The sequence below is a fragment of the Dipodomys spectabilis genome, unplaced genomic scaffold (assembly GCF_019054845.1).
Source record: "Dipodomys spectabilis isolate Male_0828 unplaced genomic scaffold, ASM1905484v1 ptg000006l, whole genome shotgun sequence".
Lineage (NCBI taxonomy): Eukaryota > Metazoa > Chordata > Mammalia > Rodentia > Heteromyidae > Dipodomys > Dipodomys spectabilis.
The window spans coordinates 5,678,741-5,741,065 of record NW_024870683.1 but is presented as its reverse complement, the minus strand read 5'-3'; the positions used below and the strand labels follow the sequence as shown (position 1 = coordinate 5,741,065).

Here is a 62,325-nt window from a genome sequence, read left to right as displayed (position 1 = left end):
TGGGAAGGTGGCTCAGTGGTAGAGTGCTTGCCTTGCATGCCTGCGGCCCTGGGTTCGATTCCTCAGCACCACATAAGCAAAAAGAAAAAAGCCGGAAGTGGTGCTGTGGCTCAAGTGGTAGAGTGCTGGCCTTGAGCTGAAGAGCTGAGGGACAGTGCCCAGGCCCAGAGTTCAGGCCCCATGACCGGACCCAAAAAGAAAAAAAGAAAAAGAAAAAAAAAATTTATCCTCACAAGATCTATACATTGCCTTGTTTATGGCCTGCTTTGTCCCCTCTAGTTTGTGAACTCTTTTTTTTGGGGGGGGGGGGGTCCGGTCGTGAGGCCTGAACTCTGGGCCTGGGCACTGTCCCTCAGCTCTTCAGCTCAAGGCTAGTGCTCTACCACTTGAGCCACAGCGCCACTTCCGGCTTTTTTCTTTTTGCTTATGTGGTGCTGAGGAATCGAACCCAGGGCCTTGAGCATGCAAGGCGAGTGCTCTACCACTGAGCCACCTTCCCAGCCCCGCTTGTGAACTCTTGAAAGCAGGAATTTGCTTTTGTTCAGAGTGATAGCCCTAGCTCCGAGAACGTCTGACATTGCTCAATGTAGATGGGGCTCAGTCAAACAGCTACATAAATATACCAGCCAATGGAGAGTTAGAGCTGCTGTGGTTCCGTCTGGCTGAAGGCTCTAGAGAGTGTGGGGTGCAGGTGTTCACAGTACTCCTATAGTTATGTCCCTCCCACTGGTCTAGTGGGAGGAGCTGAATTGCTAAAGCATGGGGGTCCACTTGTTCTGGAAACTACTATTGCTTATCTGACTGTGAGGGTGAGGGCCTGGGTAGTAGAGGATGCATGTTTGGAGATGGCACAAAGGGCAACCCCAATAATTTTTAAGATTAGGCAAAGAAAATTTCTAGATTTCTTGAAAACCTTGTCTGAGTAGGTTTAAGAATTGAAAGAAGGGGCTGGGAAGGTGGCTCAGTGGTAGAGTGCTTGCCTTGCATGCCTGAGGCCCTGGGTTCGATTCCTCAGCACCACATAAGCAAAAAGAAAAAAGCCGGAAGTGGCGCTGTGGCTCAAGTGGTAGAGTGCTAGCCTTGAGCTGAAGAGCTAAGGGACAGCACCCAGGCCCAGAGTTCAGGCCCCACAACCGGACCAAAAAAAAAAAAAAAAAAAGAAATTGAAAGAATTCCTAGTGTCTATAACACAAGACTAAACTAGGAATCTACAGTAGATTTTAGATATGGTATAAGGGGCTGGGAAAGTGGCTCAGTGGTAGAGCGCTTGCCTTGCATGCATGAGGCCCTGGGTTCGATTCCTCAGCACCACATAATCCAAAAAAGAAAAAAGCCGGAAGTGGCAATGTGGCTCAAGTGGTAGAGCACTAGCCTTGAGCTGAAGAGCTGAGGGACAGTGCCCAGGCCCAAAGTTCAGGCTCCATGACTGGACACCCCCCCCAAAAAAAAAAAAAAAAAAAAAAAAGATGTGGTATAAGAACACAATCAGGTTTGTGTTTTGAAGCATTTTCCATGAAAGGGTTTAAGTGTGAATGTGTGTGTGTGTGTGTGTGAGTGTGTGCGTGCGCGTGCACAACACGATCAGTTTGTGTACTTTGAATCATTTTCTTCACTTGCAGTGTGAATAGATTGGAGGAGCCAAATGTGAATTAGGTAGAAAAAAAAGAACATTCTAGATTAGATAGCACAAACATCAGGGAATTCAACAGAGCCATGTACTGGGGTGGAAGTTGGAAATTCAATATTGCTGGTATAGCCTTTTGGCTTTCTGAGTAGCACCATGGCAGTTGGCAAGAACAAGCACCCTACAAAAGTCAGCAAAAAGGGAGCCAAGGAGAAAGTGGTTGATCCATTTTCTAAGAAAGATTGTATAATGTGAAAGCACTGGCCATGTTCTGTATAAGAAATATTAAGAAAACACAAGTCATGAGAATTCAAGGAACCAAATTTGCATCTGATGGCCTCAAGGTTTGGGAGCTTGAAGTGAGCCTCGCTGATCTACAGAATGATGAAAATTTAGAAAATTCAAGCTATTAACTGAGGCTGTTCAGGGCAAGGACTGCCTAACCAGCTTCCATGGCATGGAGGAGCTCACTTGGAACAAAATGTGCTCCATGATCAAAAAGTAGCAGACCAGGATTGAAGCTCATGTTGATGTCAAGACTACAGGCAGTTATTTGCTTCATTTGCCTGTGTTGGTTTTACTAAAAAATGTAAGTGCCTGTTATGCTCAGCATCAGCAAGTCTGCCAGATCTGGAAGAGGATGATGGACATCATGACCTGAGAAGTGCATAGAAATAGTTAAGGGCTGGGAATGGGGCTTAGCAGTGGAGTGCTTGCCTAGCATGCATGAAGCCCTAGGTTCGATTCCTCAGTACCACATAAACAGAAAAGGCAGGAAGTGGCGCTGTGGCTCAAGTGGTAAAGTACTAGCCTTGAGCAAAAGAAGCTCAGCAACAGTGCCCAGGCCCTGAGTTCAAGCCCCAGAACTGGCAAAAAAAAAGAAAGAAAAAAAAAAGAAAAGGAAAAAGAAAAAAAAGCAGTTAAAAGCCAGATGCTAGATGCTGCTGGCTCACACCTGTAATCCTAATTACTCAGGATTGGGTTCAAAGCCAGCCCAGGCAGGAAAGTCTGTGAGACTTATCTCTAATTAACTACCTGAAAACCGGAAGTGGTGCTGTGGCTCAAGTGGTAGAGAGCTCACCTTGAGCTGAAGAGCTCAGGGACAGTGCTTAGGCCCAGAGTTCAAGCCCCACAGCTGACAAAAAAAAAAAAAAATTAACCCATTCCAGAAAGCATTTGGAAAGACATAGAAAAAGACTTGCCAGACTATTTATCTACTTTGTGATGTCTTTGTTAGAAAAGTAAAAATGCCGAAGAAGCCCAAGTTTGAGTTGGGAAAACTCATGGAACTTCATGGGGAAGATGGTAGTTCTGGAAGAGCTACTGGTGACAAGACTGGTGCTAAAGTCGAATAAGCTGATGGATAGACACCACCAGTCCAAGAATCCATTTAAAAATTCAGATTTTTAATCGTGTCAAATAGAAGGTCTATTTGTGAAAAAAAATATTGCTGGTATAAGCCTGGGAATGAAGATAGTGGAAGGCAGGACAAGTTAGAAGAGATTCCTGTGTATTTATTCCCGGCCATGTGTAAGTCAGAGATCTGAAAGATCCACTGCTTAAGGCCAGCCTGGGTAATATGTTAGTGAGATCTATCTCAAACAGTAAGCCAGGCATGATGGTGCATGCCTGAAATCCAAGCATAGATTATGACTGTGGTTCAGGCTAGCTCTGGACAAAACACGAGACCTTATTTAAAAAATAAGCTAAAAGCAATAGTGCTGGAGGATTGGTTCAAATGGTAGATTACTTTTCCAAGTAATCATATCTCTTGAGTTCAAAATCCAATACTGCTGGGTGCTGGTGGCTAGTGCCGGTAATCCTAGCTACTTAGGAGGCTGAGATCTGAGGATCCTGATTCTAGGCCAGCCCAGGCAGAAAAGTCCATGAGACTCTTCTCTCCAATAAACTTAAAAACAAAACAAAACAACAAACCAACTGGAACTGGAGGTGTGGCTCAAGTAATAGAGTACTAGCCTTGAGCAAAAAAGCCCAAGGACAGCACCCAGCCTCTGAGTTCAAGCCAAGGGATTGGTACAACAAAGTAAAGTAAAACCCACTCCTCTCCCTCTCCCTCTCCCTACCTCTCCCTACCTCTCCCTCTCCCTCTCCCCAGTCTCTCCCTTGCTTGCTCGCTCTCTCACTCTCTCACACACCAGGATAACCGCCCCCTCCCCCACACAACACAAATAAGTATTACTGAATTGAATTAAAAGTTCTGACATTGTCTCTTGATGATGCATATCAATATTTGGGATTGCGGCGACTTAATCCGAAAAACTTGGAAATTCTTTAGAGAGTTAAACTATGAAGTCAGCACACAGTAGAATTTCTACCTTTAAGGTAGAGGAGTCAAAAATAATAAAGTACAAATTATAGGGAGATGACTTAAAGTAAATTGTAGGGTAAAGTCTATGGTTATATCATGTTTATTGGACAGAACTGTTCTACTAATTTGCAATTACAGGTATGACTACTAAAATTTGGAAATATGATTAAAAGATAATATTTGGAAATATGACTAAGCGATATTAATAAGAAACTGTGTAGCTATTTTATCATGAAAGTTAAAAATCTTTTATTTTCCTACCTAGCCAAATCAACATTTTCCAAAGTACTATTTATTCTGCAGTTCTGGGAATCAAACCCAGAACCTGTGCATGCTGTCACTGAGCTACTCCTCTAGCCCTCAAATACACTGTTTAAAAATCTTATTATATTTATTTAAAAAGTAATGATTTTTTTTCCATTAGGTTTCTTATAGGCCTCCTCAAGTCTACTTAAACTTACCCATGTGTGTTCCGTAAATACTGTATTTTTATCTTTTTGCCATGACATAAAGAAGTTAACAAAGGAGCTGGGAACACTGGTACATGCCTATAATTACGTCACTTGGGAGCCTGAGGCAATAGGATTGTGAGTTTAAGTCAAACCTGAGCTATATAGTGAGTTTATGGCTCACGGAGGCTGCCTAGCAAGAATCTGTCTTTAAAAAAAAATGGGGCTGGGAAGGTGGCTCAGTGGTAGAGCGCTTGCCTTGCATGCATGAGGCCCTGGGTTCGATTCCCCAGCACCACATGAGCAAAAAGAAAAAAAGCCAGAAGTGGTGCTGTGGCTCAAGTGGTAGAGCGCTAGCCTTGAACTGAAGAGCTGAGGGACAGCGCCCAGGCCCAGAGTTCAGGCCCCATGACCGGCCAAAAAAAAAAAAAAAAAAAAAAATGAAATGAAGTCATTAGAACATGGTCAGAAGAGCCTCAGATTCCATTCCCCCAGAAACAGACACTCACATGAGATTTTTATTTAGGGATGATTCCAAGGAGTAGTGGGAGACTGAGGAAGAAGCAAGACAGGGACGGGAGGAAGGCAGCACAGGATTAGTGTGCAGGCTTTTTTTTCTTCCTGTTTTGGTAGTACTGGGATTTGAACTAAGGGCATTAAACGTGCTAGGCAGGCACTCTACCATTTGAGCCATGTCTGTAGCTCTTATTTTGCTTATTTTTGCTTTTTTTTCAGATAGATTTTTGTCTATAACCAGCCTTAGAGACCCTCCTCCTCCTTCTGCTCCTGCATAGCTTGGATTACAGGCATGTACAACCACTCCTGGCTTGTTGGTTTAGGTAGGCTTCTTATTATATTCTCAGTTCCTGTTTTAAAAAAAATTGTGCTGGAGGAGGGGGATAAAAAAAAATTGTGCTGGTCTTGGGGCTTGAATTCAGGGTGCTGTCTCTTTTGCTTAAGGCTGGAGCTTTACCACTTCAGCCACAGCTCCACTTCCAGCTTTTTGGTAGTTTATTGGAGATAAGATTCTCATGGATTTTCCTGCCAGAATGGTGATCCTCAGCCTCCTGATTAGTTAGCATTATAGGTATGAACGACCAGTGTCATGCTTTGTTTGTTTGTTTGTTTTTTTTAGTTTTTATTTTTGCCAGTCTTGGGCTTAAACTAAGCCTGGGCACTGTCCCTGAGCCTCTCTGGGCTCAAGGCTAGCGCTCTATCACTTGAGCTACAGCTTTACTTCCGGCTTTTTCTGTGTATGCGGTACTGAGGAATTGAACCTAGGGCTTCTTGCATGCTAGGCAAGCACTCTACCACTAAGCCACATTCCCAGCCCAGGTCTTGTTTTTTGAGACAGCATCTTGCCACATAGCTTAGGCTGGCCTTGATTATCAGATCACAGTGGTGAGGAAAGTATCACACAACCCATCAATGGATAAATGTATCAAATATGGTGCACATGCAATGTTATATTTTTCTTTTCTTAGGTCTACGACCGAGATTTGAACTCTGTATCTGACACTTCTTCTCACTGGCTGGCTTTCTACCAACTGAGCCACAACTCCAAACCCACAATGGATATTATTCATCTTTTAAAAGGAAGTTCTAGCTGAGTGCAGTGCTCACATCCAGGCAAAAGTTCATGTGGCTGATAATGACAATGTGCCTCAAGAAGGTTAAAATGTTATGTGACTTTAAGTAAATAAATATCACTAACCCACAATACTGTGAATTTTGTGAAATTTATGTAAATACAATCTAATTAAGAAAAAACAAAGTTCATGAGGCCCTGTTTCAACAGAGAAAGCTGAACATGATCTGTCAACCCATCATGGAAAGCGTTAAGTAGTGGATTGCTCTACAAACCAACCTGGGCAAAAAGTGAGACCCTATCTAAAAAATAACCAAAACAAAAGGGACTGGAAGCATGGCTTAGAGTGGTAGGGTCTTAGCAAGTGCAAGGTCCTGAGTTTTAACTGTAGTTTCTGCAAAAGCAAAATAAGTAAAAGAAAAAAGGAGGGCTGGGAAGGTGGCTCAGTGGTAGAGCGCTTGCCTTGCATACATGAGGCCCTGGGTTCGATTCCTCAGTATCACATAAGCAAAAAGAAAAAAAGCCAGAAGTGGCGCTGTGGCTCAAGTGGTAGAGCACTAGCCTTGAACTGAGCTAAAGAGCTGAGGGACAGCGCCCAGGCCTGTAGTGCAGACCCCACGATCGGACCACAAAAAAAAGAAAAGAAAAAGAAAAAAGGAGTTCTGACACATACTTCAATGAGATGAAACTTGAGGACTTTTTTTTTTTTTTGTTCGGTCGTGGGGCTTGAACTCTAGGCCTGGGCGCTGTCCCTCAGCTCTTGAGCTCAAGGTGAGCGTTCTACCACTTGAGATACAGCACCACTTCCACTTTTCTGGTGCTTTATTGGAGATAGGAGTCTCACAGTCTTTCTTGCCCAGGCTGGCTTTGAATCTTGACCCTCAGCTCTCAGCCTCCGGAGTAGCTAGGATTACAGGCGTGAGCCACCAGTGCCCAGCTGAGGACTTTATACTATGAAATAAATTAGTCACAAAAAGATAAATACTGTATGATTTCACTTAGATGAGGTTAAGGAGGTGGTAATTAGGAATTGTTCATCTGACAGACTTTGTTTTACAAGCTGAAAAAGTTCTGGAGATTAGGCATACAACAATATGAAATAGGTAGAAGTCTTAATTGCTTGTCACGTCCTTAGCCATGCAGTGTCCCAAGAAAGACCTTGCTTTTCTGGCCACTACACTATAGACATGGGCTAGACCTAATCAGCTGGCCATATTAAAAAGAAAATCTGCCAATCTCACAGTTCTTAGCTGCAAGACACACAAAGCAAGGCAGTAGAAGCAGAGGCTAAAAAGCTTAGTTCTGAGGGAACAACAAAACAGGTTAGGCCATCAGAGCTGCCTCTTTTTATCTGTAGCACTTGAAACCACATTCTCTAGTCTTGAGTCTTGCAATAGCTGCTAAGAGGCTTCCTGTGTTTCTCTACTTCCTAGTATGAACCAAACATAATCATGTATCTTCTTTGCTAACAAAAAAGGAAGTCTCTCTTCCTTATTTTCTGGAGGAGCTTCCCTTCCTCTTTCCAGCTCTGATACCTTCATTGTCGTAAGTACACAGTCAAGTTTGCTTTGCTGTGGAAGAAAACAATATTCCACTTTGATCAAGCAATGGGACTTCTAAAGCTGTGTATGGTGGTGCATGTCTGTAATCACAGCACTTAGGAAGCCAACCCAAAATGATTAAGTGGAGAAGGTCAGTATGGGCTATCATAGTGAATAGCAGGTTTTTCTGGACTACCTAGTGAGACTCTGTCTCAAATAAGTAATATTTTTTTTTTAAAGGAGGGAGCTGGACACAGGTGGCTCACACCACCTGTGGTCTGAGGATAGCATCTCAAGATCTGAGGACTGAGGTTCAAAGCCACCCGGGGAAAGTCTGGGAGACTCTTTAATTAACCAGCAAAATGCCCATAGAGGAGCTCTGGCTCAAGTGTTAAGAGCACCAGCTTTGAGTGAAAAAGCTAAGGGATGGCATCTAGGCCCTAAAAACCCTAGTACCGGCACCAAAGGGGTGTGGGGGGAAGGATTTTAGTATTTTTAAAAACTATCATAAAGGTGATGTATAGAGGGTTTACAGTTACGTAAGTCAGGTAAAGTGTACATCTCTTTTTGGACAATGTCACCCCTCTCTCTCTCCCAGTGAAAAAGGGACTTCTTAAGGCCCAGTTCCCATTGCGTTTGAGTAAAATTGTACATTATGCTTTCCCTCACCAGATAGGAATTTAGAAATCCTTTCATCTGCCAAAATGCCTCTGAGTAATTTGCAGTACATGACTGTTAGGGAACATCCTGAAACAGCTGTAAAAATCAGTACAAGCATCTCATTCCAGCTTCTGCTCTTCTACTCCCCAATTTCCACGCAATTCACTTATATAAGCAGGAAAAACAAAACTCGTACTAGGTGCCCTTCTGCCTCTCTCCTCTCCACCGCCCTCGGCCTGCAGGCTGCAGCTTAGGAAGGGGTGGCCATACTTCAGCAGGCCCTGCCTGCAGCTTCAAAGGGCCTTGAATACAGCGAGCTACTTTTTACGAGGGTGACAAGGGGATGCACGACCGTGTAGAAAGGCCACAGAGGAGACTGCTGCCTGCAGTCCCTCCCAACTCAAAGAAGGAGGCAGCGACAGAGACGGAGCAGCGACCTCAAGGCAAGAGACCTGTTCATAGAGATGTCCCCAGAGAGCGTCATCCAGAAACCACGCCGGGGGCCGCGGTCGGACTGGCTGGGCCGGCGCTTTTACATCCGGGCATCGGGCGATCCCTCTCAGCCAATCCCCGGAGAGGCAGTTCTGGCGTCACTGATTGCGCTCGGGCGTCTTGTGATGCCATCACGCAGCGCCGGAAGCGGCGAGGGACGGACGGACGGAGTGTCGTGAGCGCGTTGTTTCCCGTCCACTGGAGGTAACGCGGTCGGCCCGGCTCGTCCGCCGGCGGGGTCGGAGGCGCGTGCGGGGTTTAGGCCCGAGCGGCTGCCAGCCGTGAGCGGTAAACCTTGAGCGACTCCTCGGAGGTTGTCTCGCCACAAGCCTTGCTCCAGCCTCCCCTCCTGCTCCCGTGAGCGTGTTAGACGGCCACGCGCGTCTCGGCCTCGTTTCGTGTCTGTTCCCGCGTGTTTCCGACACCAGGAACGAGCTGTTAGCAACACAAGCAGAAAGAAGATGGCAAGCACTGTCTAACCAGAGAGGGCACGGCCTTCCCGAGAAGGCAGAACTCTCCTGAGAGCTCAAGCCTTTTCCCAGACAGACCAGTGATAGATAATAAAGAGTGTGTGTGTGTGTGTGTGTGTGTGTGTGTGTGTGTGTGTGTGTGTGTGTGTGTGTGTGTGTGTGTGTGTGTGTGTGTGTGGAGGGGGGAGTAGTATTTGTGTGGAATTATGGGGCCCACGTTTGGAGTCTTTTGGAAATTTGACTTCTATTGGTGATTTTATAGAACTCTGAAGTCAGGAGTTGTCCTTGTGGGGGAGACAATGTAGATTTATGCCCTTTCATTTAGTTGCCCAGTAATGACTTTGGAAGGATCTTCATACAAGTCTGCAGCTTCTGCTTTAATCCTATTCACAGAAATGACCTTAGTGCTGACTTTAAATAACTTGTCTTAGGTCACTCGGTGACATTTTGATATTAACTGTCACAGCTGACTACCCTAATGGACATTTCTGTCATTAAGTCCAGCAGACAGTTGAAATTCAGAGACCTGAGGCTGAACTCAATCTTCCTTGCACTTAACTTTATTAGATCTATCACTAAGTCCTGATTAGTTTTACCAGCTAAATCTGTGCTCTTTAGTCTGTCTCTACTGCAACATTTGCTTACTATAAGGGATACATCAGTGAATGATTGAAACCTAGAACATACTAAAATCTATATAGTTTTTCCCTAAATATACATGTCTATGAAGAAATTAAATTTATAAATTAGTTTAATAACAAAAATCACAATATATTAAAAAAGTTATTTAAATCATGAATTGCTTGCTTCTTGAGTTTTATGTTTAATATTTTTAGATCATGGTTGACTGTGGGTAACTGAAACCATGGAAAGTGAAACTGTGAATAAGGAGGATGACTGTGTTGTCCTACTTTATTAGGCTTTATCATCTTTCACCTGAAATATCATGGTCTTCTAACTGGCTTCTCTCTCTCTGGCTTCCCACATAACGGTTCTCTAGCCACATGTAGTTTTTTTTTTTTATTTTATTTGTGAACATACTGTACAGAGAGGTTACAATTACATGGGCAGGATAATGCGTACATTTCTTACCAAGCATTGCAGCCTCCTCCTGTATTTACCCTTCACATCCCTTCCCAGCCTCCCCCCCCCCCCCCCCCCCACATGTAGTTTCTTAACTTTAAGTGGAAGGAAAGAAATCTAAAGTGAAATATTCAGTTCCTTGTTTTATTAGTTACACTTTAGATGCTTAGCTGTCATATAGGGGCCACCTTACTGCATAGGGTAGAATAGAAGGTTTCCATCATTGCAGAAAATTCTATTAGACAATAGTGCTCCACACTTTTGGCCTTGGATGGCCTGTCAAATCACTTAAGATGTAATCCTCTTAACGACACAATCAAAATTTTCTTTCTGAGAAATTCCCACAACTTTGCAGTGAAAAGTATAGAGCTTAAAAATGAAAATTTAGCTTAAAAAGTAGAGGATAGTAGAATGCTCACCTCCTTTCTTTGAGGATTCTACCATAAGAAGAGGAGCAAGTTGAAGAAAAGGAGGAGAACCTGGATAGGGTTGTTCAATCATTATTCACTTGTAAATATTTATTATATGCTTGCTATATGCCAAATATTGCATTGAATGTTAGAGGCAAATTGATAAGCAAAAATAGGCATGACTTTTACTGTCAAATAGCTTGCAGTTTATTGAGTTTTACTGGAGGGACTGAATTGGAGATTCAGAAAAATCCTGAGTTCCCAATTTTCTAAAACCCTATGATCTGGGAAGTTGAGTCTGGAGGCTAAACTGAGCCAAAATACTGTTTAAGATTAGTTATGTAAGCATTGTTCAATAGAGATTAGTGAATAGTAACCTCTAACTTCAGAACTTTGAGGGAATAGTTTGAGTATGCATTAGTATGTATTATGTATAATGATTGAGTGTATATTAGTATGTATTCTTAGGGATTAGTGAATAGCAACATCTAACTTCAGAACTTTGAGGGAATATAATGTTTGGTTATGTATTAGTTGAGTATGAGCCAAAGAGATAGTTACCCTTCAAGGGCCGACCATAATTCCAGTTGTCCATTGGATTCCTCCCTATCTTTGCTTTCTGCCTTCCTGCTGGATTTTTCTTTTTTTAATTGTCAATAGGAGTCATTAGTTACCACATGACTTTTTTCCTTCCATTCCCATTGAAGACATTTCTTACTTCTTAGTCCATCACCTGCTTATTTATCAATTACAGCAAATATAAAAAATAGACCTTGAAAATACAATATTTCAAAATAGGACTTGCTTGTAGTACCATTATCATATAGGGTCCAGGTTTAAGATTTTAGATTTACAGCTGTCTTTTTTTTCTTCCTTTTTTTCCAGTACTGAGGATTGAATCCAGGGCCTTGTACAGATGGACACACTATCACTTGAGTTACAGCTTCAGCCCTACAAATAATTCTTCATGTTCTTGCATCAGCTCCTTCCCAGAGACTTGCTGTATGCCTTTTGAATTTTTCTGACCTACATTATATTAATGTTTCTATTAATGTGTGTTCATATACAGTTGTTGACAAAAAATGTTCTTTGACTTTAGTCTTTAATTTTATTCTGAAGCTCAAAACCTGGCAATTGTCTTATAATGATTATATTAAATCTCAGCTTTTTAGCTAGTTGAGTGTGTGTGTGTGTGTGTGCACGCGCATGTGCGTACTCAGGTCCTGAGTTTGTTTTTTTCTGTGAATATTTATTTATTTATTGCCAGTCCTGGGACTTGAACTTGGGATCTGAGCACTGTCCCTGGGCTTTTTTTTGCCCAAGGCTAGCACTCTACCACTTGAGCCATAGCACCACTTCCGGCTTTTTTCTGTTTATGTGGTGCTGAGGAATGGAACCCAGGGCTTCATGCATGCTAGACAAGTACTCTTCCCATTAAGCCACATTCCCAGCCCCTCGCTTTTTTTTTTTTTTTTTTGGGTCCGGTTGTGGGGCCTGAACTCTGGGCCTGGGTGCTGTCCCTCAGCTCTTCAGCTCAAGGCGAGCGCTCTACCACTTGAGCTACAGCGCCACTTCCGGTTTTCTGGTGGTTTATTGGAGATAGGAGTCTCACGGTCTCTCCTGTCCGGGCTGGCTTTGAACTGTGATCCTCAGATCTCAGCCTCCTGAGTAGCTAGGATTACAGGCGTGAACCACCAGCGCCCGGCTTGTATGTGAACCTTTTAAAAATTGTTTTTATAAAGGTGATGTACAGAGGTTAGTTAAGGTTAGTTATATAAGCATTGCAGTTATATAAATCAGGTAGTATATATTTCTTTTTGGACAGTGTTACCCCTTCCCTTGCTCTCTCCCGTTGGCCCTGAGCTTTTTTGCTCAACATTAGTGCTCTACTGTTTGAGTCACAGCTTTTTGGTGGTTAATTGGAGATAAGAGTCTTACAGACTTTCCTGCCTGGATTGATTTCAAACCACAATCCTCAGGTCTCAACATATTGAGAAGCTAGGATTACAGGTGTGAGCCTTGGTGCCAGTTTCTGCTTCTTTCTGATGTTGGATTAAGAAGCACTCAGATGAGTGATGGATGTGTCTGGGTGTGTCTATGTGGGTGCTTCCAGAAACAATTAGGTCTGATCTAATGAATGGTTCATCCACTGCTGGATTCAAACCTTGAATAGACTGTTGGGGGAAGTGGTGGAACTGTAGAGGGTGGAGCCAGGGTGGAGCCTGGTTGGAGGAAGTAGGTCACTAGGGTTGTGTCCTTAGGGGCTCCTTACTGCTTTTGCTCTGCCCTGCTTTCTGTCTACTGTATTATCAGCTTTTCTGCCCCTTTATGAAAGACTAAACTCTCTGAGCAAAATAAGTAATTTCTCTCTTTAGGTTGTTGCTGGTTATAGTAACAATAAAACTAACACGTTGGCTATTCTTTCTTTGACTCGACTTTTTTTTTTTTTTTTAAATTTTATTTTATTTTATTTTATTTGAGAACATACTGTACAGAGGGGTTACAATTACATGGGCAGAAAAATGCATACATTTCTTACCAAGCATTGCAGCCTCCTCCTTTGTTTACCCTTCACCTTGACTCAACTTTTATGACAAGTAACAGTATACTATGAAAAGTATCAATATATGTGTTCCTCTCTCCTGAATTTAATATCTGTATATCCTAGCTTGACTTTTGGATCTTCCACAGGCCATGCAAACCAATTTGTGGACCTTCTTTACCTTTACTCCATCCATAAATATCATCTTCCTTTGTATCCTTATTGTGGTTAGTAGCCATCTTCCAACTTAGAAATCTTTACTGCGGCTGGGAAGGTGGCTCAGTGGTAGAGTGCTTGCCTTGCATGCTCAAGGCCCTGGGTTCGATTCCTCAACACCACATAAGCAAAAAGAAAAAAGCCGGAAGTGGCGCTGTGGCTCAAGTGGTAGAGCGCTAGCCTTGAGCTGAAGAGCTGAGGGACAGTGCCCAGGCCCAGAGTTCAGGCCCCACGACCAGACCCAAAAAAAAAAAAAAAAAAAAAAAGAAATCTTTATTGCCTCCCTTTATACTTTTGTCATTTTCCAAATATCATTAGAAATTAAATCTATCCTCCAGATTTCTCTTGACTGTTCTTTTTTCTCCTTTGCTTCTTTTTTGTCAGGCCTCATATTGCCTCTGAATTTCTTGTTTCTTTCTATTCTAATATTTGCCTATAAAAGTTGTTTTTTCTTTTCTTTCTTTTTTTTTGTCCGGTCATGGGGCCTGAACTCTGGGCCTGGGTGCTGTCCCTCAGCTCTTCAGCTCAAAGTTAGCGCTCTACCACTTGAGCCACAGCGCCACTTCCAGCTTTTTTTTTTCTGCTTATGTGGTGCTGAGGAATGGAACCCAAAGCCTCATGCATGCAAGGCAAGCGCTCTACCACTGAGCCACCTTCCCAGCCCTCTTTTTTTTTTTTAAAGTTGTTTTTTCAAAAGAGCATCAGCCCCTTTATTCTTGTGTAGGTTGTACATTATACAAAGATGCCATAATCACACTTTAGAAATTACAGATTTGCATATTTATTGTGAGTGGGGAGTAAAAAATTGTTAAAATATCAGTAAATTACTTTAATTAAGAAAGGAAAACTGGGGCTGGGAAGTTGGCTCAGTGGTAGAGCACTTGCCTTGCATGCCTGAGGCCCTGGGTTCAATTTCTCAGCACCACATAAACAAAAAGAAAAAAGCTGGAAGTGGTGCTGTAGCTCAAGTGGTAGAGCGCTAGCCTTGAGCTGAAGAGCTGAGGGACAGCGCCCAGGCCCAGAGTTCAGGCACCACAACCGGACCCCCCCCCAAAAAAAAGAAAGGAAAACTATGCTGTATACTGGTGGCTCACCTTTGTAATCCCAGCTATTCAGGAGGTAGAGATTAGGAGACTCACAGCTCAAGGCCAGCCCAGGCCTTAAACATGAGAACTTATTTCAATCAATAGCTAGATGCAGCAGTGCATGCCTGTCTTCCTAAGTACATGGGAAGCTTAAATAGGAACTTCATGGTCCAGGCCAGCCAGAGTATATATATATCTCTGAAAAAGAATGACGACAAAAAGGGCTGGGAGATAGCTTAAGAGGCATAATGTCTGTCCCTTTAGTAAGTGCAAAGCCATGAGTTCAGTGTTCAGTACCTTCAAAAGTAAGAACAAGAAGATTCCCTCCCCCAACACTCCCAACCAAAAATCCAACACTCCCCCAACCCTCCCCCAACCAAAAATCCAACAAAACCAAAAAGGAAAGAAAGGGAAACTAACACACATAGATAATGTAAAAATTGAAGGATATCATCACTCTTACATTCTATCCTTTAAAACTCTGCATAAACTTAATCTGTTCTTCATGAAGTCTTTTTTTAATCCTCAGTCCTCTCACTGGGCTCATGCTGCATTTCAACATTTATAGTGCATACTACTTTATGTTGCGATAATTGGTATGTGTCTGTAAGCCTCACTGTACCGCAGGCTCTTCAAGCACAGGAACAATGTTTTATTCATCTCTGATGGAACCTCAGAATATAGCCAAATGTTCAGCACACACAGTATATCAGTAAATGTATAGCTAATTTTAGGTTAGGGTGATTGAGGCAGTGAGGTAAATATATTACCTAATTTAATCCTCACAGCAGCCTCTTGAGTCCTGTCATCACAGATTTATAGGTAAGATTGAGACTTGCCATGTGAGTCACTTACTTTATGAACAGCTGAGAAATCACATGTATGGTAGTGATGGAGTATGGCCTGGAGGACTGGTTATAGTAAAAATAAAACTAACATATTGGGCATTTCAGTGTTTCTCTACTTTTGTCTCTCAGAGTGATGATGCGGGTGTGCTGGTTGGTGAGACAGGACAGCCAACAGCATCGAATCAAACTTCCACATTTAGAAACAGTTGTGATTGGGCGCAGCCCAGAGACCAAGATCACTGATAAGAAATGTTCTCGACAGCAAGGTAACTAACTATAAGAATTTGAAGATTATCATGTTTGTATCTAGGAAATAGTGATAATAAGAAATGTACTTTTCCTGGGTGTTCTTGATGCAACCTATCGTATTCTTTCCTACCCCTCGATCACCCACCAAAATGCCTCAGGAACTAAGCTTTTTTAGCTAACACCAGGCCTCTTCCATTCTTTTTTTTTTTTTTTTTTGGGTCCAGTCATGGGGCCTGAACTCTGGGCCTGGGCGCTCTCCCTCAGCTCTTCAGCTCAAGGCTAGTGCTCTACCACTTGAGCTACAGCACCACTTCCGGCTTTTTTCTTTTTGCTTATGTGGTGCTGAGGAATCGAACCCAGGGCCTCATGCATGCAAGGCAAGAGCTCTACCACTGAGCCACCTTCCCAGCCCCGCCTCTTCCATTCTTGATTCTACCCGCCCAATGTGGTAACATTCAAGGCAGGGTAGGATGAAGGGGTGAGCAGGCAAGATCTGTTCTTTTACCATAGAATGGTGGATTTGAGTCCTCCATCTTGCTTTCCCAGGAGATTGTGCTTTTGGCAGCAAGGCAGATAAATTCTAGGGTATTCAGATGGAAATTGTATCTGAGAAATCTTGCCTCACACAAAGAATACTATTTTATAAATAGACTTCGTCTTCCATGAGGTTTATGCACTTAGGAAAAAGCCTTACTATTTACCTTCTTACTTCCCCACCCCCCCCACCCCCATAAACTTAATGGCTTGTGCACTGCTGCCTGCAGTGTGATCCTATACTCCTAAGCATTCTAGACTTAGACAGTTGTCATCTGCACTGATAATACACTTTCTTTGTGATTTAGTCCTTATGCAGGGAAGAAAAGCTATGTTTGAGTAGGTTAGGTCCAAGCTACTAAAGTAGCCACTGTTTCTGTCCTCCTCACTGCAGGGACATTTGTGGGTGGGAGCCAGTCCTTTGCCTTTTCAATCTAGTTTACAGCTATGGTATGTCTTCTTGTTCCCTATCTCAACCTGATACTTTATTCACTTATGTGAACATGAGTGCTTAATGTTACCTGTTTTCAAACATGCTCAAGAATATTTGTCATCTCTGCAATCTCTTTCTAGAATAATCTTTCCATTTCAATACTAGCTGAACTTCCTTTTGTTTTCCATGAACATGCTTTTACCTTTTTCTCTGTTGAAAGCATCTGATTTTTTTTTTTTTTTTGATTGTTGTGGTTTTGATCTGGGGATCAAACCTGGGGCCTTGAACATACTAGATAAGCACTACCAGTGAGCTATACTCCTGCCCTTGGAAGTTTTTTTTAAGGATCTTACACTAAGAGCTTAGACTTTTTTTGTTGTCAGGGTGTGTGATCCAGGAGAACCAAGGGTCCCGGCAAAGGGAAATGTGTAGGAATTCATTGTGGCTGATTCATAGGACATTAGCAATAGCTGAGACAGCACACAGACCAGTAGATATTTTATGAAAGGGATTTGTAGCTCTTAACACTGGTGGGATTTAGAGACCCAGCCACCTGCAGATCAGGCAGTTGCTCATCTGTCCCACTGCCTTCTGTACTAAGACTTCATTATCCTAGAAGCAAGTACTTGCCTGGTTTTTGTTGCATTTGTGTTATTTTTTTCTCTAATCTCTTTCAGTACAGTTGAAAGCAGAGTGTAACAAGGGATATGTCAAGGTAAAGCAGGTATGCATATTGTAACTTGGATTTCTGTTTTATCCTTGATGGGTTTCTTGGGGGATTTCCTTTAGAATGTCTATGCCAATCAATCAAGGCTTCTCTTTCATATGGAAGTGACTGAGTAGTATAGATGAACATTAAACAGAATTATTGGCACATAGTAAGTGGCTGACATAGCAGTGACTATATTACTAATGATGTTACTACTATTATAATTATGTTCTGATTATTCCATAGGTAGGGGTCAATCCCACCAGCATTGACTCAGTCATAATTGGGAAGGACCAAGAGATGAAGCTGCATCCTGGCCAGGTTCTCTATATGGTGAATGAACTTTATCCATATATTGTAGAGTTTGAGGAAGAGGCAAAGAGCTCTGGCCTAGGAGCACACAGGAAGAGAAAGAGGTCAGGCAACAGCAATTCCGTAGGAGATGTTGCCCAGGAAGCTGAGCCTATGACAGAGCAGGAACCTGGGACTGCTGATCCCAGCCAATACCCTCTGCCCCCAAAGAAGGGGAAAGATGCATCTGCCAAAAAGGTGAGGGTAATATGATTGAGGATTAAATGAGATATAATTACTCTTTAATTGTTGTGTACACTGCAAAGTCTAGACACGTGTGGGGGTTATTAACTATAATGAGGGCTGTTAACTATGATGAAAGAGTCACTTGTTTGAGGCATGAATATCACTTGGGTGAATGTCTCTTTATTTGTTTTAAGGTATGCCACTTGAAGGAAGGCAGGGCAGTAATGGCAGTGTACTTAACATGAAGCACTAAAATAGGTTCGTTGTTTATGTTTCTATAGAAGGTTAGCAGAGTGTTTTCTGGAATACTTTTCATACATCATGTAATTCACCTACTGATGTCAAGGTGGGAACTTGGACAGATTGTAGTTGGTGCATAAGAGGGCAAAAAATAAGTTACTGGCATTACTGCCCTCCATCCACAGACCCATGTCAGACTATAGGAAGATAATACCAATGGTCCATGGTCCTAAAGGGCAATAGGTTGAACTAAAGAAGAGTAGTGTAATTTTCAAGAACTAACTTTACTTCCAAGTTTGGTTGGACTTCATTGTCACACAGTAGCTAATACCAAATTTAAATTATTGACATTTACAACTTATCTTGTTTTTTTTTTTTTTGTTAGTCGTGGGGCTTGAATTCTGGGCTTGGGCGCTATCCCTCAGCTCTTCAGCTCAAGGCGAGCATGCTACTTGCTTGAGCCACAGCACCACTTCTGGTTTTCTAGTGGTTTATTGGAGATAAGAGTCTCATGGACTTTCCTGCTGGCTTTGAACCATGATCCTCAGATCTTAGCCTCCTGAGTAGCTAGGATTACAGGCGGGAGCCACTGGTGCCCGGCTTATCTTGTCCTTTTTTGTTTAGGAACCACTGGGCCACTGGAGTCAAGGCTTGAAGATTTCTATGCAAGACCCTAAAATGCAGGTCAGAATAAAATTGTGGAATTTAAGTACATTTCATGACCATACCACAGAGGCCATAATTGCAAATGAAATAAAAGGATATTGGCTGTTTTGAGTGGGATTTGTTTTACTGCACTATGGCTTTTGCCATTGGCAAAAAAGATAGTATCATGGGTTTTGGAGAAAAGCTAAGTTCTCCAAGAAAATATCCTTCATGTCTTTAATCTTTTAAACTTCTGGGCGTTATTTAAAATACCTCATGTCCCTTTTAGGGAAGCATTAGATAATGTGTCATGACTCTAGTATTGTATTGCCCTAGGACTAATGGGCATCATCCTTGGAGGAGCCTTTAGTTACTGTTTTAATTTCTTGATGGTTAACAGGTGGTCACATCTGTTAGAGCTCCACAGAGCGGATGAATTTGAATTGATGTCTGCAGAAAATTTAGCATCATGTCTTTGGGAATTACTTTGTAGTGTGTATCATGGGCATATTTTGTTTAGTCTGATGGTTGGAAACTTGACTCTGGAGTTCATGTGATCTGGGTTGGAACTCTAGATTTCCCACTTTGTAACTATGTGACTTGTGTAAGACACTATCAATCTATCTGAGTTTTAAATGCTCTCACTTCTTAAAATTGGGACGCTAATTTTTTCCCATAGGATTGTCATGGTAATTAAATACCTTGATGACTGTCTCAAGCCACAGAAGATTTTCAGTAGATGTTTTCTCTTGTGCCCTTTTGCTAGGTTTACAAAGATGAGCAGGTGGTGGTGATTAAGGATAAATATCCTAAGGCCCGGTATCATTGGCTGGTCTTGCCATGGGCCTCCATTTCCAGTTTGAAGGCTGTGACCAGTGAACACCTTGAACTTCTCAAACATATGCATACTGTGGGAGAAAAGGTGATTTCAGATTTTGCTGGATGCAGCAAACTTCGTTTCCGACTGGGCTACCATGCCATTCCCAGCATGAGGTAAGCCTTGGCAGTGCTAGTGCCTCCTGCTTTTGTACATTTGACCAGCCTGCATTTACTGGGTATAAGGATAGGTTGAGGCCTAAGGGAGTAGGATGGGATGTAGTGAGGTGGGTATATGGGCTGAAGTTTTCACTCCTCTGCCTGACTTGCCTTCGAGCTTTGAGTTCCTGCTTGTCTGTCATTTAATCCTATATGGTTCTTTATTTCCCTCTAAATGGAAACCTTAGAGGGCCTAATGTGTGAACTAGATGAAGCAGCTTTATTACCCTCACATGAGGAATTATAGCAGCTACTATTAGATACATTGATTTATTACCCTCACATGAGGAATTATAGCAGCGACTATTAGATACCATGATTAAGGACCATTGCTCTTAAAGAAACAAATACAGCTTCTGTAAGAGCAGCTTAGTACATAGAATAAATGAAAGAAAAGTGCAGGGATTCTTTTTCTTTGGTTTATACTCAGAAGAATTTGGGAATGAATGATTAATTTTTTCCAAGAATGCAAGCAAGGCTGAAACTCCACAGTTCCTTTGATCTAAGCAAGAACATAATGAGACCAGATTTCAGAATTTGTAGCTTTATTTGTGTGTGTTAGGAGTTAGGGGTTTTTATATGCTAAGCATATGCTTTACTACTGATACCTTCCCATGCCTAGCTTTTGGAAAACACGTGGTAAAACAAACAATGTAGAATTTACATTTTAGTCTATTCTATAATTAACTAATCATCTATGCTTTGTGATGAAGTCTTGCCATGTTTCCCAGGCTGGTCTTGAACTTGCTGGGCTTGAGTGATCCTCTCACCATAGCCTCCCAAGTGCTAAAACTACAGACATAGGGGCTGGGAAGGTGGCTCAGTGGTAAAGCACTTGCCTTGCATGCTTGAGGCCCTGGGTTCGATTCCTCAGCACCACATAAGCAAAAAGAAAAAAAAGCTGGAAGTGGCACTGAGGCTCAAGTGGTAGAGTGCTAGCCTTGAGCTGAAGAGCTGAGGGACAGCATCCAGACCCAGAGTTCAGGCCCCACAACTGGACCCCCACAAAAAAAAGAAAAAAATGACTACAGACATATATCTCTCTACTCACCTGCTTTTTAAATGCTCAGTTCATTGCCATTAAGTATATACACAATATTGTGCAACAATACAATCATTCATTTCCATAACTTTTTTTTTTTGTCGGTCGTGGGGCTTGAACTCTGGGTTAGGTACTGTCCTTGCGCTCTTCAGCTCAAGGCGAGTGCTCTACCACTTGAGCCACAGCGCCACTCCCAGTGTTCTAGTGGTTTATTGGAGATAAGAGTCTCACGGACTTTCCTGCCTGGGCTGGCTTTGAACCGCGATCATCAGATCTCAGCCTCCTGAGTAGCTAGGATTACAGGCGTGAGCCACCCGTGCCTGACATCATTTCCATAACTTTTATCATCTTCCTGAACTGAAACTTTATACCTTTTACATAATAATTCTTTTTTTTTTTGCATCAAAATTTGCATGCAGTAATATGCAGACATTCTGAGATGTATGATTTTTTTTGTCAGTTTGGACATATATATATATATATATATATATATATATATATTTGTATGTATGTATGTATAGTCATGTCACTATCACTGATCAAGATACAAAACATGTCTATTATCCAGAAAGTTCCCATGTGCCTCTCTCTTCTCATTCCCTTTTTACTACCAAACATTGTTCTGATTTCGTTCAGCATAGATTGCTTTGGTTGGCTCTAGGGCTTCATACAAAAGAGATCATACAGTGTATACTCTTTTTTTTCTGGTCAGTATAATAATTTTGAAATTTATGTGTTATGTATGTATGTATATATATATGGACATATTTCATTTCATTTGCTCTTGGGTAAATAGAATTGGAATTGATAGGCCATAGGGTGAATATATGTTAGACCTCATTTAAAGAAATATCTGTCTGTCCTTCCCTCCCTTCCTCCCTCCCTTTGACACTCCCATTTTTTTTTTCTCTCTTTTCTAATTTTATTAGCATCAATTAATTGTACAAGAGGGCTTAATTTTGACATGTCCATCTATGCACACAGTGTACATTAATCATTCTCACCCTCTGTCACTCTCTCATCCCAACATCCTTTCTAAAACCAATCTCAACAAATTTCATTGTTGGGGGGTGGTGGAGTTGGGGGTGGGAAGGATGGGGATGGGAAGGGATGGGAAGGGGAAACAAAGGAGGAGGCAACAATGCTTGATAAGAAATGTACTCATTATCTTGCCCATGTAATTGTAACGCCTCTATATGGTATTTTCACAATTAAAAAACCCAAGAACCGCCCCCCAAATTTCATTGTTCCATTTTTACAAGTGTACATGGCATATTTTGACCATATTCATCTTTCTTTACCCTCTGTATATTTTTGCTTTCTCTCTTCCTATTAGGACCTGTACACTAGACAAGATCTGTTTAATAATCTTATATATGTTGATTGTTCAAAACAATTTCATTTGGAATTTCATACATTTACATACTGTGCTTTAATCAGATTGATGTCCTCCTTCACTGTCACTTTCCCCATCTCTTATCCCTTATTAGTCAACAGCTTTCAATGAGTTTCCTTTTGCTAGCTTCAGTCACAAATGCAATGCATTTTGATATTGTTCATCTTCTAACATTCTGTTTCCCTTCCTTACCTCTAATTCCCTCAAACAGACTCACAAATACAAATGTGATCTCTCTCTTTATATATTGCATATATGTTTTATACACATATAGATGTATTTACATATGTGTATCTTTTATCGGTAATTTAGTAGTATATTACTCTTTCATAGTCATATTACATGAATATTGTTGACAGTGGTTTATAGTGGTAATAAATAGAATTTAAACTGAAGTCATTATATCTGGTAGCACACACAAAAATGACAATGTTTTAAACAAGTCTTGAAATTACATCTCATCTTTTTGCTGCTATTGTTTTACTTTGTGTTAATAAAGACAATATAGGGCTGGGAAGGTGGCTCAGTGGTAGAGTGCTTGCCTCGCATGCAGGAGGCCCTGGGTTTGATTCCTCAGCACCACATAAACAGAAAAGGCCGGAAGTGGCACTGTGCCTCAAGTGATAGAGTGCTAGCCTTGAGCTGAAGAGCTCAGGGACAGCGCCCAGGCCTAGAGTTCAAACCCTATGACTGACCAAAAAAAAAAAAAAAAAAAGACAGTTGAAAAACCCTGTAGAGTTAGGGGTATGGGCCACCACACCCAGCTTCTAGTGGAAACTTACGCATTAAACACATTAAACAAACACACACACACACACTTTTCACACACACACACTCACACACACACACACACACACACTCACACACACACTTTTCTGGCCCTGGGTCTTGAATTCAGGGCCTAGGTGCTGTCCCTGAGCTTTTGTGTGGAAGGTTAGTGCTTTACCACTTGAGCCACAGCTCTACTTCTAGCTTTTTGGTGGGTTGTTGGAAATAAGAGTCTCCTGGGCTGGGCCGGTGGCTCATGCCTGTAATCCTAGCTACTTAGGAGGCTAAGATCTGAGGATCACAGTTCAAAGCCAGCCCAGGCAGGAAAGTCCGTGAAAACTGAAAGTGGCACTAGAAAACTGAAGTGGCACTGTGGCTCAAGTGATAGAGCACTAGCCTTGAGCTGAAGAGCACAGGGACAGCGCCCAAGCCCCGAGTTCAAGCCCCACGACGGACAAAAAAAAAAAAAAGTCTCCTGGACTTTTCTGCCCAGGCTTGCTTTGAACTGAGATCCTAAGATTGATAGGATTACAGGAGTGAGCCACTGGTGCCTGACAAATATTTTTAAATTAAAGAATAGTATTTAATGAACATCCTATTAATACTCGATTCTACTCATACTTCTCATACTCTACTATTGACATTTTGGGTAAGCCATGGTTTTTATTGAGTTTAATGGTCCTTTTTTTTTTTTAATTTTGAACAAGCCATGTACATCTTCATGTGATCAGCCAGGATTTTGATTCTCCTTGCCTTAAAAACAAAAAACATTGGAATTCTTTCAATACAGAATACTTCCTAGAATCAAAAGGTAACCCTATTTCTTGGTTTTCATAGTTGTTTCCTTTTCTCAGTTCTTTTACTTTGATTCAGTTGTTTGCTAACTAAAAACCCGGCCTCAAAAACAAAACATAGAACTTTGTGTTTCCTATGAAGATAGCAGTGTCAAAAGCAACTGGAATATTTGGATTGTAATATGATTGCTACTTTGATATGAGCAGCCTTCATGAGGGAGCTAGTAAGCTGGATGTCAGGGTCAAGAAGTATTTTATTTCAGAAACAGGGGACTTAGAGGTTTTCATGAAAATTAGTGGAGTCTGTGTTACTCTGACTTGTCATGGTGACAAAATAGCTCACATAAACAACTTAGAGGAAAGATATACCTTTTTTTTTTTTTTCTTTTCCTTTTTAGAGATTTTAGTCCATGGCCATTGGGCTCTTGTTTCTGGGCTGGGGTGAGGCAGAACATCATGATCAGGTGAAGGGAGGGAGAAGGAAAAAGAAGGGAGGGAGATATAATTAGGACAAGATACAGCCTTCAAGGCCATATCTCCTAAAGGTTTTTTTTACTCTCTCTCCAAATAGCACTACTAGCTGGAGATCAAGCCTTTAATACATGAACATTTTGACATATCATATCCAAACTATTTGAAAGTTTATAGATAAGGGTTTAAACAGTTTTTTTTTTTGTCTCTTCTGAATCAGTTGGGTAGGAGAAAGAGAACTGCCTTATGTTAGGAATGTTAACAAACAGGGGGAGGCTATTTATGTGTAGAGGAAGCATGTATATACATTGTGGAACTTAAGTACTATAGAGAGGTTAATGAGTAGAGCTACTACTATTTACCAGAGACCAACTAAGACTAAATCACTTATATTAAGTCCTTGACAGAGTAGCCAGGAGTGTGTATTGAAGGACTGTATTACTACAAATGTAGGTTGATCAGATTTAGAATCTTAAGTACAGTTTTTCAATGTGAAAACTAACCTCAAGCTTATCAGATTTAAGAATACATGATGTTTTGATTAGGGTCTTCTTTTCTTTTTTGTATTGTACATTGGGTTTCTAGAGATACTGAGAATTGAACTTTTTGTCTTTGATTGCAGCTATAATCAAAATGGTGCAAGAGGCTGGCAGAGTGACTGTTGAAGATGGGACGTCTGAGCTCTTGAAGCTGCCCCTTCGTTGTCATGAGTGTCAGCAACTGCTGCCTTCCATTCCGCAGCTGAAAGAGCATCTCAGGAAGCACTGGATAAAGTGATGCTGAAGAGCCCCAACCTCTGCTGCAAATGTGGAGAAATGCTGGCACCTGTTCTGGCTTGTCTGAGAACTTCTACTACTTCCCCAATTAAAATATGCATTTCATTTTATTTTTTTTTTGGTCACAAAGTTTATTTTATTCTTGAGGGTAGGTGGAACATGCCTGAACATCATCTCCAGGACTCATGTCAGGCTCGACTAATGGGAGCAGAACTACACTCTGACTCATCTAATGCAGACATGAGGTTGTTTTATATTTTTGTTCCCTCTATTTTTCCTTTCCCCAGAGGCATGGAGCACCCTTTTTCATTGAAGTGTCTAGAATGATTTCTTGTTTATCCTGAAGGTCTTGAGAAGTCTTGTTCTTGACCTTAATCTGGTTTCTAGTAGTCTTCTTCCATCCATGGAAAGGCCTAGTTTATTCTGATTCTTCAACTCCTTTCTATCCAAGGTCACCAATGTTAGAAGGTCTGTCTCATCAGTTCTTCTCTGTGAGCAACACAGCTAGATGAGTACATGGAGAGTGTCTTCATGTATCAGCAGTGGTGAGGACACTTGCAGTCATGTTCATTGAATATGTTCATCAGCCAGGTCTACTCACTGCCTGTTTGAATCTTGTGTCTGAAAATGAAGTCTGTTTTTTCTTTTTTTTTTTGGGTCCGGTCGTGGGGCCTGAACTCTGAGCCTGGGCGCTATCCCTCAGTTCTTGACAGCTCAAGGCTAGTGCTCTACCACTTGAGCCACAGCGCCACTTCTGGCTTTTTTTCTTTTTGCTTATGTGGTGCTGGGGAATCGAACCCAGAGCGTCAGGCATGCAAGGCAAGCACTCTACCACTGAGCCACCTTCCCAGCCCTGTTTTTTCTTTTTTTGAGGCATCTCCTCTCTTATAAGAGGAAGATGAAAATGATTGAGGGGCTGGGAAAGTGGCTCAGTGGTAGAGTGCTTGCCTTGCATGCCTGAGGCCCTGGGTTCAATTCCTCAGCACCACATAAGCAAAAAGAAAAAAGCTGGAAGTGGCGCTGTGGGTCAAGTGGTAGAGTGCTAGCCTTGAGCTGAAGAGCTGAGGGACAGCCCCCAGGCCCAGAGTTCAGGCCCCACGATCGGACTCCTCCCCCCCGCAAAGAAAAATGATTGAAAGTTCAGCTGGCAATCACAAGGTTGTTTCTAATACAGCTTTAGAACAAATTTGGATGGAATAGGTTTTTGGACAGTGTTAAAATGTAAAGGGAAAGCTATAAGTTACTTTGAGCAAATTGACTTTTCTTTACTCTTGAGTTGCAAAAAATAATAAAAAAAAAGCCTTTAACAATGTTTTCTCTGGAGAGAAAACCTGTGTTTGTCACAAATAAACGAGATACCACACAGATAAGTAGTGGACCATGGTACAGTAGTAATTAATAGTATTTAATGACAGTAGAGCTTGCATTTTCCAACTCCTATGTGTTCAGCATTATGCTGAACACTTTAAACAAATCATCTGACTTATTTATTTATTTATTTTTGGGTCCAGTCGTGGGGCCTGAACTCTGGGCCTGGGTGCTGTCCCTCAGCTGTTCAGCTCAAGGCGAGCGCTGTACCACTTGAGTCACAGTACCACTTCCGGCTTTTTTTTTTGTTGTTGCTTATGTGGTGCTGAGGAATCGAACCCAGGGCCTCATGCATGCAAGGCAAGCGCTCTACCACTGAGCCACCTTCCCAGCCCCCTGACTTAATTTTTATTATACATAACTATGAGTTAGGTATTGGTATCCTCTGATGGACAAGTATCTGATATTCTTTCAAGGGTCTCAAGTTGCAAAGTTTTATTTGAGTCAGCACACTCATTACTTTCTCTATCAGTTGAAGAGTACAAATGCAGGAATAGCTATCAGAGGCTAAAGAGAACCCAGAGCCCTTGGGCTTGTATGGATCAAAAGCTTTCTGTGGTATTTCATTGATTTCCTTGAAGCCAGGCAGTTTCTTTAAAGCCTCTTTGTGAGTTCATCTCTCATAATCCCACTTCATCTCTATTCTCTGTCCATCTGTACTACAGGAATATAATTGTCTTGCAAGCCTATCTGTCCATAGTTCCTTCTGTCCGGCTTGAACCTCGACTTTATCATCAACTTCCCTTTGTAGTGTTTGTCCAATTACCCTGTGATCCATGGGTTTTGTCACCAACTCAGCTGCAGAAAAAGATGTGTGTCTGTGTCATGTACCAGGCACTGAAACTCTTTAATCAAAGATAGACTAAGAACAGACCTGGATTCAGGCCTGGGCCCCAATCTTAGCTCTGCTACTTAGAGCTGAGGGATCTTGGGCAATTTACCTATTCAGTAGTCACATGTGCAAATGGGCACAAGAGGGTTAGATTATTAGGATTAAATGAAATAATCCATAAAGGGTTCAGCATAGCATGCAGTACGGTAGGTAAGGACACTGGAAATGGCACTTCTGCTTTTATCTTGGCCTGGGTCTGGAGGGAGGGGCACCTGATCTATCTCTGCATTGGAAGCTGTAGGACCACTAGAAAGTTTGTGAAGTTGTTCTCTATGGACTCCTGGGATTAGAATTACTTGTTTACTTTATATACAAAAAAATATTGGAGTTCTACTCTAGAACTACTAAATGGCAATCCTGAAGGCCTAGGAATATGCATTTTAAAACATTGAGGCTGATCTTTATTCAGTTAAGTTTTGGAGTTCATAATATAAATGAACCTTGCCTTCAAAGTACCTTGCGGTTTTGAAACTTCCAGATTTCGTTGTGTTTACCAGCCTTAGAATATAAGATTTTTTTTCTTTTCTGGGTCTGTCTCTGAGATAACCAGGTATAGAGACTGTCCTTGTGGAAGCCAGATTGTACTTGAGATGATTGTTAACAATCTGTAGTTTCAGAGACATTTCCTAAAGCCTGGCATCTGGCATTCAGTTACATATGAAATATGCTTGGAAACGAGAAATTCAAGTCACTTTTGGCAAAGTTGACCTCCCTGAACAACTTTGACTTGGATAGTTTCATAAAACTGAAAATTCTACCAAACACTTTAAAAAAGTACTGAAAGTCATGTAGCCCTTTATTCAGGATAATGTAAACATCAAATCTTATATGTTATTAGTGAGCTTATTGAGTCATAGGGGTTTGTGGACTCCATTTACAGAATCTAGAGAAGAAGCTCATCACCATACATATGAGTCATTCTGGGGGAGTCAGGTCACTATGGAAGATGAGTAGCAGATGTCACCTTCCAGATATCTTTAGGAGTTGGAGCCCAGCCACTGTACTCAGGCAAGTGTCTTGGGAACATGAGATCCTCAATAGATGAGGAGCTCAGAAATGCTGGAAGACAGGCACTTTACAAGCTATCTAAAAGTTATTCAATTTACCTTAGTAGGATGAACATCTACGGGAAAGCAGTAGCAGTCATCTTCCCAGATAAACTGCATTATGAGTATCCTAGGAGAGTGGGAGTGGCATTCTTGGGTTAAGTATGTTACTGTACAGACTGTACTGATGACACAGCTTGTAGGAGTGTGCACTCAGTCTGGGGCAGAGATTTTACTGAGGTCCCAGCCAATACACAGAAATTTTAACCAAGCTTCAGATAGTTACCATGGTGTTCCTTTTAAAAATAGATATTGCGCTGGATGCCAGTGGCTCATGCCTGTAATCTTAGCTATTCAGAAGGCTGAGATCTGAGGATTCTGGTTCAAAGCCAGTCCAGGCATAAAAGTCCATGAGACTTGTATCTCCAGTTAACCACTGGAAAACCAGAAGTGGTACTGTGTTTCAAAGTGGTAGAGTGCTAGCCTTGAGCAATAAAGGGACAGTGTTCAGGCCCTGAGTTCAAGCCCCATGACCAACATCAACAACAAAAAAGATTGCAAGAGCATTCATTATTTCTACCCAATTAACAATGCTATATAGTTCAATATATCAATATTAAATTATATTTGATTAGAAACTGCAACCAAGAAGAGGATATATCAGATAGTGTAATATGTGAGCTATAATGAAGGAAAATTTGGAGGAAAGGTTATCAGCAGCACATTCTTTACTAGGCCAAACAAAAATAGATGGTTTAGAAGAAAAAAAGATGAACAGTGACTTGGAGGGTCCCCAAATAGACTGTGTGTGTGTGTGTGTGTGTGTGTGTGTGTGTGTGTGTGTGTGTATCCCATGACTCCCTCTCCTCATATATATCTTATGACTTTTTTGTATATATTTTTATTGTAAAAATAGAGGGGTTAGAGTTATATGAATAAGGTAATGAGTACATTTCCTATCGAGCGTTGTTACCTCCTCCTTTTTTCCCCCTACCATACCTTCCCTCCCCACCTCTCCAACTTCTCTCTTCCCAACCCCAAAGTTGTAAGATTCGTTTTCAACACAGTGTCTTGTACATCTTGTTACAATGGGTCATTCTGTAACCTTATTCCATCATTTTGTTATTTCCCTTTTCCTCCTCAAATTAGAAAAATGTTTATACAAGATTCAGGGCACTGGAATCAAATACAGTGAAAACAGGGGTCCATGACTATTTTCTAGGTACATTATTTGATATCATTAGGAAAAACAATGACCTTTCAGGTACTTATTTTGCCCAGATTTATCATTGCAATATAAGAATACTGATGTGAAAATATAGACCAGAAACAAGGAAATCATATGTCAAAACATAGTCTTTCTTTTTTTTTTCTTGGACCTACTATAGATAGGCAAGGTAGCAGTTTTATAAAAATTAAATAGTTCAAGTTGCCACCTATGGCATATGCCTGTGATCAGGAGGCTAAGATCTGAGAATCTTGGTTTGAAGACAATCCAGGCAGTAATGAATGTTTATGAGACTCTTAACTCCAATTCACCACCAAAAAGCCCAAAGTGCAGCTATGACTCAAGTGGTAGAACAGCACTGTAGTAGTCGAGCAAAAAACTCAGGGACAGCCCCTAGGCCCTGAGTTCAAGCCCCAGGACTAACATATAAAAAAAAAAAATAAGCAGTTGAGCTGTATGGATACTTCAATCTATTCAAGAAGGCAAATGTATAGTACAACTCCTTTGCTGCTGTAAGAGATGGTAGGTAGATGTGACAGACCTGAACTGGAAAACTGGCCTAAAACTGAAAGTGATTTTGTGTGTTAGCACAAGGGTTTGAACTCAGTGTCTTGCACTCTTGCTCAGCTTTTTCACTTAAAACTGGCACTCTACCATTTGAGCCATGCCTCCAGTCTGGCTTTTTGTTGTTATTTTGGAGATGGAGTCATGTGGACTTTTCTGTCCAGATGTGTCAAACCATGGTCCTCAGATCTCAGCCTCTTGATTAGCTAGGATTATTAATAAAAGTGAGGTGTGTGTGTGTGTGTGTGTGTGTGTGTGTATGTGTATATTTTGTCATGGTTTTTTTTTTTTGTCGGTTGTGGATCTGAACTCTGGGCCTGGGCACTGTCCTGTCAGCTCTTCAGCTCAAGGTTAGCCCTCTACCACTTGAGCCACAGCACCACTTCCGGCTTTTTTTGCTTATGTGGTGCTGAAGAATCGAACCCAGGGCCTCATGCGTGCAAGGCAAGCACTCTACCACTGAGCCATCTTCCAAGCCCCTGTCATGGGGTTTGAACTTGGGTTCTGGTTACTAAACTTTTCTGCTCAAGGCTACTACTCTACCATTTTGAGCCAGAGCGCCACTTCTGGTTTTGTGGTAGTTAATTGGAGATGAGTCTCACGGAATTCCTGCTCTGGCTGGCTTTGAACTGCAATCCTCAGATCTCAGCCTCCTGAGTAGCTAGGATTATAGGTGTGAGCCACCAGTGCCCAGCTTGAAAGTGAGTTTTTTTTTTTTGCTTTGTTTTTAATATAGGAAAGTATGAAGTTAAAAATCTCTGAATTTCCAGGCAAAGCTGGAGAGATGAGCTCTCAAAGTTCATTAGATTCTCTGAAATAGAGTAATTTACTATCTGAATTTTAATCTAATTTTACAAAGCAAGCTCACATCAGAAAATAGGTTTTGAGTTTTTAGATTCTTGTGGTTTGGATATGAAGTGGCACTCCAAATGGCTAATGTATTGAAGGCTTTATTCCTAGATTATGGTGCTATTTGGGAAGATGGTGGAAACTTTAGGAAGTGGGCCTAGCTGGAGGAAGTAGGTCATTGGTGTGTGTGTGAGGGATAATGTCCTGGGATTTATATCTTTTTTTGTTTTTCTTGTTGTTGTTTTGTTTGGTTGTGGGGCTTGAACTCTGGGCCTAGCACTGTCCTTCAGCTCTTTAGCTCAAGGCAAGCGTTCTACCACTTGAGCCACAGCGCACTTCCGATTTTTTGAGTGGTTTATTGGAGAAGAGTCTCGGAATTTTCCTGCCCAGGCTGGCTTTGAACTGTGATCCTCAGATCTCAGCCTCCTGAGTAGCTAGGATTACAGGTGTGAGATACCAGCACCCAGCTTCTGGGGTTTACAGCTTGTCTTCCACCCATGCAACTTCCTGTCTTCCAGGAGGCAAATAGCCTCCTCCTTCACAAGCTCCTGCCACCATGACGTTCTGTCTTACCATGGATCAGATTCAGAGCCAAGGACTATGGATGGAAACTTAAGACACAAGGAGTCAAAACATATCTTTCTGCCTTCAAGTTGTTTATGTCAGGTATTTTGTCACAGTGATACAATCTGACTAATACAGAAAATTAATACCAGAAAAGTGAGCTTGTTACTATGACTAAATCTGACCATGGGATTCCTAAGTCTTTGAACTGGCAGGCATGAGGAATTTGGAGTCTGAATGTGTTTGGAGATGCCAGCTAGAGAAGATTGCTGTAAACAGAGTTTATTGGGTATTCTGGTAGGGCTCAGACCAAAACACCAGAAATGTATGGAGGAAAGACTATGCTTATGGACTTGAGCCCATTTGTGTTTCATTCTTTTAAAGAACCTGCTACATTTAGTCTGTATCCTGAAACTTCAGGAGATGCCATAGTTACAGGTACTGGACAAATCTATCTGTCAGAGGAAATTAGCCCAGCATTTCAGGCCATTGGCAACAGTTATTGCTGACTGCCTTTAGCCAAGTTTATGGTAAGAGTACACGGAGGAAAGATTTTGAAAAAAAATGTGCAGTTCAGAAAAGGAGCATGTTTTACTCTGGGACCACAGGATGTATGCTTGTTAAACAGGTGGGGTCATTAACAATAGGCAAAGTTTTTGCATCAGGAAAATAGGAAAGCTGCTTGTGGGCAGGTATCTCAGGAATTTTCCAGACCTTACCCATCACATACAAGTTCACAGGTTTGAAAGAATAAACTCCTTTGAAAAACTTTCTCTTAGAAAAGAGTGTCTCTAGGGTGCTTGGCTTGGCCAGGGATGCTTATAAGTTGTTTTTTCAGGATTATTTCATTGTATTTATCTACCCAGACTCTTAGAGGTCAATGCAATTATCATCCAAGGGGGCTCGGCTACAACTTGAGCTGGCAGCAGACGTTGGCATCATCCTTATGTTGCTGGTTTGGCAGAAATGCAAAGTGCAAGAGTTTCAGAGTCATGGAGGCTGGCTTCCATCTAGATTTCAAAGGAAGGCTTGTGAGGCCAGGCAGTGTATGAAAGGGTCAGAGTCCCTGCAGGCAGCACTTGAGAGCGCAATGTATGAAGCTGTGAAGGTTAAACTCATCTGCAGTGGAGACCCAGTATGTTGGAAGTATCCTAGATGTCTTCCAAGGAAAGCCACAGACAATGAGTATAGCCAACCAGAGAGAAAACATAGGGCTGTGAATAACAAGGCCATTGGTACAGTGCTGCCAACACCCATAGGAGCTTATATCATAACATCAAATGCCCCAGAACCCAGAAATGAAGCTGCAGAATTTAGGGCTTATTTTGCTGAGTCCTGGTCTTGCTTTGGTCCTATTCTTCTATTCTTCTGTTTTAGAGTAGAAATGTTTTTACAAAAGTTCCAGTTAAGAGTTTGCCTTGAGTCTCAGAGGAGACGTTAAACTTGGACTTTTGAACAATGTTGGAGTTGTTAAGAATATGAGGACTCGGGCTGGGAAGGTGGCTCAGTGGAAGAGTGCTTGCCTTGCATGCCTGAGGCCCTGGGTTCGATTCCTCAGCACCACATAAGCAAAAAGAAAAAAGCCGGAAGTGGCACTGTGGCTCAAGTGGTAGAGCGCTAGCCTTGAGCTGACGAGCTTAGGGACAGTGCCCAGGCCCAGAGTTCAGGCCCCATGACCGGACCCAAAAAAAAAAAAAAAAAAAGAATATGAGGACTCTTTTTTTTTTTTTTTGGTCAGTTGTGGGGCCTGGGTGCTGTCCCTCAGCTCTTCAGCTCAAGGTTAGCTAGTGTTCTACCACTAGTGCCACTTCTGGCTTTTTCTGCTTATGTGGTACTGAGGAATTGAACCTGGGCCTCATGCATGAAAGGCAAGCACTCTGTAACTGAGCCACCTTCCCAGCCCATATGAGGATTCTTTAAGATGCACTTTGCCTTATGAGATTAACATGAGCCTTTGGTGCCCAGGGGCAAAATGTTATGGTTTGTATATGAAATATTGCTCTAAAAGGTGACATTATGAAGATTTGGTCCCCTTCTGGTAGCTCTGTTTTGGAAGATGGTGGAAAATTTAGAAGATAAGGCCTAATTGGAGGAAGTAGGTCAGGGCTCATATCCTTGGGGGTGGTATCTTGTCTTAGCCCTCCTCCTACTTCCTGTCTGCCATGAGGCGAACAGTCTCATCTTCCATCTTACGTCATGTTCTTTCTCACCACAGGCCCCAAATCAACAAGCCAAAGATTATGGACTGAAACTTCAGCAATGGTGAGCTAGAACTTCCCTCAAGTTCTTTATGAAAGGGATTTTGTTGCAGTGACACAAAGTCTAATATAGAGAGTTCTGAAAACATCTGATTTAAGAAGGAGCTGTTATATGAGTAGGAGACAATCATAAATGAGTTGTTAGATTAGTGACGTATATAAATGTATACAGATTTAACCTCAGGGAAAGAAATAGGCTAGGTATTGATGAGTTAGGTAAGAGTTTAGGTCTCCAGACCTTTGTGTGTGTGTGTGTGTGTGTGTGTGTGTGTGTGTGTTGGTCATGGGCCTGAACTCTGGGCCTGGGCACTGTCCCTCAACTCTTCAGCTCAAGGCTAGCACTCTACCACTTGAGCCACAGTGCTGCTTCTGGCTTTTTCTGTTTATGTGGTGCTGAGGAATTTAACCCAGAGCCTCATGCATGCAAGGCAAGCACTCTGCCTCTGAGTCACCTTCCCAGCCCAGGTCTCTAGACTTTTAAACTCACTTAACCTGTTTCATTTTACAGATTCATTATGACACTTTTATCTTTAAAAATTTTTAGAAAATAGCTGGGACTTGAAGGTTTAAGGGCTTGTTCAGCAATTTAAACTAGATCTTTTTTGTTGTCGTTGGTCATGGGACTTGAACTCAGAGCTTGAGCTCTTTCCCTGAGCTTTTTCATACAAGTCTCGTGCTCTACCACTTGGAGCCATAGTGCACTTCAGGTTTTCTGGTGGTTAATTGGAGATAAGAGTGTCATGGACTTTTCTGCCCAGGTTGACTTTAAACTGTGATCCTCAGATCTCAGCCTCCTGAGGAGCTAGGCTTATGGGTGTGAGCCACTGATGCCTGGTTTAAACTAGATCTTGACCTTATTTTGAAGTCTTCTCCTTGACTTTCTCTAAGATGCTATTAAGATACTTGATGTTTTATTTAAGAATAAGGAAACAGGGGCTGGGAAGGTGGCTCAGTGGTAGAGCGCTTGCCTTGCATGCATGAGACCCTGGGTTCGATTCCTCAGCACCACATGAGCAAAAAGAAAAAAGCTGGAAGTGGCGCTGTGGCTCTAGTGGTAGAGTGCTAGCCTTGAGCTGAAGAGCTGAGGGACAGCACCCAGGCCCAGAGTTCAGGCCCCACAACTGGACCCCCCCCCCCAAAAAAAAAAAAAAGAATAAGGAAACATTGCCAGGGGCCAAGGAGGGGACATTTCTGAGCATCTGAAGAGCCAGTTGAAAAGCTGGACCTGAAATACAACAAATCAAAGAAAGGTTGGACAAATGGGATTGCATGAAATTGCAGAGCTTCTGCATGGCAAAGGACATAGCTAGTAAGATCAACAGAAAGCCCACAGATTGCGAGAAGATCTTCACTAGCCATACAACGGACAAGGGTCTCATATCTAAAATATACCTGGAACTCAAAAAATTAAATCCCCCAACAACAAATCTTCAAAAAAACTGCCCAATAAATAAGTGGGCTAAAGACTTAAAGAGAAACTTCTCTGAAGAGGAAAGAAGGATAGCCAATAGACACATGAAGAAATGCTCAACCTCTCTAGCCATAAAAGAAATGCAAATCAAAACAACATTGAGATACCACCTCACCCCAGTTAGAATGGCTATAATCAAGAACTCTAATAACAACAGATGCTGGAGGGGATGTGGACAGAAGAGAACCTTACTGCATTGTTGGTGCGAGTGTAAACTTGTTCAACCACTTTGGAAAGCAGTATGCAGGTTCCTCAAAAGACTCCACATAGAGATCCCCTATGACCCAGCAATCCCACTTTTGGGCATTTACCCAAATTTTCACAAACAAGACCACACTAAAGCTACCAGCACGACTATGTTTATTGCAGCATTATTTACCATAGCTAAGATATGGAACCAACCCAGATGCCCCTCAGTAGATGAATGGATCAAGAAAATGTGGTATATATACACAATGGAATTCTATGCCTCCATCAGAAAGAATGACATTGCCCCATTTGTTAGGAAATGGAAAGACTTGGAAAAAATTATATTAAGTGAGTAAGCCAGGCCCAAAGAAACATAGGTCCCATGGTTTCCCTTATTTGCAATAACTAGTATAAGTCTGAGTCAAGCAGAAAAGGTCAGATAAGTTGATGTTAGGGAATTGAACCCTAAGGTAAGTATTCAAATATTTTTTTCTTTCTTGCGAGTGTTTCTAACATATTTATAAGATTATTTCTTTGTTGCTTTGTATGTCCCTCCTCCATGGTATAACCCCTGCTTTCACTGTATTTGATGTTGGTATAATTTGTGGAGGTGAAGGGAAAAAACAAAGCATTTAAATAGGGATACAGGTGGACCCGTTGCAACAATGAGACGTACAAGTCGTTATGTGGAAAACGAACTTTACAACTTTGTGGGGGTGGGGGAGGAGGATTGGGTGGGGGGTAAGTTGTGAGAATGCGAAGGGATGGGAAGGGGAAACAAAGGAGGAGGCTACAATGCTTGATAAGAAATGTACTCATCTTGCCCATGTAATTGTAACCCCTCTGTACAGTATTTTCACAATAAAAAAGAAAAAAAAGATAGCAAAGAGGGTGCTAAACCATGCTATGGTGGTGAGCATCTAATCTTCAGAAACAGATAAAAAGGAATAGAAGAGGAGACAGGTGCAGGAGAAACCACTCATTAGTTTGTGTTTTAGTCATTTATTCTGGGATTTGGCTATGTGGGTTCCTTCAGACAAAAGGAAATAAGTATATTAATAAAGATTTGTATCTACCACAAGAACCATTTCTGAAACAAAAAAAAAAACAACAAAAAAAGAAAAGCTGGAATCTTATCTACTACTAAGAGCATTTCTACCACCACAAACATTCATTACCTTACAAATACCACTATTTCGTGACTAGAGACTGGAAATTATTACATTTGCTTTCAGGAACCTAGCAAAGGGAAGACTAGGTTAAATACCCAAACACCCTCCTTCCAACGGGCCAGGCATTAGGGAAGAGATTCAAGATTTTGATGAGAGACTCCAATACATACACCTATCTGAATTTTCTCACTGAGGCTCTGAATGAGAAGAATATCCCTCCTGCAACAGAAGTTTTAACCCAGGCTCAGTTCCAAGATGGGTGTTCTTGTTTCTTATGAGCTTCTCCGTCATCTACCCAATGAATTTCAGAGTATCTGGAACGTAATAGGACTCATAATTTTTTTGTGGTGATAGTCCTGGGGCTTTAACTCAGGGCCTGGATGCTGTCTCTGAACTGTTTTGCCCAAGGCTAGTGTTCTACCTCTTGAGTGACAGCCCCACTTCCAGCTTTTTTGATAGTTAATCAGAGCTAAGAACCTTTTTTTTCCCTGTCAGTCATGGGGCTTGAACTCTGGACCTGGGCTCTTCAGCTCAAGGCTAGTGCTCTACCACTTGAGCCACAGCACCACTTCCAGTTTTCTGGTTGTTTATTGGAGTCTCATGGACTTTTGTGCCAGGGCTGGCTTTGAAATGTGATCCTCAGATCTCAATCTCCTGAGTAGCTAGGATTACAGGCATGAGCCATCGTTGCCCAGCTTACTAAGAATCTTAGACTTTCTTGCCTGAGCTGGCTTTGGATGGAGATCCTTAGATCTCAGCCTCCTGAGTAGCTAGGATTATAGATATGAGCCACTAGTGCCCAGCTTCCCACAATTAAATTTTGCTGAGTGAATGAAACATTGTGTCATATTCTTTGAAAACATATAAATAAAAGAGAACAATTTCTGTCATACTGGAATTTAACTTTCACAAATGTTATTTGTTGCGTTTGTTTTTGGAAACATTTAAATGAACGTCTTACTGCCATTGTTTCTAGGCAAAGCATCTCTTATGTTCAGAATGAGTGGAGCTTAAGCAGGTTAGCATTTTCTCACATACTCAGATTATCAGTCTATGCTAACCAGGTGATTAGGGTGATGGAAATCTTCATTTGCCCTTTCATTTCAGGAGTTGCCATCTTTGGCCACGAGGTGGCAGTATATGTACAATAAATAATTGTCTTCTATGAGGTGAAGCTTTTATTTGAAGGATGGTTTATGTAACTTAAAAAACATTTCAGAATCAGTGCTTTAAAATAAAATATATAAGGTTGTTCTTTTTATTAGCATGTATTAATTGCACAAAATAATGAATTTAATTGTTTTCTTAAAAAATACGTGTGGCTGATGTGGTGTAATAGATGTACTAATTAAGAATTCTATTTGAGTGGAAACCAATATGTAGGTAATTAAAACACAGAGTCATTGATAGGGAAGGCCATTTGGCTCTGAGGTGAAGTACATTTTAAATGTGGCCGTCTAGAGCATAAGTGTCTTTGGGCCTGTCAAGGGTATTGAAAATATGAGGTTCCTTTCCTTTATTTCTTAATTTGAACCCAGGTTAGTGGTTCTTATTTTCCTCTCAAGAATATGTGATGATAGCACTGGGAACAGATATCTCTCCTGGGCCTGTTCTTGGAAAGTAGCATCATTTCAATATCGACTTAATTGCTGTAAAGTCGGTGAAAGTCAGATACTAGAAAGCACTGTAAGCAAGGTGAATGATGCAGACAGGGAAAAGGGCTGAGCCTGTATTTTCTAAAGACCTGTGACCCCCCAGAAGTTATTTTGATAGAACTTAATTCATCTCTGCCTGCCTGCCTGCCTCCCTCCCTCCCTCCCTCCCTCTTGCTTTTCCCTTTCTTCCTTCTCTCTTTCCTTCTTCCTTACTTCCTCCCTGCCCCCCTTTGTTCTGAGATAGTGTCTAGCAGTGTAACTCAGGATGGCCTTCAACTTGCAGTCCTCATGCCTCTGCCTCCCTAGTACTGGGAACACCATACTTGGCTCCTCTATGTCTTTCAAGCCTTCAAACTTGGAAGCCTTCAACATTGTATGGTATTGGGATATTAAACCAGGAAAGAACTTTATATACCAGGGCTCCTGACACTGTCAATGAATCATAGATCTTGGTGAAAATTTGAGACCCTTTTCCATATATATTGCATATATAATTTCAAGAGAAGCTCCCTTACACACAACACACACTGCCCCTTGAACAAACCATTCATTGATTTCTTTTTTTTTTTTTATTGTGGAAATACCGATACCGTACAGAGGGGTTACAATTACATGGGCAAGGTAACGAGTACATTTCTTATCAAGCATTGTTGCATTGTTGCCTCCTCTTTGTTTCCCCTTCCCATCCCTTCCCCTCCCCCCCAAAGTTGTAAAGTTCGTTTTTTGACATAACGACTTGTACGTCTCATTGTTGCAATGGATCCATCTGTATCCCTATTTAAATGATTTGATTTTTGCCTTCCCTTCCACAAATTATACCAACATCAAATACAGTGAAAGCAGGGGATATACCATGGGAGAGGGACATACAAAGCAAAAAAGAAATCATCTTATAAATATGTTAGAAACACTCGCAAGAAAGAAAAAAAATTGAATATTTATCTTGGGGTTCATTTCAGCTAACATCAACTTATCTGACCTTTCTGCTCATCTCAAACATATACTAGTAATTGTAAATAAGGGAAAACATGGGACCTATGTTTCTTTGGGCCTGGCTTACTTCGCTTAATATAATTTTTTCCAAGTCTTTCCATTTCCTAACAAATGGGGCAGTGTCATTCTTTCTGATGGAGGCATAGAATTCCATTGTGTATATATACCACATTTTCTTGATCCATTCATCTACTGAGGAGCATCTGGGTTGGTTCCATATCTTAGCTATGGTAAATAATGCTGCAATAAAATCAAAACAACATTGAGATACCACCTCACCCCAGTTAGAATGGCTATAATCAAGAACTCTAATAACAACAGATGCTGGAGGGGATGTGGACAGAAGGGAACCCTACTGCATTGTTGGCGGGAGTGTAAACTTGTTCAACCACTTTGGAAAATAGTATGGAGGTTCCTCAAAAGACTTTACATAGAGCTCCCCTATGACTCAGCAATCCCACTTTTGGGCATTTACCCAAATGATCACAAACAAGATCACACTAAAGCTACCAGCACAACTATGTTTATTGCAGCATTCATTGATTTCTTAGTGCAGGTTGCCAACTAACATGTATATGTGTGATATGTGTATGCATGGTATATATATATATATATATATATATGCATGATATGTATGTATTCTGTATAGCTTCTTTATTTTGAACCAAATAGAAGTTTTTTTTCCTTTTGAAACCATACACAGAAAATCACTCTGCTGGTAATAGGGGGCTGTGTAATCCTATCTTGTGTTTTGGGACAGACATGTTTATTTTCTTACCTGAAGAATTTGCCAAATTCTAATTTAGCAGTAATTGATGTTCCATTATGAGGGGCTTGGGACATGGAAGAGATTGTTATAAGAGTGGCAACAAAATTAGGTCTCTATTAAACATCAAATGGGCTTCCATTCCCCTGGAAGAAAGCACTTGAAAATGTAATTAGTGGACTTCCCTAGATGGTGAGAATGTGAGTTCTTTAAATGTTGTTGTGCATATTTCTAAGTTAGCTATGGTACATATGTATTTGGGAATGTGAAAAAAATTCCAAATTAAAACATTTTTTTGGATATTTTATTGCATATATTGATTGTACAAGGGGGAGGGGCTCCCAAGTTTTATTAAGAAAATAACGCAGGGCGCTGGTGGCTCACGCCTGCCATCCTAGCTACTCAGGAGGCTGAGATCTGAGGATGGTGGTTCAAAGCCAGCCCGGGCAGGAAAGTCCATGAGACTCTTCTCTCCAATGAACTTCCAAAAAGCTGAAGTGGAGCTGTGGCCTCAAGTGGTAGAGTGCCAGCCTTGGGCAAAAAAGTCAAGCCACATTTCCAGGTCCTGAGTTTAAGCCCCAGTACCAGTACAAAAAAGGTATATAAAAAGTATATATGGGGGCGCCACATAACTTTGGTGTCTGGCACTAGGGCTTGAACGCAGGGCCTGGGTGCTGTGCTGATTTCACCACCTGAGCCATCAGGATTCCTCACAGGGGAAGTAGAATATTGTTCCTAGGATAAGGCTTGGTTCCTGTTACATTTCATGAGTATTCTTCTATTTTCTTATTCATGAGTAATTATATAAGGACATTTCTTCTTGTTTTCTTCCCCCCTACCCCCCCAAAACTGTGGAATGATCTGACTGTGGTAAAGGTTATCATTTATACTTTAGTATGGTTTAATAACTCAATGTTTCCTTTTCCAGGTAGGAATTCAATTAAAATTTCAACTCTATATATACAAGAGAAAGCTGTGTTTTCAGGTAAAGGATTTTCAGTTTCAGTGAAGTCCAACTATCTCTATTTTCTTTCCTGGATAATATTATTGATATTATAAAATCATTGTCAACCTAAATTTTCTTTTATAATATTTTCTAGAAGTTTCATAGTTTTGAATTTTACATTTAGATCTATGATTTCTTCCCTCCCTCCCTCCCTCCCTCCCTCCCTCCCTCCCTCCCTTCCTTCCTTCCTTCCTTCCTTCCTTCCTTCCTTCCTTCCTTCCTTCCTTCCTTCCTTCCTTCCTGTCTTTCTGTCCTTTTCTTTCTTTCTTTTTTTTTTCCCCAATGGCTTTGAATGCCTTTATTTATTATTTTAATGAATTATAGAGAATCATGGAAAGAGAGTCATCTGGGTATTAGAGATAGTATCTGTTAGGTTTTTAAAAAGAGGTAGCCAAGTAAGAACTGCACCACGCACGTGGTATTCAGGTAAGGGGTAGGTTTGTTCAGTAGACCTGCTGGGACCAGGCAAGGTTGGCACTCCACGCGGCTGGCAAAAGTCCTGGGAAAGAGAGCTGGGAGAGCTGGGAAAGAGAGAGAGCTGGGAAAGAGAGAGAGAAGAGCTAGAAAAGAACAGAGAGAGAGCAGAGAGAGCTAGAAAAGAGCAGAAAAAGAGTAGAGAAAGAGCAGAGAGAGAGCAGAGAGAGAGCAGAGAGAGAGCAGAGACTCTTTCTTTCCTTTTTTTTTTTTTTTTTTGGTCAGCTGTGGGGCCTGGACTCTGGGCCTGGGCGCTGTCCCTCAGGGCTTCAGCTCTGAAGGCTCTACCACTTGAGCCACAGCGCCACTTCTGACTTTTTCTGGTGCTGAGGAATCGAACCCAGGGCCTCATGCATGCAGGGCAAGCACTTTACCACTGAGTCACCTTCCCAGCCCCTCTTTCTTTCCTTTTGATAGGGTCTTCATTATATTGCCCAGGCTGGCATCAAACTTGAAATCTTCCTGCTTTATCCTTCAGGGATCTGAGAATTGCAGTTCGAAGCCAGCCAGGTGGGGCAGGAAAGTCCATGACACTCTTATCTTCAACTAACTATCAAAAAGCTGGAAGTAGAGCTGTGACTCAAATGATAGAGTACTAGCCTTGAGCAAAAGAAGTTCTGGGACAGCACCCCAGGACCTGAGTTCAAGCCCTAGGACCAGTGCACAGGCACATACACATATGTGTGCTCACACACACACAGCCCTCAAAACCTTTTTTTTTTTTTGCTTTTTTCCATATATTTTTAAATTATAAAGATACTGTACAGAGGAGTTACAGTTACATGAGCAAGGTAATGAGTACATTTCCCATTGAGCATTGTTACCTCCTCCTTTGTTTTTCCCCTACTATCCCTTCCTTCCTTATCTCCCCAACACCTCCACCCCCCCCCCGAAGTTATAAAGTTTGATTTCAACATAGTGTTTGTACATCTCATTGTTGCAATGTGTTGACCTATATCTTTGTTTCAGCATTTTGTTATTTCCCTTCCCCTCCCCAAATTAGAAAAGTGTATATACAAGATGCAGGGCACCGGAATCAAATACAGTGACAACAAGGGTTATACCATGGGGGAGGAACATACAAAAGAAACAAAAACCCACATAGTACATTAAAAACAACAGTGACAAAGAAAAAAACCTCTTGTGTCCCTATCTTGGGGTTCATTTCACTTAGCATCATCTTATGTGGTCATATGTACACAGCTTTTGACCTTTTCTGCTTGTCTGGTAAAATTATCCTAGACATATACTAGTTATTGCAAATAAGGGAAACCACATAGAGCTGCCCTATGATCAAGCAATCCCACTTTTGGGCATTTATCTAAATGATCACAAAGCTATCCTAAAGCTATGATAAACTGTGTTTATCACAGCATTATTTACCATAGCTAAGATATGGAACCAACACAGATGCCCCTCAGTAGATGAATAGATCAAGAAAATATGATATATATATATATATATATATATATATATATATATATATATAATGGAATTCTATGTCTCCATCAAAAAGAATGACACTGTCCCATTTGTTAGGAAATGGAAAGACTTGAAAAAAATTATATTAAGTGAAGTAAGTCAGACCCAAAGAAATATAGGTCCCTTAAAACCTTTCAAGAGAAAAAAAACACAGTTGCTAACAGAAAGAATGCACATCAGGGAAGCTTGCCCACTATGGAGGCTAGTACATTAGGGAAGCTAGAATGTAAGATCTCCACATAACCTCTAGCTCTTCTTTCTCTGACAATAGGGTGGGGTCACATGTGCCCCTACCTTCTTTGGGCTTCATGCATTAGGTGATTTACAACTCCAAGTTCATTGCTGTGGATTGGATGGCTTTCTGCCCAAGGTCCATGTGGTCATGGCACGGTTGGAGGTGGTGAAATCTTTAAGAGGTGAGACCTATGGGAGGAAACCTGGTTATTGATTGAATGTTAGGACAAAGGGTCTCTTTGTTCCCAGTCACCATGAGGGGAACAATTTTGTTCCACAACAAGCTCCTACCATGATGTGTTGTCTTGCCATAGGTCTAAAGACAGCAGGGCCAAGTGACCATGGATTGAAACTATGAAAATGTAAGCTCAAACAAACATTTCCTCTTTATAAGTTGGTTTATCTCAGGTGTTTCTTAAAGTAAGGAGAAAGCTGACCAACAGTCACCATTAGCAGAGGCCCCTTTCCTCCCATGTTTCTGCACTTTGAGAGCATCCTGGAGCTCTCCTTTTTGGTAGATGAGGCTCCTTTTTGGGGTTGGGAGAGGAAAGAGGGCCTGGGAGGTAGTGAATGAGGCAAGTCCTGGGTCCAAGATGGCTGGAGACAGATGATGTGAATACCCAGCCTCTATTGCAGGTGCTTGCAGGAGATTTGGAATCACTCTGGACCACTCACCTGGGGCGCTGCAGGCTGAGCTGGGGTGCATGGCCCGCTGGTATGGGGACCTCTCCTCAGTCAGCACACATCCCAAGGTCTAGTACCATCACCACTATGACTCCTGGATGCTACTATGGCAGGGAGGAACGCATTTCCCTGCTGTGGGGTGAGTGTGGTGGGGTGGCAGAGCAGGCAGGTGGCTCAGGGTGCTTTTCCTGGGGAGATGCTGTGCCCCTTTATTCTCTTGGGGTTCTAGAGTTGACTGTCTAAAAGGGGAATTTCCTTTGCCTTGTGGGGAGATGTCTGCACCTCTTCTGCCTTTGGGGATCCATGTTGATTTCCTTAGTCTCTCATGTGAACCCCAGCCACCCACAACCTAGATGATAGATACACTAGAAACTATACTGTCATTTAGCAGCTAGGTGACACTCTGAAAGCTGTTGCACATTTCTGATCTTTGGATTTGTCATGTGTGTAACAGAGTAATGTCTACAGGTAGGATTATCCTGAAGGTTCATTGAAAGGGAGAGGTTAAAGCACTCAGCAGATAGTCACCAAGTAAATATGATTGTGACAATGAGTTGCTTTTCAAAAGAAACTTGCCTGAAAAATTGGTTTGGTCTCTCCATTTGAATTTTTCATTTTTCATGCTTTTCTTTTTTCTTTTTTTTATTGTAGAGTTGATATACAGAGGGGTTACAGTTACATGAATCAGGTAATGAGGAATGAGTGCAATTCTTTTTGAACCATGTCTCCCCTTTGGTAGCTCTCTCTCTCAGTCTTTCCCTCCTGTTCCCACCTACAAATGTTAGCATTTGTTATTGTTAGTTTTCCTGATAATGGCCATTCTAACTGGAGTGAATGATTCTTACTTTATTTTCCATCCTAAGAAACCACACAACTATGAGCAGGCTTAAGACAAAATGTTCTGGTGATACCAACCATGGATTCAGACCAAATCATTATGAATTCAAAATAACTTAGGCCCTCTACCAAATAACTTATAGTGGTAGTTTATGCATTAATTAATACTGTATATATATGTGGAAAAATAATCTGATAGGTGAAGAATTTAGGAGAATGAAGTTCACAAATGTTTGGATCACTAGTTTACTTCAAGATCAGCACCCAGTCATCTGATTAGAGGAAGATTAACCTTCCAACTTATTTGTTAATGCCTGCGTGAAAATTAAATGTTTTGTATAAGTATAAATACTTGTGATTATCATAATGTTCACGTTCTGGATCTTTCTTTTTTTTTTCTTTTTTTTTTTTTGGGTCCAGTCGTGGGGCCTGAACTCTGGGCCTGGGCGCTATCCCTCAGATCTTCAGCTCAAGGCTAGCACTCTACCACTTGAGCCACAGCGCCACTTCCAGCTTTTTTCTTTTTGCTTATGTGGTGCTGAGGAATCAGACCCAGGGCCTCAGGCATGCAAGGCAAGCGCTCTACCACTGAGCCACCTTCCCAGCCCCTCTGGATCTTTCTTATGTTTTCCTACCTGCTCTATTCCCACAAACCTAAATGAATATAATAAATAGCAAAGGTGTCCCGGACATCTTTTTCCCTTCATGATTCATTTCTTTTTGTCTGGGGCTACTCTGTAGACATATAATTGTGTTATGCCATTACTTACTCTTTTATTTAAAATCGAAAAATGAGTTATCAAAGTGAAAAGAAAGCCTCTTTAGAAATGAACAATGTAGTCAGATTCTTTGCTTATAATTACATGTGTAGGCTAGCCTAACAGGACTTTGTATTGTAATGAACAGCGTTTTTAAATTACTTTTTAGTTTTTCATCACAGTATTAATTATGTCTTTGTTTCTTGAGGGAGTTTTTTGTGTTTTAAAAATAGAATCACTTAATTTCACAGTCATTTTCAATCATACAAAAGCTAACATTAAAAATGAATACAGGAAAATAATTATGGCTTACAGACTGGTAAGAGATAAACAATGTGATTTATAGTTTTGGTACCTGAGGGATTTAATTTGACAAAAACAAAAGAATTTTTTTAAAAAGAAAAATATCTTGCAATTTAGTTTGTAAAGTTTCTAGCTATAGATGATTCTTTTTTTTTTCTTCCAGTCAGTTGTGGGGCTTGAACTCTGGGCCTGGATGCTGTCTCAGAGCCCTTTTGCTCAAGGCTAGGACTCTACCACTTTGAACCCCAAGGTCACTTCTTAGACAATTCTAAGTATATAATTCTTTTTAATATTTTCTGATTCATTTGTTGCTTAGCAAGATTATTTAAATTCTTATATCTCAATTCATTGTTGTACAATTCTTTAATTATGCCTTTTGCTGACTAATGAGATAAACAAGTAATTGTGAGAGGTTTGAGTATATACACATCAAAATTGTACATCTCCAGGCAGCAAAACTAAGCAAAGATATATAAGAATTGAACAAAGCAGTACATTAATGTGTGTATGTGTATGCATTCATATTCATAAATACAGGAAATAACTAGATCTTTAATTGCATTGACTGGAGAAGATATACTAGCTGGATATATGGTACACTTCTAGCACTAGAAAGGCTGAGGTAGGGGGATCATGAATTTGAGGCCAGCCTGGGTTACAGATCCAGTTTAAGGTCATTCTGGGCTATATAGCAAGACACTGCCTCAAAAATTGAAAATAGGCCAGATGCTGGTGGCTCATGCCTACAATCCTAGCTACTCAAAAACCTGAGATCTGAGGATTGTGGTTTGAAGCCAGCCTAGTCAGAAGAGTCCCTAAGACTCATCTCAAATTAACAACTAAAAGCTGAAAGTGGAGCTGTGGTTCAAGAGGTAGAGTCTATCCCTGAGAAATAAAGCTCAGGAATTGTGCCCAGGCCTTGAGATCAAGCCCCAGGACACACACACACACACACACACACACACACACACACACACACACACACACACACACACACACACACACACACACACACACACACACACACCCCTCACCAAAAAACACTTTAAAGGAGAAGATATACCATTCCCCTTATAAATTCATGGAACATTGAAAACTGTAGATCCTGAGGTTGGTGGTGGGAGGAATATAGCTTAGTGGTAGAAATTTTATCTAGAAGAGTAACTGTTTAGAAACATGTCCCTCCTTCCCTTCTTCCCTCATTCCTACCACCAAAATGTTCTTCCCATGTTCATGTGGACAACCAACTATGGATCAAATTCTCGGAAACCCTCAGGCATTCTGTCACAGCAACATGAAACCTAATAGTAATTTTAAGGGAAAAATATATTTGCTGGCTCACTTATCTAACTTAGAAGCTTGTTGCTTTTATGAATCACAGCATGAACCTGATATAAAGTTCTATTAGATTTGAACAGGACAAATAATACTGTTGTAAAATTTAAATTCTCACATAAACTTCAAAAGAAAATATTACATTAAAGGCTCTTCCTGACATTGTGGATTGGTTTCAATAAACATCCACTTAATAAATGGTAATTGTCTGGTGATAACTTTTATGAGACAAAGTAATTTGTATTTAAAAAAGGAATAAAAAACTGGGTGCTGCTGTAATCCTAGCTACTCAGGAGCTGAAGTCTGAAGATCATGGTGTGAAGCCAGCCCATTCAGGAAAGTCCATGACACTCTTATCTCCAATTAACCTCCAGAAAAGCCAGAAGTAGTGTTGTAGCTCAAGTAGTAGAGCACGAACCTTGAGCTAAAAAAGCTCAGACAGCACCCAGGCCCTAAGTTCAAGCTCCAGGACTAGAACAACAACAATAACAGCAAAAGGAACAAATCAAGAACAAATAAACCTACCTAGGTTAGTTTACAGTAAGATGTGAATATAAGATTATGGAATACACACCGGAAGGTTGCCATGGTAACAGTAATTTTCACAAAATGACTTTAGATACTGGATTCTTGACTGATAATCATGCCTATTTGCTTTGAGGTATCTTTAATGTGCTTGCTTGCCCTCACGAATTCTCTCTTCACTGTCATGTCCTTGGAGGATAGACAATGGAAAGGAATTCATACCTAATGAAACTGACTTAAAGTAACAAAAATCAAATTTTAGCCCATCTAGGGGGAAAAAACTAATAATTGGATGAAAGGACAGTTCAGAGTTGAAGGAAATGTGGTAAGAGATGGGTTTCAGAGAGTTGAGTAGAGAGCACATTCTGAGGATCTGGGGGACATCCTGGGACAGCTTCTTCAGGCAGCCATAAAGATAGGTGACATTGGTGTATATAAAATATATTGCTGATACTTTGGTTTGCACTAAGAACAGTGTGCTCATTGGGCTGAGGCATGACCACCTACGAGGCCTCCAGCTTTTTATCATGACATTGCTTTTATTTGTAAAATAGTTTTGTCAGTATTGGAATTCAGGGCCTTGTGCTTGGCAAGGCCGCTACTCTACTTGAATTATATCCTTTGCTCCTGATTAGTAAAAACTTAATGCTAGAAGCAATTGTTGCTTTTTTGTTTGCAGATAATCTTGTGCTTTTCTTCTGGAAATGAATAGTTTCTTGTCTTTTATCCTTGTCATCCCATAAAATATAAAAAAATGAATCAACTTTTTTTTATCACGTTTAGTTTTGTCTCTCTGTGTTCAAGTTTCAAACTGCAAGGAGTACTGATCTACTTGGTTCAAGGAAAAAAATCTGTTTTGTTTTGTTTTGTTTTGAGACAGGTTCTCATTATACAACCCAGGCTGGCCTCAAACTCCCAATCCTGAATTCTCCTGTTCCCACTTTCCCTTCTAGAGAGATCCTTATAGGATTTCACAGACACTTTCGGATTATACATTATAAAGCACAGGAAATAGATTTGGATAACCATATAAAAATATCAGTATCAAATGGAGAAAGGAAGAAATGTCTGTTCTCAAATGGAGATACTTACTATGCCTGAACAGCCTCATTTTTCTGCACAATTTTCTGAAAATTTGATTTGCTGTGAGATTCTTGTATCTTTTAGACATCTATGTCTTCCTGCTCTCTCATCTTGCTTTTCTTCATTTCTAAATTTTCCTCTTATGAGAGTGCTGTGTTTTATTATGCTCTCTTCCAGGGGCTTCCACAGTGTACCTCACCTAGTCCCTTCTCTTTTCCTAGATAATATCCAAAATGCTGCACATTCCTAGGTGTAGCTTCCTTCTCTTTTAAGCCCAGCTAATAAACAATATATCTAAAAATGAACAAAAAATAGCACAAAAAAGGCTGGAAATGTGGCTCAGTAGTGGAGCACTTTGCCTAGCAAGCTCAAAACCCTGTGTGCAAACCTTGATACTGCCCCTCCCTCAATTACTGTACAAAAAGTGTTGATCAACAGATTATCTCCAAATGGGGGGTCTGTAGGAAGAAGTTTTACCTCATATTTGTAAGTCTGCAGGTCTGGATGGGACGGCTCAGCTTCAGATTGTGGGTGTATTGTTAACCAGGGCCTGTCTGCTCTATGTGCCACTTTACGGAAATTCTGAAGTGGGTAGAACAAAAGGGCATGCTGATAGCCACAAATGTATTAGAACCTTTGCTATCATTGTGTCTACTAATATCCCATTGGCCAAAGCAACTCATACAGCCAATCCAAACATCTGCAATATACTTCATCACTAGTGAGAAGAATAGTCACATGGCAAAGGATAGGACATGAGGAGGGTTGAAGAGTTGGGGACAATAATGCCATCTTCCCAATAAAGCATTAACTCACTACACTACAGTAACATTTCTGTTATTCTCATATGAGGTTTGAACTGAGGGAGGTTTTGTGCTTGGTAGGCAGGTTTTCAACTACTTGAGTCACACCTCTAGCCCTTTTTGTTCTGGCATTTTTGAGCTAAAGTCTTGCTTTTTGTCCAGGCAAAATACCTTCCACTGTAGGTGAAATTACGTAAATATATCATCACACCCAGCTTCTTCTGGTAAGATGGAGTCCTGGATTTTTCTGCTTGTCTGGAATTATAATCCTTCTGTGCCCAGCCTCCTGTGGAGCTAGATGGACAGGCGTGTACCACCTCACTCAGCTATGTGCTAAGAAAGAGTCTCTGGCCTGGAACCACAATCCTCCAGCCTCTCAAGAAGGCACGAGTCACTAGTCCCAACTTTTGCATAACAGTTTAAAACTTTCGAAATATATTTATACTACTGACTTTAAATTAAATTGAGTTATTTTGGAGTTCATGTCTTCTTCTGGCTAAATGTTTTGTAGATATTCATGCAAGATAGAGAAAATGCTGGGCAGACATTGCCTTGTGGTAACCTCAGTATGTACCAGGATAAACACAAAAACCTCTATTAAATATATATTGGTTTTTCATACTAAATTATCAACATTTTTATCGGAAAATAGAGTAGGTTTTGAATAGCCTTTTTAGTTGTTAGGATTTTTTATCAGCCAAAGGACATTTTCATTGTAATGTAGTATAGGTTTGAGTAGGGTTCCAATTTTCTAAGCTTGCCAGGACTTTAACAGCTCTTGAAACTATTTCATCTACTATCCAGCAGATTTCCAGGCCAATGTCTTCCTGTGAGAGTCATCAGCCTTTTTCTAGAACTTACCCTGTCTATGAGATTGACTTTGAGTCTAATGCTCTATTTTGGTGCCTGGAAAAATCAGTGGTTATTAGGTGTTTCTTCAGTGTAGCAGCAGACAATATACAGAATAGAGTTCATCTTTCATCCACGATTTCCAGAAGCTTAGGTTTTGAGACTATAGCATGAGTTGTGTTTTTACATCTTTATTGATTTTTATGCTTGTAAAAATGTTGACGTCTTAGAAATATCAAGCATTACATAAGTAAATGACATTGTTGGGCTGGGAAGGTGGCTCAGTGGTAGTAAATGACATTGTAATGAAGTTTGCAGTAATTATTAAACTCTATAATGACTCCTAATCCCTTCAGATTTGGTCTAAGTAGGTACAAACATACACATGTATTTTTATTTATTTATTTTGCCAGTCATGGTGCCTGAATTTAGGCCTGGGCACTGTCCCTTAGCTCTTCAGCTCAAGGCTAGCGCTCTACCACTTGAGCCACAGCACCACCTCCAGCTTTTTCTGCTTATGTGGTACTGAGGAATCGAACCCAGGGCCTCATGCATGCAAGGCAAGCACTCTAACACATGTATTTTATAGAAATAGGATGGCCGGATAAACTTTTTGCATCTTACCTTTTCTATATAGTAGACTTGTCTCCTTGTTACTCAATATTGTGATTCTTATTTTCTGTTTTCTTCAAAGATAAAGCTATTTTTAAAGCAATTTTCTTTGAGGCATCCCTTTATTCTCTCTTATAGAATCATCATAAAAATCTAATAATTTTTTTGTAACTGCTAAAAGCAATAAAAACTTGCAAGAATCATCCATATGATAGAAACTAATATCTTTACTCAGGAGTGGGCCTCAGTCTGAGCCAACATTGTACTTTTTTTTTAGAGTCTATTTTTTTTTTTTATATAACTTAGTATAAATCCTGAGTAGAAACCAGACATCAGAGGGGAAAGAACTGCTAGACACCTGGGGTGATGATGGCACCGAGTGAGAGATGCCGTTCTGCCTTTGAAAAGGAATTCAGAACAAATCATTTCAATAGGCCTGTTTTGAAAGAGTTTACGAGAAGAAAGTAATACAGAGCTTTTGATTATGAAAGCAAGGGACCAGCATTTTCTTAAGATTTCCTGAAGGTCCCTGTGGGATACTTGATAGTCTAGTTGTTATTGTTTTTTTCTTAACACTTTTTAAAATTAGCATCAGTTAATTGTACAAGGGTTTTAAATTTTGACATGTCCTTCTATGTACACAGTATACCTTGTTCAGACTCACCCCTTCTGTCACTTTTCCTTATCTCCCTTCCCTTCCAATTTTCCTCCCTCCCTTCCCAAGCCAATCTTTTTTTTTTTTGGTTGGTCCTGGAGCTTGAACTCAGGGCCTGGGTGCTGTCCTTGAGCTCTTTTGCTCAAGACTAGTGCTCTACCACTTTAAACCACAGCACCACTTCTGGTTTTTGAGTGGTTAATTGGGGATAAGAGTCTCATGGGGAATTTTCTGCCCAGGCAGGTTCCAAACCGTGATTCTCAGATCTCAGCCTCCTGAGAAGTTAAGATTATAGGTGTAAGCCACCAATACTAGGCCCAAACAATCTTAGCAAGCTACATCGTTCTGTTTTCACAGTTGTATATAAGTTATTTAGATCATATTCACCTTACTTTCTTCACTCTGCTCACTTTTACCCCTTTCATTAACACCAGTTCTCTTCCAGGACTTGTGTTAATTAATTAATACAGTTAATTAGTTAATTAACTGTATTAATTAATTAATTAGTTAATTAATTAATTAACTGTATGTTAGCTGTTCAAAGGAATTTCATGTGCAGTATTTCATATATATATATATATATATATATATATATATATATATATATATAAGGCTGATTGTGTGTGTGTGTGTGTGTGTGTGTGTGTGTGTATGCTGGGGCCTGAACTCAGGGTCTAGGCACTGTCCCTTAGCTTTTTCACTCAAGGTTGGTGCTCTGCCACTTGAACCACACCTCCACTTCTGTTTTTTTGGTGATTAATTAGACATAAGAGTCTCATGGACTTTCCTGTCCAGGATGGCTTTGAACTGTGATTTGGATATCTCAGCCTCCTGAGTAGCTAGGATTACAGGTGTGAGCCATTTTCACCTAGCAAAGAGCTGATTTTCTGATCAACCATAGGAAAAGGCTCTGGGGGAAACACGGAAATTGATTATTGTGTATTTTAGGAAAAGCATGAGCAAGTGTGTAAAATTAAATATTTCAAGGACAAGATCTGTGAAGATCTTATTAAGAAGAGAATTGGGTTACTCCTTTATTTATTAAATAAAGCCACTTTTATTCAGGGAGGTCATCCTCATATATAAAGAGATAAATTGCTATTGGAGTGGCTTTTGTATTTTTCCTTATACTTTTGGCTTATTATTTATATATTGGAAAGTTAGTGCTTTGGGTAGTTTATTTCATAACTATCGTAGTTAATGTCCTGATTAATTCTGATAGTTTGGCACTTGATTTGCTTAAGTATTTTTTTCCTAATAGTTACACTTATTTCTTTTTGAAAAGATTTATTGTAAAGATGCTGTACAGAGGGGTTACAGTTCTATGAGTAAGATAATGAGTACATTTTTTTTTTTTGGGTCCGGTCGTGGGGCCTGAACTCTGGGCCTGGGCACTGTTCCTCAGCTCTTCAGCTCAAGGCTAGCACTCAACCACTCGAGCCACAGCACCACTTCCGGCTTTTTTCTTTTTGCTTATGTGGTGCTGAGGAATCAAACCCAGGGCCTCAGGCATGCAAGGCAAGCGCTCTACCACTGAGCCACCTTCCCAGCCCATGAGTACATTCTTGTCGAGCATTTATTTCTTTTTATTGCCTCATCTCCAATCCTATTTGCTAGATTATCTAAGCAACTTAAAATAATAGCAGACAACACTAGTTAGCTCTATCTTAATCTTAAAACTTTTATGTATCTGCATGAGGGGTCCTGATTGTTTTTGTTCAGTGTTAGTTGATCTTTTTTTTTTTTTTTTTAAATGCTGGTTCTGGGGTTTGAACTCAGGGCCTGGGTGCTGTCTTTGAGCATTTTGCTTAAGGCTCATGCTCTAACACTTGAGCCATAATTCCACTTCTACTAGGTGAATTTTTTTTTTTTTTTGGGTCCGGTTGTGGGGCCTGAACTCTGGGCCTGGGTACTGCCCCTCAGCTCTTCAGCTCAAGGCTAGCGCTCTACCACTTGAGCCACAGTGCCACTTCCGGCTTTTTGCTTATGTGGTGCTGAGGAATCGAACCCAGGGCCTCATGCGTGCAAGGCAAGCGCTCTACCACTGAGCCACCTTCCCAGCCCTACTAGGTGAATTTTTAAAATGAAGAAAATTATTTCCCAAATTTAATGCCCTGGAATGGATTACAGAGTATGCAAATTTTCTGTACCTTGGAAGTATGTTATTTTCAAATTATGTCTACTGTTGTGTGGAAGAAAATTACAAAAATCCTTTTAAAATGAAAGAAAATTATGAGGAGACATACCTTTTGTTCTGTAAGAAGTCAGTATCAGTAAAGCACTTGTTAGATTTTGAAAGTTCAAGAAAGTCTGCAAGCTAAATGTCTTTGCTTTGATTAACAAACTCTTCATAGGCTCATGACACTCAAGAAAAAGATAGGAATTTTCCAGTATGAAAAATCCTGTCAGGGGCTGGAAATGTGGCCTAGTGGTAGAGTGCTTTCCTGGTATGCCTGAAGCCCCAGGTACAGTTCTTCAGTGCCACAGAAATAGAAAAAGCTGGAAGTGGTGCTGGGCTCAAGTGGTAGAGAGCTAGCCTTGAGCAAAAGAAGCTTAGGGATAGTGCCCTGGCCCTGAGTTCAAGCCCCAGGACTGGCAAAAAAAAATCCTGTTTTTTTTCTTGCACTGCACAATATACTCTTTGCTCAATCTACTGTCTCTAGCACTTGTGAAATGTTTCAATAAATTATATTAATTTAATCATGGTTCTAGGAAGAGAAATAAATGGCTGAAATATTCAGGGATTTCTTTTGTTGTGTTGGGGACAGAACCCAAGGCTCAAGGCCTTGTGCATCCTAAAGCAAGGCTCTATCACACAGCTGTTCAGTGTTATACATGACTCACAGTAAATGAGACTTTCCCAAGGGGTGAATTTAGTTAAAAACATATGTTAATTCTTCAACCCTATGCTTTTCTCCTCCTACTTATCATTCCTCCCCATCGAGAAACCTACTCCTGAAGGACTCTGCTTGATCTAGCTTCTTTCTTTTCCTTTTCATCTATTTTCCCTTTGTCTTTCTGAGCTAGAAGACAGTTGAGGCCACACACAGGTGAATGGGCCACATGTGCAGTTGGTTGAGTTAGGTCCTTTCTCCGCTATGGGGAAATGAAGGCTGTGTAAAACCGGGAGGAAGGAGGGGGCACGGGGAGCTGTAGCTGTAGCTGTTTGTCACTGTGACCTGAGCTGCCAGTAAGTCACCCTGTGCAGGCTCCACTGCAGCCAAACTAGCTCATGAGGTATCATGGGGGAGGGAGGCCTCCTTGGGTGCTGCACTACAAGCTGCCTAGCTGATAAGGGAAGGAGGCTGTTATGGGTTCAATTCTTGTGTCTCACATACCCCTCCCCCACAAACCATGTGTTGGTATTTAGAGCTGAGGCCTTTGTTAGACAATGAAGAACAGATAATGACAATAGGATTCTTAGGATGGTACTAATGCTGTGTGTGTGTGCGTGTGTGTGTGTGTGTGTGTGTGTGATGGGGGTTTGAATTCAGGGCCTTGCACTTGCTAGGGATGTACCTCCCACACAAGCCATTTCCCCAGCTCTCTTTGCTTTAGTTTTTGTTTTTTAAATAGGATCTTGGATGAATGTTATTTGCCTCCTTGCATTGTAAAAGTTAGTCTTTTGGCATTGACTCTACCTGGCTCCTAATGAGTACTTGTGTGTGTGTGTGTGTGTGTGTGCGCGCGCACACACACACACACACACACACATACACACACACACCCCCCAGTCCTGGAGCTTGAACTCAGAGCTTGAGTTAGAGTGCTTTACCACTTGGCCACATCTCCACTTCTGATTTTTGGTTGCTTATTGGAGATAGGAGTCTCATGGACTTCCCTGCTTGGGCTGGTTTTGAATGGTAATCCTCAGATCTCAGTCTCTTGAGTAGCTAGGATTACAGGTGTGTGCTACTGGTACCTAGCCTTGGCCCCTTTTTAACTGAGGAGATATATTTTTCTTTTTCAGTTTAGGAAATTTTCTTTTTTCTTTTTAAGATTGTTGCTTCTTTTCTATTTGCTCTGGTTCTTTCTTTAGGCACATGAAATAAATGTTGCCTCGCGGGTCTCTGTTCCAAGTATCTCTTATTTTCTTTCTCATAATTTTCTCTCTATTTTCTCTCTTTAGCTTTCTGAGAAACAGCTCAGATTTGCCTAAGCGTTATCCATGTGAGGTTTTTGCAGCATTGATTCTACCCTGCAATTGTCCCAATTCTTGCTAAGCCTTTATCAAGACATGTCTTCCATTATAGCATTCTCTGCTGTCATCTCCTTTTGGTCTGTCTGCATCTCAGCCAGACTCTTTTCCAACACAGACAGCTGCTTTAACAGCTTGTCCCAGACATGTCCCTCTGAGCAGGTGGAGCACTCTGAGGCACCTCCCTCCTTCCCTGGCCAGGGTGTAGTGGACCAGGACTAAACATTTGAACTGAAGGGATTTCATCTTTCAGTAATGTGACCAAGAGACAAAGGAGCCAGATTAGACATTTATGCTGATTAGAAATCATTTTTTAAAATTAAAAAGTACTTTATGTGAAGTAAGAAATTATATGTATTGGGGCTGGGAAGGTGGCTCAGTGGTAAAGCGCTTGCCTTGCATGCCTGAGGCCCTGGGTTTGATTCCTCAGCACCACATAAGCAAAAAGAAAAAAACCAGAAATGGTGCTGTGGCTCAAGTGGTAGAGCGCTAGCCTTGAGCTGAAGAGCTGAGAGACAGCGCCCAGGCCCAGAGTTCAGGCCCCACGACTGGACCTCCCTCCCCCCCAAAAAAAGAAATTATATGTATTATTGGGGGTGCCATGCATTATGTTGACTCACACATACATTTTGTAATGTTTAAATCAATTTAAAAATACTTATCTTCAACACTCATCTTGAGGGTAAAAATCTTTAAAAATCCTTTCTCCTAGCTTTCTGAAATGTCTAGCACATCATTGTTATCTATACTCAGCTTCCTGTGCAGCAGCACACCAGAGCTTTTTTTACTGGAATCAAGTTGAAACAGCATGAATTGCTCAGTCTTTCCCCATTCACAGCCTTCCATGTCCCGCCCCAGCCTCTAGTAATTACCATTGTACTCTCAGCTTTCATGCGATAAACTATTTTATTTGTTGATTATGTAAGATATTGTTATTATTAAGTAGTTGTACAAAGTGGTTACACTTGTATAAGTCAGATTATGAATATAATGCATCTTGGACAATGTCATCCCTTCCTTTATTCTTTCCCATTTCTCCCCTCTAGTCCCTACCTATGAGTTACATAGTTCATTTTTTACAAAGTGAATGTTGAATACAATGGGTCAACCATTTTATCTTCCACATTTAAGAGACATAGTGTGATACTTGTCTTTAGGTGCCTGGCTTATTTAACTTTGTGCAAGGCTCTCTAGTGCCATCCATGATATCACAAGGGATTTCCTTCTTTTTATGGGCCAAATATTTTATTGTGTATTTGTCCAGATTTTCTTTATGTATTCATCAGTTGATGGTTACTTAGGTTGTTTTGATTTTTGGTCATTGTGAACAGTGCAGCAATGCACATGGAAGAGCAGATACTTCTTTGGCATTCTGACTTCAATTTTTTTGATAGATATAAAATTGTGGGTTTGCTGGATCACATGGTAATTCTATTTTTAATTTTCTGAGGAACCTTCACACTGTTTTCCACAATGCCTGCACCGATTTACATTCCCATCAACAATATGCAAGCTTCAATTTTCCCCAAACCCTTCCCAAATCTTATCTTTAGATTTTTTTTGATAGTAGCCATTCTTAATGGGTGAAGTGGTATCTCGTTGTTTTGATTTGCAATTTCCTGATAGACATTTTGAACATTGTTGCATATACCAACTGGCCATGTTTTCTTTTAAAGAATGTCTATTTAGATCTACTGCCCAGTATAAATCAGGTTATTAGTTTCTTTGTTGTTGAGTTTCCAGAATTCCATTTTTTTTTTCTTCTTCTTCTGTTGGTCATGGGCTCGAATTCTGGGCCTGAGCGCTGTCCCTCACCTTTTCAGCTCAAGAATAGTGCTCTATCACTTGAGCCACAGTGCCACTTCTGTTTTTTTTTTTTTTTTTTTTTGGTTTGTTTTGTTTTGCTTTTTGGGTCCGGTCGTGGGGCCTGAACTCTGGGCCTGGGCGCTGTCCCTCAGCTCTTCAGCTCAAGGCTAGCGCTTTCCCACTTGAGCCACAGCGCCACTTCCAGCTTTTTCTGTTTATGTGGTGCTGAGGAATTGAACCCAGGGCCTCATGCATGCAAGGCAAGCACTCTACCACTGAGCCACCTTACCAGTCCTTTTCTTTTTGCCAGTCCTGGGGTTTGTCCCTCAGGAAGCCATGGTGCCAGGAGCCACAGACTGTTGTAGCTTGGTGTCTTCCTCACACCCTTGCTCATTATGCCAGCAAAGAGCCCTCCTCTTCCCTGGAAACAGCTCAACTGCTTCCAGGCAGTGCTGCCTGGAGCCACATGCCTGAGAAGTGCCTTCTCCCTCACAGCTGTTCTGGGTTGGAGCTTTAGTCCTTGGTTCCTTCAGCTCTGCTCTTTTGGTCCACTGCAGGGAAGTTCCTCCAGAGTAATTCAACACATCAAGCATGTGATTATCTTCATAAATGCAGAGAAAGCATTTGACAAGATCCAACACCCCTTTATGATGAAAGCTCTGGAGAAACAAGGAGTCCATGGAATATTCCTCACTATAATCAAGTCTGTAGATGACAAGCCTACAGCCAATATTATACTTGATGGTGAAAAGTTAAAGCCATTTCCTCTAAAATGAGGAATGAGACAAGGCTGTATGCTCTCTACACTCCTCTTCAAAATAATACTAAGAATTCCTAGCTAGAGCAATAAGGCAAACATAAAGGGGATCCAAATAAGGAAAGAAGGAATAAAACTCCCCCTCTTTGCAGATGACATGATCCTCTATCTAGAGAATCCCATAGACTACTCCCAAGTTAGTTGAGGGGTCTGAAACTTTGGCAAAGTAGCAGGGTATAAAAGCAGTCCACAAGCTGGGTGCCCATGGCTCACGCTTGTAATTCTAGGTACTCAGGAGGCTGAGATCTGAGGATTGCGGTTCAAAGCCAGCCCGGGCAGGAAAGTCCGTGAGACTATCTCCAATAAACCACTAGAAAACCGGAAGTGGTGCTGTGGCTCAAGTGGTAGAGTGCTCACCTTGAGCTGAAGGGCTGAGGGACAGGGCCCAGGCCCAGAGTTCAAGCCCCACGACCAAAAAAAAAAAAAGAAAAAACAATCCACAAAAATCAGAAGAGAGAGGCTGAAATTAGGAAAACATATCCATTTGCAATAACCTAAAAAACAAATACCTAGGAATCAACACAAAAAGTGAAGGACCTCTACAATGAAAACTTCAAAAATCTGAAAAAGGAAATTAAAGCAGATCTCAGGAAGTAGAAAGATCTTCCATGTTCCTGGATTGGGAGGATTAACATCATGAAAATGGCAATATTGTCAAAGGCTATCTACAAATTCAGTGCAATACCCATTAATATATCCCAACTTCTTTCTTTAAGGACAAACTAATTTTCTCTGGGCAGTGAACTGACTATTGGCTCTTGCTTTTGCTTTATTGTGGTTATCACCCTCTCTCTCCTCAGAAAAACTTTCTGGCGGTAGATTCTTCCTTTCCTTAGTTTTAAGCACCAATGAAATTTGTCCTAGTTTTGCATTCTCTTAGTCATTTAGACACCTATGTGTTGATCTCCATCTGTTTTTGGAGTTGAATGTGTTTCTCCTCCCCCGTGGTTGTCTGTTGCCTTTAATTAACATCTAAATAGATAACATATTCTTTTATGATTATCATATGAAAATGTGAAAAAAATTCATGTAAAGTTTTTGCGTGAGTGCCGGGGAAGTAGTGGTGCCAATAGTTCATCTAAGGTTTCTTTTTTCCTTTCTCTTTGGTGTCTTACCTTTACCTTTTGCTTTTCTTTTTCATTAAGTATAATTTTATTGTTATTATTAAGGTATTGAGTAGAGGGGTTACCAATCCATAAGTCAGGTAAAAAATTTTTAAATAATTTATTTGTTACTATTATTATTATTTTTATTGTTTTTATTATTGTACCAGTACTAGGGCTTGAACTCCACCTGGGTGCTCTTCCTTTGCTTTTTTCTGCTCAAGGCTAATGCTTTACCACTTGAGCCACAGTTCCACTTCTGGCTTTTTGGTGGTTAATTCGAGATAAGACTCTCATGGACTTTCCTGCCTAGGCTAACTTCAAACCACAATCCTCAGATTTCAGCCTTCTGAGTAGCCAGGATTATAGACATGAACCACCAGCACCTGATATTTTTAAAAATTATCTTTAAGTAATTGTACAAAGGGGATTTCAATTCAACAACTCAGTTTGTAGGTAGAATGCGTCTTGATGAAAGTCACTTCTTCCATTGTTCTCTCCCATTTCTCCCAACTCCACTTCTCCCCTCAAGTATCTGAGCTATTAAACCAGGGCATCCGTACAGCTAGGGTATGGTTAGTATTTAGGGGCAGAGGTAAATTCTGGACATCTCTTTGATTTCTTCTTTTTAGTACCAGATTAATTACTTAGTGCTGAAGGCAGTACTAGAGTATTGGGCCTTGAGTTCTCTGGCAGGTGTTCTATAATTTACCCTACTCCAGACCTTCAGTACTGAGGGATGGAACCCAGGTCTTGTACATTCCAGCAGGTGTTTTCTTAACTGAGATACATCCCAGCAACACCTGTCCACACCTCTCAGCACCCCACCTATCTTAAAAAAAAGCATTTTCATTTGAGACAAGATCTCACCAAGTTGCCAAGCTGGCTTCAAACTTGCTATGTAGCTCAAGCTAGTCTTAAACTCTCAACTGTTGTTCCTCCTAGCTTCCCAATAGTTGGTATTACAGGTATGTACCATCATGCCCAGCTTTGATTTGGATTTATTGTATCATTCCACAACCTCCTGAATGGTAGAAACTAGAGTAGAACTAGGAGCAGAGGCATCAGGAAACAGGAAATGTAGTCCCAGCTAACATCCCTACCACAGCTAGAAATGCATTATTTTGGGAGTCAATAAATGGTACCTAGCATCAGGGAATAAAAATGGCACTAAAATGTAGTATAACACTTATAGTAAGTGGTTTGACACATAGCATCTCATTTAAAACACTCCTCTTAATGGCATGCAGAGGAAATATAACCTCACTGGATGGACATCTTTTCAGTCTTAAGAGATGGCCTTGGGCTGGGAACGTGGCTCAGGGTAGAGTGCTTGCCTTGCATGCATGAGGCCCTGGGTTCGATTCCTCAGCACCACATACACAGAAAAAGCTGGAAGTAGGTGCTATGGCTCAACTGGTAGAGTGCTAACCTTGAGCTGAAGAGCTCAGGACAGTGCCCAGGCCCAGAGTTCAAGCTCCACAACCAGCAAAAAAAAAAAAAAAAAAAAAGAGAGATGGCCTGGATGCACAGACATCCAAGAAGGAGGTCAGCTGGGATACTTTCAGTGTCAGCTTCAGACAGCTTATATAGCTATGCCAAGAGTTCACCCCACTACTGTGGGAATAGCTCTCATTTTTTTTGTCAGGGGGGAATTACCTATCAATTTCCCATTTTCTTTTACATTTGCACAAGTCTCAGAGTTTCAGCCCAAGTCTCAGTTAGAAACTCATCATAAGAATTTGCAGATTACAAAATAGTCTCCTTATTTCCTTTTGTGGCAGATTTATGATTTTAAAATGATAGTGATTTAGGAAATGTAAGAGCATAAGGTTTGAAACCATATATATATATGTATATATATATATATTTGCTCATCTAAAGTATAGTTTTGATTATAAATTAACTAAACTTGTCATTTATTTCTCAAATTTGAAAGAATTGCTCCTGAAGAGCTGTGCTCTTCAAATTGAAAATGAGAGTGCAATTACACTCAAGTGGAGGCAGGAAGAGGATCTAAGAAGAGGTAACACGTACCACCTTGCATTCACAGGCTTAGTGTGTGTGTGTGTGTGTGTGTGTGTGTGTGTTCAGTGAGCCTGTATTAAATGTGTTTTGTATGTGTGTTTTATCTGATGTATGTGTGCATCTGTGGTGGGTGTGTGGTTTGTGTATTGGGTATATTATTATAAATGTAACATATATAAAAACATAATATACATGTATATTTTGGTAGTACTGAATTCTAAGCCTCCCACTTGCTAGACAGGCACTTTATCACTTCAGCCACTCTGCTAGCCCTTTTTGCACTGATTATTTTTGATGTAGAGTCCTGCTTTCTGCCAGCTGGGACTGTAATCTTCCTACTTGTGCTTCCCTGTGTTGCTGGAATGCAAGCACACACCATCCCACCAACCGTGTGCTTCCTCAAGGCATGATGCTCAGCCACTGGTTGAGATTGGGTCTCGTGAACTTTCTCTAGTCGGGGAGCCTGGCTTGGCCTCAAATGCCCATCTCCCATTCTTTCCTTCCCAAGTAGTTAGGATTATGAGCCCCTGCACCCACCAGTTATTATATGTTTTGGGCGATGAATTGGTGTGTGCTGTTAGAGTAGTGTGGTATATTGTATGCATATGTTTTGATTATGTATATTTTATGTTTGTGGGATAAGTACACTGTATGTGTAGTATGTATGTAATGTGTGTGTGTGTGTGTGTGTGTGTGTGCCAATCCTGGGGCTTGAACTCAGGGCCTGACTGCTGTTCCTAGGCTTTTATGCT

At 41.0% G+C, this 62,325-nt stretch overlaps 1 protein-coding gene and 1 pseudogene across 6 annotated transcripts; both read left to right on the top strand.

Annotated features, from left to right (window-relative positions):
• The first annotated feature begins 1,780 nt into the window (after nt 1-1,780).
• LOC122123952 lies at nt 1,781-3,018 on the top strand (annotated as a pseudogene).
• A 5,793-nt stretch (nt 3,019-8,811) lies between these two features.
• Nucleotides 8,812-25,076, top strand: Aptx (aprataxin). Of its 6 annotated transcripts, none has more exons than XM_042697764.1 (10): nt 8,816-8,887; nt 9,990-10,102; nt 11,532-11,648; nt 15,467-15,603; nt 17,231-17,277; nt 17,509-17,595; nt 18,664-18,723; nt 19,451-19,677; nt 23,633-23,736; nt 24,813-25,076. In XM_042697764.1, the coding sequence occupies exons 3-10, from the start codon at nt 11,614-11,616 to the stop codon at nt 24,965-24,967; spliced, it is 852 nt and encodes a 283-aa protein (XP_042553698.1). In that variant the 5' UTR covers nt 8,816-8,887; nt 9,990-10,102; nt 11,532-11,613; the 3' UTR covers nt 24,968-25,076. The 6 variants fall into 6 exon arrangements, with proteins under 6 accessions (XP_042553690.1, XP_042553698.1, XP_042553675.1 ...); XM_042697741.1 differs by having other exon boundaries at nt 17,509-17,811; XM_042697748.1 differs by lacking the exon at nt 9,990-10,102 and having other exon boundaries at nt 8,870-8,887; nt 17,509-17,811.
• The last annotated feature ends 37,249 nt before the right edge of the window (nt 25,077-62,325 follow it).

What these genes read in the sequence shown, in the direction of transcription:
- Aptx (XM_042697741.1), top strand. Translation starts at nt 11,614, where the DNA reads ATGTTCTTGCATCAGCTCCTTCCCAGAGACTTGCT. An exon ending in AAGATGCATCTGCCAAAAAG is followed by an intron (nt 17,812 to 18,663) that starts GTGAGGGTAATA and finishes TTTTTTGTTTAG; the next exon opens with GAACCACTGGGCCACTGGAG. An exon ending in ATACTTCCTAGAATCAAAAG is followed by an intron (nt 23,737 to 24,812) that starts GTAACCCTATTT and finishes CTTTGATTGCAG; the next exon opens with CTATAATCAAAATGGTGCAA.